Raw genomic sequence first — 60,948 nt, forward strand, 5'->3', positions numbered from 1 at the left:
CTGCGCTGGCATCCCCGTCTCCATGGCTCCATCTAACTTCAGCGTCTAATCTCCCGATTAGACACGCTTGCGCAGAAGGGTCTTCTGCCTTCGGCTCGGCAGCAGCGGTGTTTTGGCTCCGCCCCTTGTACGTGGCATTGCGTAGCTCCGCCCCGTCACATGTGCCAATTCTAGCCAATCAGAGGCTTAAAGCGGCACATGTGACGGGGCGGAGCTACGCGATGACACGTACAGGGGGGCAGAGCCAAAACACAGCTGATGCCGAGCCGAAGGGAGAAGATCCATCTGCGCAAGCGCGTCTAAAAAAGCAAGAAGACACCGAAATTAGACGGAGCCATGGATACGGGGACGCCAGCGCAGGAAAGGTAAGTGAATAACTTCTGTATGGCTCATATTTAATGCACGATGTATATTACAAAGTGCATTAATATGGCCATACAGAAGTACTTAACCCCACTTGCTTTCGTGAGACAACCCCTTTAAGGCAGCCAGCAGCACTTGGAATTCTCAGAACTAATTAATGAGCCTTATCGCGTTGTTGATTCTTATGCAGTTGCCTTGTACAGTGACTAGGGTGACATAAACAAGAGGGGTGGGGAAGGCTTCCACGCAGAGACTGATCTCTCTCCAATGTCAGCCTGCACCTTGTTATAAGCGGTTTGTCCGGTCTATTCCTCCTCTTGTTTTAATCTTTAGGATGTTCTCTTTTATTCGCTGTTTTCTTATTCTCCCCTCTCTCCTAGCTGCTGACTCCTCTGTAAATGCTGTGATTGTGTCTGCTCTCAGGGTCCTGAGTGTGTTAGACCCAGTGCTTCTCGGCAAACTTCTGTGAGAAAGGGGGGTAAGCGGGGAATGTCCGAGCTTATCTTAAGCCTGCTTTGCAGATCTTAAAGGGGTTGTCTCGCGGCAGCAAGTGGGGTTATACACTTCCGTATGGCCATATTAATGCACTTTGTAATATACATCGTGCATTAAATATGAGCCATACAGAAGTTATTCCACTTACCTGCTCCGTTGCTAGCGTCCTCGTCTCCATGGTTCCGTCTAAATTCACTGGCAGCTTGCTTTTTTAGACGCGCTTGCGCAGTCCGGTCTTCTCCTTTCAGCACGAGCCGCTTCAGTGTGCTCCCCGCTACAGCTCTTCTGCGCATGCGCAGACGAGCCGTCACTGCTCAGGAGCGCGCTGGAGCGGCCATTCTGTACCTTCCTCTGTTAGAGGAAGGTGCAGAGCTGCCGAGCTGTCTGGAGAAGCCGCCCAGCTGTCCCGCCGTCCAGCTGTCCTGGTAAGTGATGGGCCAGGGGGGCTGCCGCTGCGCCGGGCTGCGCCGGGGGGGGTGGGGGCTGCCGCTGCGATGGGGGGGCTGTCGCTGCGATGGGGGGGGCTGTCGCTGCGCCGGGGGAACTAGCACTGGGCCGGGGGGGGGGCTGTCGCTGGGCCGGGGGGGCTGTCGCTGCGCCAGGGGAACTAGCGCTGGGCCGGGGGGGCTGTCGCTGCGCCGGGGGAACTAGCGCTGGGCCGGGGGGGGCTGTTGCTGGGCCGGGGGGGGGGGGGGCTGTCGCTAGGCCGGGGGAACTAGCGCTGGGCCGGGGGGGGCTGTCGCTGGGCCGGGGGGGGCTGCCGCTGTGATGGGGGGGGGCTGCGCCGGTTACCTTCTGCCTGGCGGTGGGTGACTGGTCGGCCGTGTTCACTCCAGGGGTCCGGTCGGCGGCTGCGGGGCGTCTGGTTGCCATGGAGACACAGCTGGTAGCGTCTCGGGAGCGCGCACGTCGGGCTACAGCAAGCGATGCGAAAAGAGCTGGCGGCCATCTTGGGAAAAAGTTTTATAAGTTGCTGAAACGCTGGAACGGTAAATAGAAACCAGCTAGGAAAGTCATTTACAGGGGTAATTAGTAATGTATGTTTAATTAGGGGGACTGGGCAAAAAAAAAAATTCACTGCTTCCTCGAGACATCTCCTTTAATGACAGTGCACTTCATGTGTTTCCCTTGCTCTTCCTCCGGTCAGCCTCCCTGCTCTCTGAAGCTCACTTGTCTTGAGTGAGTATGCCGGCGGCAGCACTTCTCTGTAGTGACCGCACTCTGTGCTCCCGAGGCTTCAGTGCAGTGCAGGGGATCACGGACACCACCTGTAGCCTCCTTACCTCTGCGTGATGTCAGTGCCCGGACAGGAGGCTCCGCTTCTCCCTCAGTAAGCTGCCTCTCCTATCCGCAGCCCCAGCGCTTGCTACACAGCTTGTTTTAAGCTTTTTCTTTTGCAGTCTCCTTTGCCTTCTCCAGAATCCAGCCCCCGGCCCCCTGCTACGCTGGCCCCACAGAGCCGTGGGTGTTCCGAGCAGCCGGGGAAGGCTCTCCCTGTAGCTTGGCAAACTCCGGAGATCTTCTACCTTGTCCTCAGTAGTAATCAGAGCCTGGGACACCTCTAAATATCAAGTTCCAGAGAGTCCAGTTGAGGTGCTCATCCCCTGCACACCCGACCTCGTTGCAGGCTTAGCCACGACCGATCCTAGTGCTTTTAATGGGGCCGCCATCAGCGGCATCCCTATTGAAATCAATGGGAGAGCTTCACGATCCTCCGCCACAGCTGTGGCAGTGTTCAGTGACAAGGAGACTCCCTACGGTGAATATTCCTGCGGATGCAGTACCAGTAGCTGCGTCATTTCCCACGCAAGGCTTATACTCAAGTCACTAAGTTTTGCCAGTTTTTTGTGGTAAACTTAGGTGCCTCAGCTTATATAAGGATCGGCTTATACTCGGGTATATACGGTACTAATTTAAAAAAAACAAAAAAAAACAACTATAAATGGTTAAAGAAATCTTTTAGTTTTTTTGCTTTTACTCCCATAAAACTAAAAAAACGGGCGAAAAAAGTGTTAGAATTTTTCCATCAGGAACGTTCTTTATGGTTTGCCATTGGATGAATTACCTCTATATTTAGTGTCCCATTCAGTATGTGATCAGAGGAAAGAGGTCTTCTGTTACACTAAAAGACTAAATATTAGAGATGAGCGAACGTACTCGTTTCGAGTAATTACTCGATCGGGCACCGCCATTTTCGAGTACTTCAGTACTCGGGTGGAAAGATTCGGGGGGCGGGGGGAGGCATGACGGAGCAGGGGGTAGCAGCGGGGAACAGGGGGGAGCCTTCTCTCTCTCCCTCTCCCCCCCCCCCACTCCCCGCTGCAACCCCCCACTCACCCACGGCACCCCCCCGAATCTTTTCGTCCGAGTACAGAAGTACTCGAAAATCGCGGTATTCGGGCGAAAAAGGGGCGTGGCCGAGTAGGTTCGCTCATCTCTACTAAATATCAAGATGATGCAGGTTTATTCATCTTCAGACATGCTTAGATATTGCATCGTTTGTAAGCAGAGAGCCAGTATGCAAATGGCAGGGAGCCTGTTAGCACAAGTGCTTGTTTTTCTCTTGATCAACATGCTGAAAGATCACCAACGGGGTAACGAAAACTGCAGGATGTCAGTGCAGTTAGCCACAACGATTATCGCTCAAAAGATGGCTTTGAGCGATTTTTGAGTGAAAATGGTTGTGTTTAAAAGGGCCTCAACATAGAGTATCCGGTACCAAAGTGGCCAGATTTTGTGACCGTAAGTGACAGCTCTGACTCGGACCTTAGTCACACTGAAGAGGGACAATTTGAGAAGTGATCCTTCATTAGAAGTAATGGCCCTTTTACACAAGCCGACAGTCTTTCAAATGACTGCGCGAGTGCTGACGTCACCGCTGAGGTCGTCAGCGCTCGTGCAAAGCATTTACACACTTCCTATGTGAAGCACTGAGTGGGGAGCGTTTAGACAAGACGAGAAGCCAGCGAGCCAACAAGGTTTTTTAAGATGATTTAAAAAGTCAGCGTAACAAACTACGAAGTAATAGCGAGTTATTTTTTATTTTTTTTCCCGCATTCACACTGAATGATCATCGCTTAAATTTGTTCGTTTGAACGAATTTTGATAATCATTACGTGTAAATGGGCCTTAAGTCGTTCATCACAACCTCACATCGTATCTCAAGAAGATCTTAATGATCTTATCCAGGATTTAAACTTGTCTAAACAACAATCAGAAGTCCTAAGATCCGCAAACACGTACAAATCTGCAGATATCGTAGCCGCGAGAGGTATTTTAACCCTTTGCAATCCAATTTTGGATTCAGGGTTTCCTAGGGGGATTTCTCTTTCTGCTATTATACAATGGCACCATCTGCTGGCTAGAGCCAGTACTGCGGTATGGGACATGCTGGAGAGGCCCCCCGACAACAGAGCGGCCAGTAATATACAGTAAGAATCCCTGCCAGACGCCTTCCAACATTAAAGCTGTACAGCCTTTAATCAGAATGTCTGAAGATGTCAGACAGTGGATTGGAAAGGGTTAAACAGTTTTGTTCTGCAAAAAAGAGCGTGTTTTTTGTAATAATGTTTGTTCTTTAACGGAGGCCCTTGGAAATCAGCACCGTGCAGATGAGTGGCGATTGTCCATAGACTCATCAAAAGTTAGATTGAAAGCTGTGCTTCTGAATAATGGTTACCAATTCCCATCAATACCTGTAGCACACACTGCTGATATTAACCCCCTATTTTTGTTTTTTTCCTCCCCCCTTTTCAAAAAATCGTAACTACTTTATTTCAGCATAGCTGTATGAGGGCTTGTTTTTTGCAGGACGAGTTGTATTTTTCAATGGTGCTATTTAATGTACTGAAAAACTTAAAAAAAAATTTAAGTGGAGTAAAATGAAAAAAAACTGAAATTTCGCCATCTTATTTATACAGCGCACAAACTGCAACAAAAACGACAGTATAGCTTTATTCTATGGGTCAGTACGAATGCTAGGATACCAAATTTATGTAGTTTTTTGCTGTACTACTTTTTTTTTTTCAATGACATTTAATTTTTAAAAATTATTTTCCGTCACCATTTTCTGCGCACAATAGCTTTCTTATTTTTTCATCGACATAGTTGTGCGAGGGCTCATTTTTGCGGGATGTCCTGTACTTTGCGTTGGTACCATTTTGGAATACGTATGACTTTATGATCACTTTTTATTGCATTTTTTTCTTGGAGACATGGTGACCAAAAAAGCGCATTTCTGTTGTTCTTTTTTTTTTTCTGACGATGTTCGTCTGGAGTAAATAATGCGTTACTTTGATAGATCGGACTTTTACGGACATGGCGATACTAAATATGTATTTTTATTTTATGATTTAGATTCTTTTATTATAAAGTTGGCAAAAGTGCTTTTTTAAAACTTTTATTACTTTTTTTTTTCCAATAATTTATAAAATTTTATTTATCTTATTTTTGTTTTTTTAGTCCTCAGAGTACAACAACTTGTGATGCTGTGATCGCTCCTGCAGTAGGATGTCATGCTATAGCATTACATCATACTGTGATCAGGCAGGCAGTTTGTCAAGCCAATGCATGGGCATGGCTTGAAAGGCATTTTGCCAGGACAGTTCTGGGGCCTTTCAGAAAGGCCCCGGCTGCCAAGACACCCGCACAGCTCCCTGCGATCTCATCGCGGGGGAACTGTACCGAACCACCAAACATCATTCTAGGAGACAGCAGGGTAGAGTTTGGGCCTTGTCACGGTGGTTCTACCGCCTCCCACCCAGAAGGTAACCAGGGACATGTCCAAGTAAACAGGGAAACCCAGTGATGGATTAGCTTAGTCCTTTTTGTCACACGTGACGCCACTGTTCCATCCTCTGTGGTAAATGCAGTTGTTCATAATAAATGGTCCACACACAGGGAGTTAACTTTCAGAGCCAAACCCGGAACAGTCACTGAAGCTGATTTTTCTTGTAGTAACTGGGTACAGTTCAGCAATACATGCCAGCAGGAAAAACAGTGCAAAATTCAAAGTTGTGTGACAGGGAGGATTCATGGGTGAACAGGAGAAACCACAGTCCTGTTATCTGTGGGTCCTGGTCCTGGCAACACTCTTTCTTCTCTCCAGCTCTCTACCGGTCAACACTCACATTTGGAAAAAGGGGTGCGCTGCATGGCGGCTCCTCATTCTCTTGTTCTCTCTCTCTCCTTCAGTGTTTCAGGGCAACACTGGCATCTCCTGGGTAAATGTACGTCCTATAGCGGGAGGGGGTTAAAGAGACATACGGAAATATAAAAAATCCAGTTTGAAAAATATAACTGGAATATCCGTGGGATATGAAAGTGATTGCTTTATTGCTTGGAATCCAACTTCGGTCACTAAATTCTACTGTTTCTTATGTGTGTGAGGGAAACTATATCTTGTATGACTTACTTTGCATTTCAGTCTATTTCAGTCTATTTCAGTTTGTGTTACACTTCAAAAAGGAAAAACAAATGAATCCAATATATGATGTAACTGTGTTTGGCTTTGTAACCCCCCTTTTCTGTTTCATCCGGAGACCTATTTGTTCTATAAAAAGCTGTGAAAATTTACAATAAGGCTGCCTGCAGACGGCTGGGTCAGATCCCGCTGTGAGAATTCTGACCCGAGCCCCTGCAGGGACCAGTGCGGCACTCACCTCTCCCGTGCCTCTGACTCTTTGATGTGCCTAGAGCGGGGCCGGCGGCCGGGGAGTGACATTTCTGTGCGGGGCTCTGCCACGATTTGTTTTACGCGCGTGATTTAGCGGCCACCGGCGGAAATTCTGCAGGACGGCAAACTCTCCCAGGAGGAAATCCCCAATGACACCACTGATGACGGCTATCTGGGGCGCGTCGTTGTCTCTTCAGCTCCCTCGGCGGCGTGACGGGTTGGCGGAGTTCCTGGAGGGTTGCTAAATGGAGGCCTCAGCTTCCTTTTCAGTGGCCACAAATGTGGTACTTGCTTGGGTCGCTGCAGATCTGGAGGCGGGATGGTCGGCAACTACGTGACCTCTTTTGCAGGCTTAGGTGGCCTCCGTGGCCTACATGGCTGTAGGATGCCCGGAGGGATCAACCTCTTCTTGGGCGGTAGCAGTCCAGGTGTGATACTCCTCATTAACTCTAGGAGCTCCGGCCCATCACCCCAATAGTAGCGGGGTTCAGGTGGTGGGTAACCCGCCGCCCCTCCACGGACCACACAGCTGCTAGCATCGGTAGCTGACAACATCCTTCCTGCTCCCTGGCCAAAAATTCTCTGGGCCCAGGAGTCTGCAGTCGCAGTTAGCTCCTCCCACTTTGGGCACCAGCAAGTCCATTGAGTAGGGGTAGTCCCCCCTATTTTGCACCAAGCCAGGGCGTTGTCATTTTGGTGCCAAGCAACTTTGGCGGGAGCTATTTGGCGGGAGAGAGTCACAGAGGAGAGCATTATAATGAAATGGGCACCATCTTGCCCATCAGCTGTTTTCCGGACCGAAAGGTCCGTACATCAAATCTGCATGCTTGAATGTGTGTTGTGAACGTTCATGCTCCCTATGGAAGCCTGATTTGTGGATCTTCCGCAAATTCCGCAAATCAGATCCGCCGGTATACATGAGGCCTAAGGCAGAGTCATTAGTCTGCAGCAGTGACCTGCTTGATTTCTTCTGTCGCTACCAGCTATTTAGGAGCGCTCTGTACAGCCCAGTATACAGCACACTGCAGCGGCCCTGAATGATATATGTTATAGAGGGCTCATTTTAATGAGGGTATTCCTGCTTTTTGGGTAATTTTGCTGTTAGTTATTGTTAATACTCTTGGTGCGCACCCTGAGGCACCTGTTGTACAACCTCCAAACCGCACACCCTTGTTGCGCCCATTAACCACCTCCCTGCATGAGCCATAAATCACACAGAGTAGTACGTGATCAGTGAGAACTGCTGGAATTGGGAGGATCGCCAGGTGAAGAGAAGTGGATGGATCTTGGATTGTCTCTAGCTCTTTAGCACAGGCTTAAACGTTTACCATCTCATGCGGTCTGGTCAACAGTAGACACCATGGCCACCACACATGTGCATTACGGAGCTGCACCCGAAGAGGAGGAGAGAAGTCCGCCTCTGAGGTGAGTGAGAGATCCGCCGTACACCTTTATATAGAGGTAAGAGTCGCAGCATATCTTATTCTTGGACGAAAATGGCGCATGTCCATGTGCGGGGGCCCATACATCGGACGAGAGGTCCACATGCTGTCCTATACAAGTTGCGCCTGAGAATCTTGGGCGCAACTTTTTTACAGTTCGAGTGCAAGTATCCTGCGAAAACTTATGTTTTCACTGTAAACTCTTTTTCTTAATGAAGTTTTGTGGTTGAACGATTTTTTTTTCTTTTTGTCCTTTAAGGTATTTGATAAGAAAAACGTACATTAAATGTGTAAAAACCTACAGCTGTACGTCTCCATGCGTTTCCGTTAAATGTAATGTTAAAAAATAACGTCTACGTTTCCATACGCTTCATTTTGTGAGACAGAAAAGTACAATGGGCTACGCTTTTCCATCCTGCAAAAAAAAAAAAACACGAAAGTCTGGGAGGTCAAATGTAGTCAAAAGTCTGCGTTTTTTGAACCGCATTTGACCCATTCTTTATATCTTTTTTTTTTTTGTATAAAAAAAGTTTACGATTGAGGGATACTTAAATCCTCGTGTGAACGACCCCTTAGTCATAGCCAGCTGAATAAGGCAACACTCACACAGTACGCTGTGGGGTTATGTCAGGGGGTTCCGTCACAGGCGCAGAAAACAGCGCTGTGACGGAACCCCTGCAGGAAGCAAGCTGTGCCATTCACTTGTTTTCTCCACTTTGGGGTCCGTTTTACAAGGTTTCCGTTCATTTCTGTTCTATTCTACTCTTCTCTTCTACGCCACATCTGACGAACGGAAACCCTGCAAAACGGACACCAAAGCGGTCTTCGTTTCACAATACAAGTGAATGGCTTTGTTCCGTCACAGCGCTGTTTTCTGCACCTCTGAGGGACCCTTCACGCGGGACAGAATCCTCCGCAGGCTGCAGCGCAGATGCAGATTCAATTGCGTCTTCAAGTGCGGAATACGGAACATCTTGCGGAATTTATTGCATTTTTTTCTGCAGGCTTTAATTGGAGAATTATATTGTCTGTATATTATAAATCCACAACAACAATTCTGCAAGACGTACTTTCATTTAATCTTGCGGATTTGCAGTAAAGACACGCAAATTTTAACAGGGGTGGAATTCAAGCCCCATAGGGCTAACACTCTGCTGCAGAAATGCCCGCGCCGACTAATTCTGTCCCGTGTGATCGGTCCCTGACAGAATCATGCAGTACGGCAATGCTGCCTACAATATGGTGAATATTAAACCCACCATGGGGCCAATGCCAAGTAAGGAGGTATTAACCCTTTCCAATCCACTGTCTGACGTCTGAAGACATTCTGATTGAAAGCTGTTCAGCTCCGATGTCGGAAGACGTCCGGCAGGGTATTCCTACTGTATATTACTGGCCGCTCTGTTGTCGGGGACCTCTCCAGCTTGTCCCATACCGCAGTACTGGCTCTAGCCAGCAGATGGCGCCATTGTATAATGACAGAAAGAGAGAACCCCCTAGGAAACACTGAATCCAAAATTGGATTGCAAAGGGTTAAACCCTCGTTAACCCTTAGTTTGCTAGATAGACATAAATGACTCTCACACAGTATTTCCCAACTCCAGTCCTCAGGGACCTCCAACAGGTCATGTTTTCAGTATTTCCCCAGTATTGCACAGGTGATGTAATTATTGTCAGTGCCTCAGACATTGCCACAGGGGTTCTTACTATAGGATATCCTGAAAACATGACCTGTTGGGGGGTGCTGAGGACTGGAGTTGGGAAGCACGGTCTAGCTGAATGGAGTAAGACAGAATAGTCGGAGTGACATATAGAAGAGACCACAGCCCAGTATATATGGACTAGCTGATATACCCGGCTTCGCCCGAGTTAATTTGGTACTGGTGTTTATCTGGTGTTCACACGGAAAATCTTATGAAGTCGTGGTTACTTTAGAGATACCGGTAAAACATATGTTCACCATTTTGCATAGTTCTCTGCGTTACCCAGGAAACACCACGGGGAGGCAACCATGCGACGTTTCCTTTATATAAAATGACATCAGGAAGTGAGAGAATTAGATTACGTACATAAAATAAGGACACTAATTCTTTTGCGCTTAGAATTGAATAATGGAGTTGGGATCCATTAACTTTTCATATTTATGACATAATCAATGCTCGTGCCAAATTTCACATTTCTATGACACCAGAAAGTGAAAAAATTACATTCCGTACGTAAAATTTGGACGCTAATTCTTTTGTGCATAGAATTGAATAATCGAGTTGGGACCCATTAACTTTTCCTATTTATGACATATTCAATGCTTATGGCAAATTTCATGTTTCTATGACTTTGGGAAGTGAGAGAATTAGATTCCGCACGTAAAATTTGGATGCTAATTCTTTTGCGCATAGAATTGAATAATTGAGTTGGGACCCATTAGCTTTTCCTATTTATGACATAATCAATGCTCGTGCCAAATTTCAGATTTCTATGACATTGGGAAGTGAGAAAATTACATTCCGTACGTAAAATGTGGACGCTCCTGTGGTGCAGGAGTCTCCATAGCACTATTTTGGGGGAGTGTTTTTACAGCGTTCACGGAGCAGTAAATATCGTTATTCTGTGGGTCATTACAATTACAGTGCTACCAAACTTAGCAGGTTTTTATTTGTGTAGTGCTTCTTTTTTAATAAAAGCCTTTTTTTTTATTTGCTTTCTGTCACCACCTTTTCGCCCCCATAAGTTTTTTTTTTTTTTCGATCAATGGGGCTATGTGCGAGCCTCCAACTCCCTGGCTGCTGCTCCTCACCTGGAGGTTTGTGGTGCTTCCATCATCAGAGTTCTGCATAATGAATTGAATTCTGCCTTTTCCTTAACCCTTCATGAATGAAATATTTAAGGGGATGGCTATATGTATGCTCAATAATCAGATCGAGGATCTGTATGGCGTTTGCTTGTGGCTTATGGCTCCGCCTACGGCTTAATAGCCATTAATAGCTTTACCATGATAGCAATAACGGCACTGGGCGGCTCAGCCTAATAGCAATAACGGCCCTGGGCGGCTCAGCCTAATAGCAATAACGGCCCTGAGCGGCTCAGCCTAATAGCAATTACGGCACTGGGCAAGCTCAGCCTAATAGCAATAACGGCCCTGAGCGGCTCAGCCTAATAGCAATAACGGCACTGGGCGGCTCAGCCTAATAGCAATAACGGCCCTGGGCGGCTCAGCCTAATAGCAATAACAGCCCTGGGCGGCTCAGCCTAATAGCAATAACGGCCCTGGGTGGCTCAGCCTAATAGCAATAACGGCCCTGGGCGGCTCAGCCTAATAGCAATAACGGCCCTGGGCGGCTCAGCCTAATAGCTATAACGGCCCTGGGCGGCTCAGCCTAATAGCTATAACGGCCCTGGGCGGCTCAGCCTAATAGCTATAACGGCCCTGGGCGGCTCAGCCTAATAGCTATAACGGCCCTGAGTGGCTCAGCCTAATAGCTATAACGGCCCTGGGCGGCTCAGCCTAATAGCTATAACGGCCCTGGGTGGCTCAGCCTAATAGCTATAACGGCCCTGGGCGGCTCAGCCTAATAGCTATAACGGCCCTGGGCGGCTCAGCCTAATAGCTATAACGGCCCTGGGCGACTCAGCCTAATAGTAATAAAGGCCCTGGGCAACTCAGCCTAATAGCTATAACGGCCCTGAGCGGCTCAGCCTAATAGCTATAACGGCCCTGTGCAACTCAGCCTAATAGCTATAACGGCCCTGGGCAACTCAGCCTAATAGTAATAAAGGCCCTGGGCAACTCAGCCTAATAGCTATAACTGCCCTGGGTGGCTCAGCCTAATGGCCACTTTTGGTTTCTGTTGCCCCCAGATAAATTGGGGTACAATCTTACTCAATTTTTAAAAAAAGCATGTTGGGAGCTCAATGGGGAGCGTATGGAATAAATCTAGTAGTTCTGGTAATAACAGCATTTTAAAGGAGGCTATTCCGCCCAGCCATGAAATTTCAAATATAGTTAATCTTTGGGATTCCTCCTGTGATATCTTTAGCATGGGTTCGAAATTGTGTCGATACAATTTTTTTTGCATGAAGAGGTTATGGTTGTCCCCAGATACTTTATACCCTCGCACTGCAAGTCGAAGGGGCGTTATTACGCAAGTAATACAACATGTCGCTAGGAATATTTATACGTAAAATATTGGATTTCCGTGTGTTTATGTTATAATAGACTTGTCCGAATTCTGTTATAGCATCCAATGCACTTTCCAAGGAAGACAGAGGGTCCGATAATGTTAAGATGATATCATCAGCGTCTAGCGATATTTAATAGGAACGGTCACCAATCTGTATGCCCTTATCCAAGTTATTTTCTCACAGGGCCTGCGCCAGCGGCTCCGAAAACCATATGAATATCAGTGAAGACGGCGGGCATCCTTACCTAGAACGGTTTTGTGATATGAAATTCATCCAATAAAGTTCCATTAGTAAAGACTTGCGCTGAGGGCTTGGAGTATAAAGCAGGATCGCTTTAATAGAATAACCATAGAACCCCATGTAAAAAAAACAAACTGCTGTGATGTTTGCGGTTTCAGCATAATGCACGATTCAGGGCTAGAGATGAGCGAGTATACTCACTAAGGCACATTACTCGAGCGAGCAGTGCCTTAGCCGAGTATCTCCCCGCTCGTCTCTAAAGATTCGGGGGCCGGCAGGGGTGACAGGTGAGTTGCGGCACGGAGCAGGGGGGAGCGGGTGGGAGTGAGAGATCTCCCCTCCGTTCCTTTCCACTCCCCGCCAGCCCCCGAATCTTTAGAGACGAGTGGGGAGATACTCGGCTAAGGCACTACTCGCTCGAGTAATGTGCCTTAGCGAGTATACTCGCTCATCTCTATTCAGGACCCTTTTGGTATTATCTGCAGCTTGTCTGCCTTTAACAAATCCAACTTATTCTTCTTTGATCAAATCTGGTAAAATAGATGCTAATCTGGAAGTTAGTATTTTTGCGTAGGTTTTAATATCTGTGTTTAGTAGTGATGTGGGCCGAAGGTTCTGGTTGTTTCCCAGGCTGTGGTGTGTCGGTCACCCCTGTCTGTCTGTTCCTCCTGAAGATCCAGCTTTTATTTCTGTTTTTCTGGACTGGCAGAAGGAGAGGGAGTTTTGTCCGCCATGTAGCGATGGCGATGACGAAGGAGATGTAGCGATGGCGATGACGAAGGAGATGTAGACGATGACGAAGGAGATGTAGACGATGACGATGACGAAGGAGATGTAGACGATGGCGATGACGAAGGAGATGTAGGCAATGATGACGACGAAGGAGATGTAGATGATGGCGATGACAAAGGAGATGTAGCGATGGCGATGACGAAGGAGATGTAGACAATGACGAAGGAGATGTAGACGATGACTATGACGATGGAGATGTAGATGATGAATAAGGAGATGTAGGCAATGATGACGACGAAGGAGATGTAGATGATGGCGATGATGAAGCAGATGTAGCGATGGCGATGACGAAGGAGATGTAGACAATGACGATGACGAAGGAGATGTAGCGATGGCGATGACGAAGGAGATGTAGCGATGGCGATGACGAAGGAGCTGTAGCGATGGCGATGACGAAGGAGATGTAGCGATGGCGATGACGAAGGAGATGTAGCGATGGCGATGATGAAGGAGATGTAGACGATGACGATGACGAAGGAGATGTAGACGATGACGAAGGAGATGTAGACGATGGCGATAAGGAAGGAGATGTAGACGATGGCGATGACGAAGAAGATGTAGACAATGACGATGACGAAGGAGATGTAGACAATGACGATGATGAAGGAGATGTAGCGATGGTGATGATGAAGGAGATGTAGACGATGACGATAACGAAGGAGATGTAGATGATGACGAAGGAGATGTAGACGATGACAATGATGAAGGAGATGTAGACGATGACAAAGGAGATGTAGACGATGACGATGGAGATGTAGACGATGACAAAGGAGATGTAGACAATGATGATGACGAAGGAGATGTAGCGATGGCGATAATGAAGGAGATGTAGCGATGGTGATGACGAAGGAGATGTAGACGATGACGATGACGAAGGAGATGTAGATGATGACGAAGGAGATGTAGACGATGGCGATGACAAAGGAGATGTAGACGATGACGAAGGAGATGTAGACGATGACGAAGGAGATGTAGACGATGACGATGGAGATGTAGATGATGACGAAGGAGATGTAGATGATGGCGATTACGAAGGAGATGTAGCGATGGCGATGACGAAGGAGATGTAGACAATGACGATGACGAAGGAGATGTAGCGATGGCGATGATGAAGGAGATGTAGCGATGGAGATGACGAAGGAGATGTAGACAATGATGATGACGAAGGAGATGTAGACGATGGCGATAACGAAGGAGATGTAGACGATGGCGATAACGAAGGAGATGTAGACAATGAGGATGACGAAGGAGATGTAGACAATGACGATGACGAAGGAGATGTAGCAATGACGATGACGAAGGAGATGTAGACAATGACGATGACGAAGGAGATGTAGCGATGGCGATGATGAAGGAGATGTAGACGATGACGATGACGAAGGAGATGTAGACGATGACGAAGGAGATGTAGACAATGACGAAGGAGATGTAGCGATGGTGATGACGAAGGAGATGTAGACGATGACGATGACGAAGGAGATGTAGACGATGGCGATAACGAAGGAGATGTAGACGATGGCGATAACGAAGGAGATGTAGACGATGGCGATAACGAAGGAGATGTAGACGATGGCGATAACGAAGGAGATGTAGACGATGGCGATAACGAAGGAGATGTAGACAATGACGATGACGAAGGAGATGTAGACAATGACGATGACGAAGGAGATGTAGCAATGACGATGACGAAGGAGATGTAGACAATGACGATGACGAAGGAGATGTAGCGATGGCGATGATGAAGGAGATGTAGACGATGACGATGACGAAGGAGATGTAGACGATGACGAAGGAGATGTAGACAATGACGAAGGAGATGTAGCGATGATGATGACGAAGGAGATGTAGACGATGACGAAGGAGATGTAGACGATGGCGATGACGAAGGAGATGTAGACGATGACGAAGGAGATGTAGACGATGACGATGACGATGGAGATGCAGATGATGACGAAGGAGATGTAGACAATGATGACGACGAAGGAGATGTAGACGATGGCGATGACGAAGGAGATGTAGCGATGGCGATGACGAAGGAGATGTAGACAATGACGATGATGAAGGAGATGTAGCGATGGCGATGATGAAGGAGATGTAGCGATGGCGATGATGAAGGAGATGTAGCGATGGAGATGACGAAGGAGATGTAGCGATGGAGATGACGAAGGAGATGTAGCGATGGCGATGATGAAGGAGATGTAGACAATGATGATGACGAAGGAGATGTAGACGATGGCGATAAGGAAGGAGATGTAGACGATGGCGATGACGAAGAAGATGTAGACAATGACGATGACGAAGGAGATGTAGACAATGACGATGACGAAGGAGATGTAGACAATGACGATAACGAAGGAGATGTAGACGATGACGATGGAGATGTAGACAATGATGATGACGAAGGAGATGTAGCGATGGCGATGATGAAGGAGATGTAGCGATGGTGATGACGAAGGAGATGTAGACGATGACAATGGAGATGTAGACGATGACGAAGGAGATGTAGACAATGATGATGATGAAGGAGATGTAGCGATGGCGATGATGAAGGAGATGTAGCGATGGTGATGACGAAGGAGATGTAGCGATGGCGACGATGAAGGAGATGTAGACAATGATGATGACGAAGGAGATGTAGACGATGGCGATAAGGAAGGAGATGTAGACGATGGCGATGACGAAGAAGATGTAGACAATGACGATGACGAAGGAGATGTAGACAATGACGATGATGAAGGAGATGTAGCGATGGTGATGATGAAGGAGATGTAGACGATGACGATAACGAAGGAGATGTAGACGATGACGATGGAGATGTAGACGATGACGAAGGAGATGTAGACAATGAAGATGACGAAGGAGATGTAGCGATGGCGATGATGAAGGAGATGTAGCGATGGTGATGACGAAGGAGATGTAGACGATGACGAAGGAGATGTAGCGATGGTGATGACGAAGGAGATGTAGACGATGACGAAGGAGATGTAGCGATGGTGATGACGAAGGAGATGTAGACGATGACGAAGGAGATGTAGACGATGGCGATGACGATGGAGATGTAGACGATGACGAAGGAGATGTAGACTATGACGATGGAGATGTAGACGATGACGATGGAGATGTAGATGATGACGAAGGAGATGTAGGCAATGATGACAACGAAGGAGATGTAGATGATGGCGATGACGAAGGAGATGTAGCGATGGCTATGACGAAGGAGATGTAGACAATGACGATGACGAAGGAGATGTAGCGATGGCGATGATGAAGGAGATGTAGCGATGGCGATGATGAAGGAGATGTAGACAATAATGATGACGAAGGAGATGTAGACGATGGCGATAACGAAGGAGATGTAGACGATGGCGATGACGAAGAAGATGTAGACAATGACGACGAAGGAGATGTAGACAATGACGATGACGAAGGAGATGTAGCGATGGTGATGATGAAGGAGATGTAGACGATGATGATGACGAAGGAGATGTAGACGATGACGAAGGAGATGTAGACAATGACGAAGGAGATGTAGTGATGGTGATGACGAAGGAGATGTAGACGATGACGATGACGAAGGAGATGTAGACGATGACGAAGGAGATGTAGACGATGGCGATGACGAAGGAGATGTAGACGATGACGATGACGATGGAGATGTAGATGATGACGAAGGAGATGTAGACAATGATGACGACGAAGGAGATGTAGACGATGGCGATGACGAAGGAGATGTAGCGATGGCGATGACGAAGGAGATGTAGCGATGGCGATGACGAAGGAGATGTAGACAATGACGATGACGAAGGAGATGTAGCGATGGCGATGATGAAGGAGATGTAGCGATGGCGATAGTGAAGGAGATGTAGCGATGGAGATGACGAAGGAGATGTAGCGATGGAGATGACGAAGGAGATGTAGACGATGACGATGACGAAAGAGATGTAGACGATGACGAAGGAGATGTAGACAATGACGAAGGAGATGTAGTGATGGTGATGACGAAGGAGATGTAGACGATGACGAAGGAGATGTAGACGATGACGAAGGAGATGTAGACAACGACGAAGGAGATGTAGTGATGGTGATGACGAAGGAGATGTAGACGATGACGATGACGAAGGAGATGTAGACGATGACGAAGGAGATGTAGACGATGGCGATGACGAAGGAGATGTAGATGATGACGAAGGAGATGTAGACAATGATGACGACGAAGGAGATGTAGACGATGGCGATGACGAAGGAGATGTAGCGATGGCGATGACGAAGGAGATGTAGCGATGGCGATGACGAAGGAGATGTTAGACAATGACGATGACGAAGGAGATGGCGATGATGAAGGAGATGTAGCGATGGCGATAATGAAGGAGATGTAGCGATGGAGATGACGAAGGAGATGTAGCGATGGCGATGACGAAGGAGATGTAGCGATGGCGATGATGAAGGAGATGTAGACAATGATGATGACGAAGGAGATGTGGACGATGGCGATAAGGAAGGAGATGTAGACGATGGCAATGACGAAGAAGATGTAGACAACGACGATGACGAAGGAGATGTAGACAATGACGATGACGAAGGAGATGTAGACAATGACGATGATGAAGGAGATGTAGCGATGGTGATGATGGAGATGTAGACGATGACGATAACGAAGGAGATGTATACGATGACGATGGAGATGTAGACGATGATGAAGGAGATGTAGACAATGATGATGACGAAGGAGATGTAGCGATGGCGATGATGAAGGAGATGTAGCGATGGTGATGACGAAGGATATGTAGACGATGACGATGACGAAGGAGATGTAGACGATGACGAAGGAGATGTAGACGATGGCGATGACGAAGGAGATGTATACGATGACGAAGGAGATGTAGACGATGACGATGACGATGGAGATGGAGATGGAGATGTAGATGATGACGAAGGAGATGTAGGCAATGATGACTACGAAGGAGATGTAGATGATGGCGATGACGAAGGAGATGTAGCGATGGCGATGACGAAGGAGATGTAGACAATGACGATGACGAAGGAGATGTAGCGATGGCGATGATGAAGGAGATGTAGCGATGGAGATGACGAAGGAGATGTAGACAATGATGATGACGAAGAAGATGTAGACAATGACGATGACGAAGGAGATGTAGACAATGACGATGACGAAGGAGATGTAGCGATGGCGATGATGAAGGAGATGTAGACGATGACGATGACGAAGGAGATGTAGACGATGACGAAGGAGATGTAGACAATGACGAAGGAGATGTAGCGATGGTGATGATGGAGATGTAGACGTTGACGATGACGAAGGAGATGTAGACGATGACGAAGGAGATGTAGACGATGGCGATGACGAAGGAGATGTAGACGATGACGAAGGAGATGTAGACGATGACGATGTTGGTGTAGATGATGACGAAGGAGATGTAGACAATGATGACGACGAAGGAGATGTAGACGATGGCGATGACGAAGGAGATGTAGCGATGGCGATGACGAAGGAGATGTAGACAATGACGATGACGAAGGAGATGTAGCGATGGCGATGATGAAGGAGATGTAGCGATGGCGATGATGAAGGAGATGTAGCGATGGAGATGACGAAGGAGATGTAGCGATGGCGATGATGAAGGAGATGTAGACGATGATGACGAAGGAGATGTAGACGATGGCGATGACGAAGAAGATGTAGACAATGACGATGACGAAGGAGATGTAGACGATGACGAAGGAGATGTAGCGATGGTGATGATGAAGGAGATATAGACGATGACGAAGACGAAGGAGATGTAGACGATGACGAAGGAGATGTAGATGATGACGAAGGAGATGTAGACGATGACAAAGGAGATGTAGACGATGACGATGGAGATGTAGACGATGACGAAGGAGATGTAGACAATGATGATGACGAAGGAGATGTAGCGATGGCGATGATGAAGGAGATGTAGCGATGGTGATGACGAAGGAGATGTAGACGATGGCGATGACGAAGGAGATGTAGACGATGACGATGGAGATGTAGATGATGACGAAGGAGATGTAGGCAATGATCACGACGAAGGAGATGTAGATGATGGCGATGACGAAGGAGATGTAGCGATGGCGATGACGAAGGAGATGTAGACAAAGACGAAGGAGATGTAGCAATGGCGATGATGAAGGAGATGTAGCGATGGCGATGATGAAGGAGATGTAGCGATGGAGATGACGAAGGAGATGTAGACAATGATGATGACGAAGGAGATGTAGACGATGGCGATAACGAAGGAGATGTAGACGATGGCGATGACGAAGAAGATGTAGACAATGACGATGACGAAGGAGATGTAGACAATGACGATGACGAAGGAGATGTAGACGATGACGATGACGAAGGAGATGTAGACGATGACGATTGAGATGTAGACGATGACGATGACGATGGAGATGTAGATGATGACGAAGGAGATGTAGACAATGATGACGACGAAGGAGATGTAGACGATGGCGATGACGAAAGAGATGTAGCGATGGCGATGACGAAGGAGATGTAGACAATGATGACGACGAAGGAGATGTAGACGATGGCGATGACGAAGGAGATGTAGCGATGGCGATGACGAAGGAGATGTAGACAATGACGATGACGAAGGAGATGTAGACGATGGCGATGATGAAGGAGATGTAGCGATGTCGATGACGAAGGAGATGTAACGATGGAGATGACGAAGGAGATGTAGCGATGGCGATGATGAAGGAGATGTAGCGATGGCGATGATGAAGGAGATGTAGACTATGATGATGACGAAGGAGATGTAGACGATGGCGATAAGGAAGGAGATGTAGACGATGGCGATGACGAAGAAGATGTAGACAATGACGATGACGAAGGAGATGTAGACAATGACGATGACGAAGAAGATGTAGACGATGACGATGGAGATGTAGACGATGACGAAGGAGATGTAGACAATGATGATAACGAAGGAGATGTAGCGATGGCGATGATGAAGGAGATGTAGCGATGGCGATGACGAAGGAGATGTAGACGATGACGATGGATATGTAGACGATGACGAAGGAGATGTAGACGATGACGAAGGAGATGTAGACGATGACGATGGAGATGTAGACGATGACGATGGAGATCAAGATGATGACGATGACGAAGGAGATGTAGACGATGACTAAGGAGATGTAGACAATGACGAAGGAGATGTAGCAATGGTGATGACGAGGGAGATGTAAACGATGACGATGACGAAGGAGATGTAGACGATGACGATGATGAAGGAGATGTAGACGATGGCGATGACGAAGACGATGACGAAGGAGATGTAGACGATGACGAAGGAGATGTAGACGATGACGATGATGAAGGAGATGTTGACGATGACGAAGGAGATGTAGCGATGGCGATGATGAAGGAGATGTAGACGATGACGATTACGAAGGAGATGTAGCGATGGCGATGGAGATGTAGACGATGACGAAGGAGATGTAGATGATCATGAAGGAGATGTAGCGATGGCGATGACGAAGGAGATGTAGACGATGACGATGATGATGATCATTATAAAGTTGTTGTGAAAACTCTGGCTGAGCAATCACAGGGTTTCACTTTGCACTTACGAGGGAGCTGCTTTGGTTCCCTTGGGAAGACGTTACTCCTTCGCCATGTTCCTTCGCTGGTCTTCGATCTGGTGAACGTTCTGGAGGTTCTTATCTGCACGTGTATCAGCGTATTTTTCTGTACTCCGATTTAAACGGCTATTTAGCATAATGAGGTCCAGATATATTCTATTGCGTCCTGGACAAAAAAGAATAATGAACCCATTGAAAAAAATGGGTTCTATTCTCTGCATATCGCACGCACAAATACGTTCTTGCGAAGGGGCCAAAAAACATAGGATATTAGGGTGTTAATAAAACCAAAAATTTCCATTTCTGAGTTGACACCACAGGAAATCAAATATTTCCCATTTTGCATCCACTGTTATCGTCACCTCCCCCCCCCCCCTCCATTCCCGCATCGGGGAACCTTTCACATGGGACGGCATTGGCCGCAGGATGCAGCACAGATGTGAATTTTGTTAATCAGTGCGGATTCCGCTGCAGAATGTATTGTGTTTTATTTTTCGCAGGCTTTAATGGCGGAATGACATCTCTTGTATGTTAGAAATCCGCAGCAACAATTTCGCAAGACGCCCTTAATTCTTCACCTGAAAGCTTTTTCGCTGTGGATTTGAATCTTTCGTGTTTGAACTATATATGCAGATTTTAATAGGTGCAGAATTCACGCCCCATAGCGATAACATGTGGTGATGGAATGTCGCTCAGACTAATTCCATCCCGCCTGCAAGGTCCTGCGCAGAACAGATTAGTATTGGAGATGAGCGAGTATACTTGCTAAAGGCAATTGCTCGAGCGAGCATTGCCTTTAGCGAGTACCTGCCCGCTCGAGATTGAAGGTTCGGGTTCCGGCGCGGGGGAGCGGTGAGTAGCAGCAGTAAGCTGGAGGGAGCAGGGGGGGAGAGAGGGAGAGAGAGATCTCCCCTCCTTTCCTCCGCGCTCTCCCCCGCAGCTCCCTGCCCGCCGCCGGCACCCGCACCTTCAGTCTCGAGTGGGCAGGTACTCGCTAAAGGCAATGATCGCTCGAGCAAGTGCCTTTAGCAAGTATACTTGCTCATCTCTAATTAGTATCACTGTTGTGAAATACTTTGACGTAATCATGTTCCTCTGTGTTCTTCTTCTCTGTATATTCCATGAAAGTTCTTGATGTTCTGCCAAGATATTGCATGACTCATGGCCCCCGATCATGAGCCAACCTGTAGCACTCCGCCTGTCACGTCGGGGCACATCTGCGGACATCGCAGGCAGCGTCTTTTCCTTTATACTTGTCCACTTTATCAAACCCTCAGCCTGAGAAGTTTTCTTCTTGGGAAACAAAAATGTTCCCATTCACTGAAAGCAAGCAGAAATGTTGAAAATGCTGAGAAACTGAAAGACAAAGTATATTAGAAAGATGTATAGCTTTTCATTATACTATAGATTGATTAAAATGCACTTTTTTTTCTTATTTTCTTAGCTGCCCAAAGAAATGTTGTACTGTTTTCCCACAACACATCCGGCTGTTCTTTATACTTTTTTAATAAAAATAATTTTTCTTTTCTTTGTTTTACTAGAAATTAAAGAGGTTCTCCAGGAAGCGGCGACCAGGATACACCGGGGTCAGAGTGGAAGCACTGCTCCGACCCCTGTGTAGTGGCCAGCTCTCGTAAATGCAGGCAATGCTCTCATTAAAATCAATAGGAACTGCGCCTGCAATTGCCTCAAAAACCCATTTAAGTGTCCAAAAAAGTAAACTTCATATACACTGCATCTGGAAAGTCTTCAGACTATTTCAATTTTTTTACATCTTATATTTATAGAATCCTAGAATGGTAGAGTAGGAAGCGACCTCCAGAGTCATCGGGTCCAACCCCCTGCTCCGTGCAGGATCCCCAAATCATCCCAGACAGATATTTGTCCAGGCTTTGTTTGAACACTTCCATTGAAGGAGAACTCACCACCTCCTGTGGTAACCCGTTCCACTCATTGATCACCCGCACTGTCTAATATCTAATCTGTGTCCCCTCCCTTTCAGTTTCATCCCATTGCTTCTAGTCTTTCCTGGTGAAGATGAGAATAGGGCTGATCCCTCTGCACTGTGACCGCCCTTCAGATATTTGTACACAGCTATTAAGTCTCCTCTCAGCCTAAGCTAAACATTCCCAGATCCTTTAACCGTTCCTCATAGGACATGATTTGCAGACCGCTCACCATCTTGGTAACTCTTTTCTGAACTTGCTTCAGTTTGTCTATGTTTTTTTTTAAGTGTGGTGCCTAGAACTGGACACAGTATTCCAGATGGGGTCTGACAAAGGAAGAGTAGAGGGGGATAATTACCTCACGTGATCTAGACTCTATGCTTCTCTTAATACGTCCCAGAATGGTGTTTGCCTTTTTGGCTGCTGCATCACATTGTTGACTCATGTTCAATCCATGATCTATTAGTATACCCAAGTCTTTTTCACATGTGCTGCTTAGCCCAATTCCTCCCATTCTGTATGTACTTTTTCCATTTTTCTTGCCCAGATGTAGGACTTTGCATTTCTCCTTGTTAAATACCATTCTGTTAGTCGCTGCCCACTGTTCAAGCTTTTGTAGATCTTTTTGAATACTCTCTTCCCTAGTGTTAGCTAACTCTCCTAGCTGTGTGTCATCGGCAAATTTTATCAGTTTCCCATCAATTCCCTCCTCAAAATCTATATATATAAAAATGAATGTCTGTCTGTGTGTCTGTTTGTCCTTTATGCGCTACTACACCATTCATCCGATCGCCATTAAACTTTGGGAAGTTGTTGAGTACACTCCTGGGAAGATTACTGGCATAGTACATCTATCCTACGATAGGTGGCGCGCGTGCGAGCATCGTCGACAGTTACGCCCCCCCCCCCTACGTAGATCGTTCGATTTCCATCATTGCCACTAATTCTCTCACTTCCCGATGTCATAAAAACTTGAAATTTGGCACGAGAATTGATTATGTCATAAATAGGAAAAGTTAATGGGTCCCAACTCGATTATTCAATTGCAAACGCCAAAGAATTAGCATCCAAATTTTACGTACGGAATCTAATTCTCTCACTTCCCAATGTCATTAAAACTTGAAATTTGACACGAGCATTGATTATGTCATGAATAGGAAAAGTTAATAGGTCCCAACTCGATTATTCAATTCTAAGTGCCAAAAAATTAGCGTCCAAATTTTACGTACGGAATCTAATTCTCTTACTTCCTGATGTCATCTATATATATATATATATATATATATAAAAATGAATGAATGTCTGTCTGTCTGTCCTTTATGTATTACTACACCATTCATCCAATCGCCATGAAACTTTGGGAAGTTGTTGAGTACACTCCTGGGAAGATTATAGGCATAGTACAACTATCCTACGATAGGTGGCGCTCGTACGAGCATCGTCGACAGTTATGCCCCCCAGACAAAGATCGTTTGATTTCCATCTCAAGCACAAAAGCAAAAGGCATTACGAGCAACAGGATGAGTGTTCAACTACAAAATGATGCATCTGCCGAACGTTTCGCAAGACAATTGCTGGATATTGAGAATGCTTAGGTAAAAATGAAAGCTGTGCTGTGATTGGTTGCTATTTCTTATACTGCTGAGGTAACATGAAAGCTGTGCTGTGATTGGTTGCTATATATTATACTGCTGAGGCAACATAAAAGCTGTGCTGTGATTGGTTGCTACTTCTTATTCTACTGAGGTTACATGAAAGCTGCGCTGTGATTGGTTGCTATATATTATACTGCTGAGGTAACATGAAAGCTGTGCAGTGATTGGTTGTTATATATTATACTGCTGAGATAACATGAAATCTGCGCTGTGATTGGTTGCTATATATTATACTGCTGAGGTAACATGAAAGCTGTGCTGTGATTGGTTGTTATATATTATACTGCTGAGATAACATGAAATCTGCGCTCTGATTGGGTGTTATATATTATAAAGCTGAGGTAACATGTAAACTGCGCTGTGATTGGTTGTTATATATTATACCACTGAGGTAACATGAAAGCTGTGCTGTGATTGGTTGTTTATATATATATATATATATATATATATATATATATATATATATATATACACACGACTGTATGTATGTATGTCTGTCTTCGCAGCAACGGGCGATGGGTAAGCTAGTCATTTATAAAAACATGAACAACACTGGGACCAGGACAGAGCCTTGTGGTACCCAACTTAATACATTCTTCCACTTGGATGTGCAGCCATTGTAGCTTTGTGCAAATTTGAAAAAAATCCAGAACAGGCACAATTGCCGTAACCCTAATAGAATGCAGTCAGCTAGACTATGATATGGAGGACCAAGTTGTTCAATGCGGGCTAATGTGCAGCCACCCACTCAACCCATCCCAGAACGGGGAGGAAAGACTGCAAACAAACCTAGCCTCTTTCTTGCGCTGTGAGGCGAGTGTTTTCAAGATTGAAAATATCGCCAGTGGGTGTCCGCCCTCAGTTGGTTATTCCTTTCCTTCCCATTTTTGCCTTTGATTGTGCCATTGCGTGCCATGAAAGGTTTTCTGGCCATCTTGACCTCACATATGGCCTTTCATGGCTTCTGCATCAAGTTGTTTGCAATGCTCATTCCACTCCATTTCCTTGTCTTTTCTTGCCGCTCGTTGAAAATCGGCATTTAGTTGCCGAACTTCGTCTTTGTTGCCGACCGCCTTTGCTGCTCTTCTTTTATCGGCTATCCCGAGGGTTTGCTTGGACAACCAATAGTGTTGTTTTTCCTGCTTCGTATAGGCTGGATGCTTACCGGTTGTTTCCATAACTGTGGACTGTATATTGTGCCAAACTTCCTCTGGAAGCTTTTCTGATGTGTCAAGCAATTAAAATCGGCTTGCTACCTCAATAGTGTATGATTGGGGGATTTTAGAGGTGTTGAATTTTCTCCATGGAGGGCATTTCTTAATGCTACAGAATTTGGTCTTGATCTTAGCTGCAACGAGCTCATGACCAGTGCCGTAGTCGGCGCCAGGAAAGGTTTTTATTGAAACAATTGAACTTCACCAACGATGATTACACAGGATGTAATCAAACTGATTCCGATGGAGGCCATTGGGAGATGTCCACGTGTACAGTCAGCATTTGGGAGATGTCCATGTGTACAGTTGGCGTTTGGGAGATGTCCATGTGTACATTCAGCATTTGGGAGATGTCCATGTGTACATTCAGCATTTGGGGGATGTCCATGTGTACAGTCAGCATTTGGGAGATGTCCATGTGTACAGTTGGCGTTTTGGAGATGTCCATGTGTACAGTCAGCATTTGGAAGATGTCCATGTGTACAGTCAGCATTTGGGAGATGTACATGTGTACAGTCTGTGTTTGGGGGATGTCCATGTGTACAGTCAGCATTTGGGAGATGTCCATGTGTACAGTTGGCGTTTGGGAGATGTCTATGTGTACAGTTGGCGTTTGGGAGATGTCCATGTGTACAGTCGGCGTTTGGGAAATGTCCACGTGTACAGTCGGTGTTTGGGAGATGTCCACGTGTACAGTTAGCATTTGTATTGCATAAACCATGTGTTTGCTATCCTGAGACGATTTTCTTGGCAGAACTGTACCAAGCGATCACCAGCTTCATTTCTTTCACCAAACCCAAATCTTCCTGTGATGGCTGCCTCTGGTTGGCTGCCGATTTTGGAACTGAAGTCGTCTATAATGTAAATGATGTCCTTCTTTCGAACTTTGTTTAGAGTTTTTAAGACGTCGGCATAAAAGTCTTCAATGGTTTCCTCATTGGCATCCGTTGTTGGGGCATAGATATTCACTGGCTTACCATGTATCCTGATGGCAATGATACGGTTGCTGATTTTTCTAAAACTATCTACTGCCTTTGAGGCCTGCTTGTTTGTAATAAAGCCTACTCTATTCCTCCTGATTTCCTCGTATCTGGCATAGTGCAAAGTGAAGTCATCAGACTGATAATATCAATTATCATATGTATTTAAGTAGCTATAAATGTATGTTTATTAAAGTAGGACTTCGGTGATTGGAAAACTTGCAGTTAGAAAAGTAAATGGTCCATGAGTATAATCCGCCCGACAACCACCCTCTTTTCCCATTGGCTGTCGGCCATTGGCCATTCTGTCTGATAGGAACTGCTCTGGGATTGGCTAGTGGGGTGATTGACAGAGAGAGCCTGTGATTGGAGGAGGTAAAATGGAACGTCCCGCATGGGACGTCAGTTAGGAGTGGTTGTTCAGTTGGAATTGGAGAGGAATGAGGAATGCTGTAAACAAGTCAAGTCTAAGGCTAACTTCACATGGGTGAGTATGATATTGGGCCGTTAATCACGTGCCGATATCGTGCTCGCCAGTATGCGAGCATTAAACTGCCATATACATTGAATTATTTAATATGATTGTTCTTAACCATATAGTTTCTATCCTTGTCAGAACAATTTTGGTGGCCATGTAAAAGGTGCCATGGGTACCAAAAAAGTGCCAGGGTGACACCCTCGTATGTCCTGACTTCATGCACCACTAGGAGATCTGTGCTGGCTTATGAATAGTCATTAGAGATGAGCGAGCGTACTCGGAAAAGCACTACTCGCTTGAGTAATTTGCTTTATCCGAGTATCGCTGTGCTCGGGTCTGAAGATTCGGGTGCCGCTGCGGCTGACAGGTGAGTCGCAGCGGGGAGCAGGGGAGAGCGGGCGGGAGAGAGGGAGAGAGAGATCTCTCCTCCGTTCCTCCCCGCTCTCCCCTGCAGCTCCCCGCTCCGTGCCGGCACCCGAATCTTCAGGGACGAGCACAGCGATACTCGGATAAAGCAAATTACTCAAGCGAGTAGTGCTTTTCCGAGTACGCTCGCTCATCTCTAATAGTCATGTCTTCAGGATACTATAACTCCCATTTCAGCGCCGCCATTACACAGCTGACCCCATGCTGCTACTGCCAATTTACAAGAGAGAAAATCCCTAAAAATGCTGATAAACTGGGTCGCGCCCATTTAGTGAAGGATGGATTTATGCCCAATTAACCCACCTCATTGTCTGTCTCTTGTATACAGCTGGGCATTGCTGCCCTGTACTATGTATATTCTGCGCTGGAGGAAGAGCTTGATCGAAACAAGGAAAATCCAGCTATCATTCCGGTGTATTTCCCTCAGGAGTTGTACCGGCTGGAAGCTCTGAAGAAAGATGTTGCTTACTTCTATGGGGAAGACTGGAAGGACGCTATCCAGTGCTCTGATGCCGCACAAGCTTATGTGGACCGGATCCGCCACTTGGGTCATCACAAGCCAGAGCTGCTGGTGGCTCATGCCTACACCAGGTATTTTGGGGATCTCTCAGGGGGACAAGTCCTGAAGAAGGTGGTTCAGAGAGCCTTGGCTCTACCCAGCAACGGGGAAGGAGTGCAATTCTACTTGTTTGATAATGTCACAAATGCATTCCAGTTCAAGCAACTCTACAGGGCCCAAATAAATATCCAAGAAGTGGATTAGGAGACCAAGAAGAGCATCGTGGAGGAGGCAAGAAAAGCATATCAGTTTAATATGCAGGTAAATGTCCTACTCCACCTGGAATTATAAGAACTATATTACACCTATGTTACTTGTAACCTGCTATAATACTGACTTCTATGAACAAGAATATAACTAGTATAATACTGCCCCCTATGTACAAGAATATAACTACTATAATACTGCCCCCTATGTACAAGAATATAACTACTATAATACTGCCCCCCATGTACAGGAATATAACTATTATAATACTGCCTCCTATGTACAAGAATATAACTACTATAATACTGCCCCCCATGTACAAGAATATAACTACTATAATACTGCCCCCCATGTACAGGAATATAACTATTATAATACTGCCTCCTATGTACAAGAATATAACTACTATAATACTGCCCCCCATGTACAAGAATATAACTACTATAATACTGCCCCCCATGTACAGGAATATAACTATTATAATACTGCCTCCTATGTACAAGAATATAACTACTATAATACTGCCCCCCATGTACAAGAATATAACTACTATAATACTGCCCCCCATGTACAGGAATATAACTATTATAATACTGCCTCCTATGTACAAGAATATAACTACTATAATACTGCCCCCCATGTACAAGAATATAACTACTATAATACTGCCCCCCATGTACAGGAATATAACTATTATAATACTGCCTCCTATGTACAATAATATAACTACTGTAATACTGCCCCCTATGTACAAGAATATAACTACTATAATACTGCCTCCTATGTACAAGAATATAACTACTATAATACTGCTCCTATGTACAAGAATATAACTACTATAATACTGCCCCCTATGTACAAGAATATAACTACTATAATACTGCCCCCTATGTACAAGAATATAACTACTATAATACTGCCCCCTATGTACAAGAATATAACTACTATAATACTGCCCCCCATGTACAGGAATATAACTATTATAATACTGCCCCCTATGTACAAGAATATAACTACTATAATACTGCCCCCTATGTACAAGAATATAACTACTATAATACTGCCCCCCATGTACAGGAATATAACTATTATAATACTGCCCCCTATGTACAAGAATATAACTACTATAATACTGCCTCCTATGTACAAGAATATAACTACTATAATACTGCCCCCTATGTACAAGAATATAACTACTATAATACTGCCCCCCATGTACAGGAATATAACTATTATAATACTGCCCCCTATGTACAAGAATATAACTACTATAATACTGCCCCCTATGTACAAGAATATAACTACTATAATACTGCCCCCTATGTACAAGAATATAACTACTATAATACTGCCCCCTATGTACAAGAATATAACTACTATAATACTGCCCCCCATGTACAGGAATATAACTATTATAATACTGCCCCCTATGTACAAGAATATAACTACTATAATACTGCCCCCTATGTACAAGAATATAACTACTATAATACTGCCCCCCATGTACAGGAATATAACTATTATAATACTGCCTCCTATGTACAATAATATAACTACTGTAATACTGCCCCCTATGTACAAGAATATAACTACTATAATACTGCCTCCTATGTACAAGAATATAACTACTATAATACTGCTCCTATGTACAAGAATATAACTACTATAATACTGCCCCCTATGTACAAGAATATAACTACTATAATACTGCCCCCTATGTACAAGAATATAACTACTATAATACTGCCCCCTATGTACAAGAATATAACTACTATAATACTGCCCCCTATGTACAAGAATATAACTACTATAATACTGCCCCCCATGTACAGGAATATAACTATTATAATACTGCCCCCTATGTACAAGAATATAACTACTATAATACTGCCCCCTATGTACAAGAATATAACTACTATAATACTGCCCCCCATGTACAGGAATATAACTATTATAATACTGCCCCCTATGTACAAGAATATAACTACTATAATACTGCCTCCTATGTACAAGAATATAACTACTATAATACTGCTCCTATGTCCAAGAATATAACTACTATAATTATGCCCCCTATGTACAAGAATATAACTACTATAATACTGCCTCCTATGTACAAGAATATAGCTACTATAATACTGCCTCCGATGCACAAGTATATAACTACTATAATACTGCCCTATGTACAAGAATATAACTACTATAATACTGCCCCCTATGTACAAGAATATAACTACTATAATACTACCCCCTATGTACAAGAATATAACTACTATAATACTGCCTCCTATGTACAAGAATATAACTACTATAATACTGCTCCTATGTGCAAGAATATAACTACTATAATACTGCCTCCTATGTACAAGAATATAGCTACTATAATACTGCCTCCGATGCACAAGTATATAACTACTATAATACTGCCCTATGTACAAGAATATAACTACTATAATACTGCCCCCTATGTACAAGAATATAACTACTATAATACTACCCCCTATGTACAAGAATATAACTACTATAATACTGCCCCCTATGTACAAGAATATAACTACTATAATACTGCCCCTTATGTACAAGAATATAACTACTATAATACTGCCTCCTATGTACAAGAATATAACTACTATAATACTGCTCCTATGTGCAAGAATATAACTACTATAATACTGCCTCCTATGTACAAGAGTATAGCTACTATAATATTGCCTCCGATGCACAAGTATATAACTACTATAATACTGCCCCCTATGTACAAGAATATAACTACTATAATACTACCCCCTATGTACAAGAATATAACTACTATAATACTGCCCCCTATGTACAAGAATATAACTACTATAATACTGCCCCCTATGTACAAGAATATAACCACTATAATACTGCCTCCTATGTACAAGAATATAACTATTATAATACTGCCCCACTATGTACCAGAAAATAACTACTATAATACTGCTCCTATGTACAATAATATAACTAATATAATACTGCCCCCTATGTACAAGAATATAACTACTATAATACTGCCCCCCATGTACAGGAATATAACTATTATAATACTGCCTCCTATGTACAAGAATATAACTACTATAATACTGCCCCCTATGTACAAGAATATAACTACTATAATATTGCCCCCCATGTACAGGAATATAACTATTATAATACTGCCTCCTATGTACAAGAATATAACTACTATAATACTGCCCCCTATGTACAAGAATATAACTACTATAATACTGCCCCCTATGTACAAAAATATAACTACTATAATACTGCCCCCTATGTACAAGAATATAACTACTATAATACTGCCCCCTATGTACAAGAATATAACTACTATAATACTGCCCCCTATGTACAAGAATATAACTACTATAATACTGCCCCCTATGTACAAGAATATAGCTACTATAATACTGCCTCCGATGCACAAGTATATAACTACTATAATACTGCCCTATGTACAAGAATATAACTACTATAATACTGCCCCCTATATACAAGAATATAACTACTATAATACTACCCCCTATGTACAAGAATATAACTACTATAATACTGCCCCCTATGTACAAGAATATAACTACTATAATACTGCCTCCTATGTACAAGAATATAACTACTATAATACTGCCCCCTATGTACAAGAATATAACCACTATAATATTGCCTCCTATGTACAAGAATATAACTATTATAATACTGCCCCACTATGTACCAGAAAATAACTACTATAATACTGCTCCTATGTACAATAATATAACTAATATAATACTGCCCCCTATGTACAAGAATATAACTACTATAATACTGCCCCCCATGTACAGGAATATAACTATTATAATACTGCCTCCTATGTACAAGAATATAACTACTATAATACTGCCCCCTATGTACAAGAATATAACTACTATAATATTGCCCCCCATGTACAGGAATATAACTATTATAATACTGCCTCCTATGTACAAGAATATAACTACTATAATACTGCCCCCTATGTACAAGAATATAACTACTATAATACTGCCCCCTATGTACAAGAATATAACTACTATAATACTGCCCCCTATGTACAAGAATATAACTACTATAATACTGCCCCCTATGTACAAGAATATAACTACTATAATACTGCCCCCTATGTACAAGAATATAACTACTATAATACTGCCCCCTATGTACAAGAATATAACTACTATAATACTGCCCTCTATGTACAAGAATACAACTACTATAATACTGCTCCCTATGTACAAGAATATAACTACTATAATACTGCCCTCTATGTACAAGAATATAACTACTATAATACTGCCCCCTATGTACAAGAATATAACTACTATAATACTGCCCCCTATGTACAAGAATATAACTACTATAATACTGCCCCCTATGTACAAGAATATAACTATTATAATACTGCCCCCTATGTACAAGAATATAACTATTATAATACTGCCCCCTTATGGAACAAGAATAGAACAACTATAATGCTTCCGCTTATGTACAAATTGTTAATTATTGAAATTCCTCATTTTCTGTAGATTTTTGAGGAGTTGGATAAAATAGGAGCCACGCTTCCCGATGAAATACAAGATGGCGGCCTCCCAGTGCATCATGGGAAGGGGGATCTTCGCAAATGCCCATATTTTGCTGCTAAAGGTGAGTGTCTATGCCCGCACACGGTCTATATAACAGTGGCGTTGGGTGCATGTAGTTACTCCTCCATCTTCTCTCTCACAGATGCGGCCGCCTCCGGTTGTCCGCTCCACGCTGCACTGGCTCTTACAAGTCGTCCTGCAGTGAAAGTGGTGCTCGCTGCTCTTGCCGCCACCATTGCTGCCTCCATCGCCTGGTACCTGATGTGATCCGGGTCACAGCTGACACCCCATCACTTCTTGGGCTATCAATAAATCCGGGACTCTGTATGATCTCAGCCGGACCTCAGACATTTACATTCCCAGAATCCTCTGTAATTGCCCCTCCCTTATGATGCATTCATGAAGCATTAACCCCTTTATTTCCAGGTGGGGCAGAGGCAGATATATTATAACTGCACTGTGCATAGGAAGGGGTCATTGAGTACAAGCACGCAATAGGTTTTACATAGAGCTCACGGTCATGCCTGTGTAAAGTCAGCGTGGTGACAGGCGGGGGTGCCCATCCCTCTTGCCATACATACCAGTCTATTGCAATACAGTCAAACAATCTGTAGCATATTAGGATTAAAATTAACTATGTATATAGATAGAAGGGAATCTAGAATGGAGCAGAAAATATATATAAAAAATAAGACCAAGGGGAAGGGATGGACTATTCTTCATTATGAGAGGACATGTCTTGGCTCGAGGCCCGGAAGATACTTCCTGTGTCCTAGGACCAGCCAGAATCTTGGCCAACTAGACCCAATTTTACCATCAGGACGATCCTGAAATCATTAAGGTCTCCCTCTTCTAGGGAATTTGTGCAGCCATGGCTCCCACCATAAATGACAGGCAGATGATCTTGTCTAGGGTGAAACAAGCTTTCAAGTAAAGAGTGTTTGGATACCGTGGCTGTCAGGGATTCTGGAGATGGAAAGACGGTGGATCTCCAGTTTCTTGCAATCAGGAGGGCTGCTGACTGGATAACATGGCAAATTAGTCTCCTGAGGTTGGGTGGCTAGTTGTCAATGCCTAAGGCTAGTAAGGTCAAGGCATGGTTCATTGGCTGCCAGTTACCTTTGATACCAATTTGAATATAGAAGACCACCAAATTTTTATTTTAGGGAAATCCCAAAAACTATGTAGCAGGGAGCCTGCTTGCCCACAGTTGTGCCAGCATAAATTTGAAGTGCCTGAGAATCATTGTGCTAATTTAGAGGGGTAATAGTGCCATCTCACGATTAATTTATGGAAAATTTCATAAGGATGTTGTTAAGGACCTTTTTCTGCCCAGATCCGTTTTCCAATTTAGTAATATTATCTCCTTTCAGCCTAGCGTACTATGTCCATCCAGTTCAGCCTGTTTCGACCCCCCCCCCCCTTGTTGATCCAGAGGAAGGCAAAAAACAAACAAATGTGAGGCAGAAGCCAATTCAGCCCATTTGGGAGAAGAATATCTCCCGACTATATAATAGCAGCCAGAATAATCCATGGATCAGCGTTTCGAAAGTTCCTACTTGATTACAAGACGCGGATCAATAACCCCGCTGGTAATTTAATGTATATATCCTGTAATATCATAGCGCTCTAGAAAGGCATCTAGACCCCTCTTAAACTCCTCTACTGATTTTGCCATCACCACGTCCTCAGGCAGAGCGTTCCACAGTCTCACTGCTCTTACAGTAAAGAACCCCCTTCTACGTTGGTGATGAAACCTTTCTTCTTCTAGACATAGAAGATGCCCTCTTGTTACATGTACTTTTTTGTAGAGCACCGCATCTCCATTAAGGTAAGCATAGATGGATTTAGTGGTCCGAAGTTCTAGTTTCAATGACCCAGAGAGGAAATCACATACTTGTTTAGGCACCTTGTTTTGTGGATGTGACAACAGGTAGCTTCTGATACAGACGTAGATGTGAAAAGTCGAAATTGGGATGTCCTATTGTAGTGCAAGTTCTTCGAAAGGCTTAATCTTACCGTGATATACCAGGTTGGCCATCCTAAATATACATGTTTTAATCCAGGTTTGAACGTCGAGGACTGGAATAAGCAGCTCCAGAGTTCCTCGTCAATTATTTTACACATCCTCCTCCTTCCTAAGGCTCATGACAACATGGTCACCAGTTTTTCCTTCATCCTTAGTGTTGACCACATGATACTTCATGTCTATATCCTTCTGCTACAGTGTTTCTAGAAAAGTTGGGAAACCACCAATATGGCCACCATTACAGCTTTTAGGGGGAACTTCAATCGGATTCTGCCTGGTGGTGCCGTCATGTATCTCCCGTGTTCCTTACTGTTACACAACTAGACAGATTTGCCATTTAGGAATGCAGAAAAGCTAGATGGCAACCCCTTTGGAATCTGTTATGGTGGCCATGTTGGTGGTGAACCAGATTTCTCAGAAATGGAATGAGTGACAGAGAAGAGGATGATTCATGGATTTATATTTACATATTTACACTCAAGTATTCAGTTATTGGAATGAGTGAAGTACAACTTCTGCAGGAGATTCAGGTACTGATCCGATTAGAGATCCTGGAATGAACACAGGACCAACGAGGTGATTGCGCCAAATTCCATTCCGCACGTTCACACGGAAATTTACATTGTCTTCTGATTGGATCACTCTCTTTCTAGTTATTTGCATCTGCACTGAATCGACGCTTCACTGTTCACTAACTCGGTCCCGCAATGATAGCGTCAGTCCTGGACCTCACTGTGGAACATCTCCATGCCTGTACCCTAGTAGATGGAGCCCACTTCCAGTACGCTTTCCTTACTTCAGTCATTGCAGCGGTCCCACTGGACTTAAAGAGATGCTGAAAGCGGATTCCTGCTTCTCACATACTACTCTACAATTTTTCACTTGGGGTTTACTTTGGGTGACGCATAGAACTCCTGCCGGGTTGTCACCCAGATTCCTGAGCGGCTGATCCGCTTCATCATGCAGTGATACAGACTGCAATCTCGTGAGGCTGCACAACTAGTCAGTCTGGCAACTCAAGAATCTGGGAAAGATGGGTGTCGGAACTCTCCCAGAGAGAAGATATTAACCCCTTAATGCCACAGGATGTATGTTTATGTCTGGGCTGGGTGATACAAGACGTAACCTTATGTTTTGTGAATGGCGCAGGAGCCCACGCCATTCCGCGCACAGGAGCCGGCTGTGACTGATAACTGACCTCCAATTTCAACATCGGGGATCAATGAGAGCAGCAATCCCCACTGTTAACCCCCTACATCCCACGATCAATGGGTTGCCATGGCGACCGGATGCCAGACACTATTGTCCTGGCCTGCCATGGCCTATGATCACTATTGTAAGCGAAAAGGCATTGCAGTACAGTACTGCAATGCATTATCATAACGATCAGAGCTTTTACGGTTCAAGTCCCCTACAGGGACTTAAAAAATGTTTTTAAAAAAGTGTAAAAAAAGCACATAACCCCCCCTCTACCTCCACCACCACCATCACCACCACCAAAAAAGAAACAAACAAAAAAAAAATCTACTTTTTTGTGCACTTTCCTATTTATATATAAAAAATGTTTTTTTTAAAACCCACATATTTGGTATCATCGTACCTGTAATGACCTGTACAATAAATTAAGCACACTATCCTACATCGCAAAAATCTATATAAACCCCCCCAAAAAACAGAAGCAGAATGCTTATTTTGTTTGTGTTGCCTGCCAAAAAATTCCAACAGAAGTGATTAAAAAAGCCATGTATACCCCAAAATGGTATCAATAAAATCTGCAGCTTGTCACGCAAAGAACAAGCCCTCACTGAGCTCCGTCCATGGAAAGATAGAAAAGTTATGGGACTTTCAATGAAACCATGATAAAAAGGAAGGGGGGGGGGGGAGGGGGGTTATTGTGCAAAAGTGGGAGAACCTAAAAAATAATAATTTTGGTTTTGCCGTTAATCGTACCGACCCGCAGCAAAAAATAACCATGTCATTTATGCTACATGATTAACGCTGTAAAAAAAGGCACAATTGATATTTTTTCTCTCTACTCTCCAAAAAAAATTTGATAAAAGTTATTTATTATACGCACGTAAAAATAGTACCAATAGAAACTACAGTTTGCTACGCAAAAAACAAGCCTTCATACGGAGAAAAAAAACGTATGGCTTTTGAAAAGTGGAGATGAAAATCCCCCAAAAATCGTTGCGTCCTTTGGGCCAAAATAAGCGATATCCTTAAGGGGTTAATAAACGTGACAGAAGGGAAGGATTTGAGAAGCGAAAACGTTCCAAAGAAATGAGAATTCCGTGAAGCTGAGTGCCTGACTGTAACCGCAGTGATCCCCAGCCATATCCAGCAGTGCACCGCCACCTACAGGCAGATGGAGGCTCCTGCAGGTGCCAATAGATCTTGGGTACTACTAAAGGGTAGGGGGGTTACTCTGCTCTTCTCCCTTATGAACCTTCTACTATAAAGTGGCAAGAGTATAACTCCTGGTAATCTCCGACCGTCGGGGCCGGCATTGTAGTTTGGGGAGCCGCAGGCTGCGGACCACTGCAGTAATGTGAATAATCCGGGATCGGGGTCTGGCTACATGTGACCTGTACGGCTGCAGAACAGTGGCAGGGTCCTCATTGAATTGCTGCAGAGGTGTGCCCACAGGGTGATAAGCAGCTGCTGGCGCAGTGGGTGTGGTCTAAGGGCTCGTCCACACTGGCATTGCTATAAAGTTTTGGACTTCAACACTTTCTTTTACATTTTCTTCCCAATCATAAAGGACCGTATCTGTCCCCCGTATGGTAACATACAGTCATGCGTTTCTGGACATTTTTCATTTACTGCAAAGTTAAAAATAAATACATTTCCATATTTTGTTTGTCGGACAGAAAAAAAGTAGCCGGCTACATTTACCAATTCCACAAGAAAACGCCCAGAAACGTCTGCATAGTTTGCCTCCGTTTACACCATTATGGCCTATGAATACGCCGAACGCTGCATTTTCATCCGTTTCTTTGGACAAAAAAATGTGTGTTTCACGGATAAACATGTGCCAGTGTGGATGGCCCCTGATATGCCAGCGTGGACGGCCCCCTGATATGCCAGCGTGGACGGCCCCCTGATATGCCAGCGTGGACGGCCCCCTGATATGCCAGCGAGGACGGCCCCCTGATATGCCAGCGAGGACGGCCCCTAGTATGCCAGAGTGAACGGCTCCTAATATGCAAGTGTGGACGGCCCTCTGATATGCAAGCGTGGACAGCCCCCTCATATGCCAGCATGGACAGACCCTGATATGCCAGAGTGGACGGCCCCTAATATGCAAGCGTGGACAGCCCCATCATATGCCAGCATGGACAGACCCTGATATGCCAGCGTGGACTGCACCTAATATGCCAGAGCGAACAGCCCCTAATATGCCAGCGTGGACGACCACTAATATGCCACAGTGGACGGCCCCTAATATGCCAGCGTGGACGGCCCCTGATACGCCAGCGTGGACTGCCCTTGATATGCCAGTGTGGACTCCCCCTGATATGCCAGCGTAGATGGCCCCCTGATATGCAAGCATAGACGGCCCCTGATATGCCAGCGTGGACCGCCCCTAATATGCCAGCGTGGACCGCCCCTGATATGCCAGCGTGGACAACCCCTGATATGCCAGCGTGGACAGCCCCTGATATGCAAGCGTGGACGGCCCCCTGATATGCCAGCGTGGACAGCCCCTGATATGCCAGCATGGACTGCCCCTAATATGCCAGAGTGGACGGCCCCTAATATGCAAGTGTGGACGGCCCTCTGATATGCCAGCATGGACTGCCCCTAATATGCCAGAGTGGACGGCCCCTAATATGCAAGCGTGGACAGCCCCCTCATATGCCAGCATGGACAGCCCCCTCATATGCCAGCGTGGACTGCACCTAATATGCCAGAGCGAACGGCCCCTGATATGCCAGCATGGACAACCCCTAATATGCAAATGTGGACAGCCCCTGATATGCCAGCGTGGACTGCCCCTGATATGCCAGCGTGGACTCCCCCTGATATGCCACCATAGATGGCCCCTGATATGCCAGCGTGGATGGCCCCGATATGCAAACGTGGATGCCTGTGATATGCCAGCGTGGACCGCCCCTAATATGCCAGCGTGGACAACCCCTGATATGCCAGCGTAGACGGCCCCTGATATGCCAATGCGGACTATCTGCAGTACAGAAAGAAGAAAAATAGGGCCGGTACGCGCGGACGCCGCTGCGGGTTTCCGTATGGGTTATCCGAACACGTGGCTGCAGGATGTCCTGAACATACCACTAAGCTGTCATTGTCCCTTGTACCACTACTAGAGGGGACCGGCTATCATATGTGACAGGACCCCCAGACCATCACACCAGCAGGGGGCAGTGTGCTGCTCCACAGTAAAGGCAAGATTGAGGCACTCACCTCGAGGTCTCCAGACACGAACACGACCATCGTCAGCACTCAAACTAAACCTGGATTTGTCACTGACAACCCGGTTCCCGTCCATAGCGTCCAGATTCATCGTTCACAAGATCACTGCAATCAGAGGCGGCGGTGGGAGAGGCCTTACATGTAGTGGGGGCTATGAGACCAAATGTCCTTCAGCCAAGCGCCTAGAAATGGTTCCGACAGACACGGGTGTAATGATGGTGCCACCCGTCTCTGGATGGCGTACAACGGAACAGTTGGAGCTCTTGGTGCTTGTTGGACGATCAGACGCTCCTCTACTGGTGGTCTGTCAGGGGTCCTGAGCCCGGTCACCTTGTGTGCCCTCACACATCCACTGGTCCCAACACCCCCTAACAGTCTGGTCAGACGCTCCTCTCTACTGCTGGTCTGTCGGGGGTCCTGAGCCCGGTCACCCAGTGTGCCCTCACACATCCACTGGTCCCAACACCCCCTAACAGTCTGGTCAGACGCTCCTCTCTACTGGTGGTCTGTAGGGGGCGTCCTGAGCCCGGTCTCCTTGGTGCCCTCACACATCCACTGGTCCCAACACCTCCTAACAGTCTGGACAGACGCTCCTCTCTACTGGTGATCTGTATGGGGTCCTGAGCCCGGTCACCTTGTGTGCCCTCACACATCCACTGGTCCCAACACCCCCTAACAGTCTGGTCAGACGCTCCTCTCTACTGGTGGTCTGTCGAGGGTCCTGAGCCCGGTCACCTTGTGTGCCCTCACACATCCACTGGTCCCAACACCTCCTAACAGTCTGGTCAGATGCTCCTCTCTACTGGTGGTCTGTAGGGGGCGTCCTGAGCCTGGTCACACTGTGTGCCCTCGCACATCCCCTGGTCCCAACACCCCCTAACAGTCTGGTCAGATGCTCCTCTCTACTGGTGGTCTGTCAGGGGTCCTGAGCCCGGTCACCTTGTGTGCCCTCACACATCCACTGGTCCCAACACCCCCTAACAGTCTGGTCAGACACTCCTCTCTACTGGTGGTCTGTAGGGGGCGTCCTGAGCCCGGTCACCTTGTGTGCCCTCACACATCCACTGGTCCCAACACCCCCTAACAGTCTGGTCAGACGCTCCTCTCTACTGCTGGTCTGTCGGGGGTCCTGAGCCCGGTCACCCAGTGTGCCCTCACACATCCACTGGTCCCAACACCCCCTAACAGTCTGGTCAGACGCTCCTCTCTACTGGTGGTCTGTAGGGGGCGTCCTGAGCCCGGTCTCCTTGGTGCCCTCACACATCCACTGGTCCCAACACCTCCTAACAGTCTGGACAGACGCTCCTCTCTACTGGTGATCTGTATGGGGTCCTGAGCCCGGTCACCTTGTGTGCCCTCACACATCCACTGGTCCCAACACCCCCTAACAGTCTGGTCAGACGCTCCTCTCTACTGGTGGTCTGTCGAGGGTCCTGAGCCCGGTCACCTTGTGTGCCCTCACACATCCACTGGTCCCAACACCTCCTAACAGTCTGGTCAGATGCTCCTCTCTACTGGTGGTCTGTAGGGGGCGTCCTGAGCCTGGTCACACTGTGTGCCCTCGCACATCCCCTGGTCCCAACACCCCCTAACAGTCTGGTCAGATGCTCCTCTACTGGTGGTCTGTCAGGGGTCCTGAGCCCGGTCACCTTGTGTGCCCTCACACATCCACTGGTCCCAACACCCCCTAACAGTCTGGTCAGACACTCCTCTCTACTGGTGGTCTGTAGGGGGCGTCCTGAGCCCGGTCACCTTGTGTGCCCTCACACATCCACTGGTCCCAACACCCCCTAACAGTCTGGTCAGATGCTCCTCTCTACTGGTGGTCTGTCAGGGGTCCTGAGCCCGGTCACCTTGTGTGCCCTCATACATCCACTGGTCCCAACACCTCCTAACAGTCTGGTCAGACGCTCCTCTCTACTGGTGGTCTGTAGGGGGCGCCCTGAGCCCGATCACCTTGTGTGCCGTCACACATCCACTGGTCCCAACACCCCATAACAGTCTGGTCAAACGCTCCTCTCAACTGGTGGTCTGTAGGGGGCGTCCTGAGCCCAGTCGCCTTGTGTGCCCTCACACATGCACTGGTCCCAACACCTCCTAACAGTCTGGTCAGATGCTCCTCTCTACTGCTGGTCTGTCGGGGGTCCTGAGCCCGGTCACCTTGTGTGCCCTCACACATCCACTGGTCCCAACACCCCCTAACAGTCTGGTCAGAATGGCCCTGTGGGGGACAATTCGTCGATACGACCATCCAGCTTCTCACACCCCAATAATGCGCCCCTCTCAGACTCTGGTAGTGGGGTAAGATGGAATTGCATGCCAGGTTTTGCACAACTTTTTCTCGGGACGGATGTTTTGATGCTGGTGACAGGTAGTTGTCGGTGGAGTCACCAGGCCTTAAGCTCTCTGCTGTCACCATGGAAATGTCTTCTCTGACTGCAAACACAAGGCAGCCCGTGAAGGAGGGAGGCCTGCGCTGCCCTCAGCAGCCTGTGACTGGTTGCCCCCGGCAACCTATAGACTCCTATTACTGCTGCTGGGGGAGACTTTAGTGTCCGCGACTCCAGGGCTCTGGAAATGCGACAGGTGACTGCGGGATCCTGGGAATATCGTCCCCACTCCTGAGATCGCTCCGCTGACGTATATAATACTCCTCCTGATGGTAACGGTAATCTAACCTTCAGCGATGTCACATCTGGTGTTTGAGCTAATTAATATAGAAAACTGGAATACGATCCCATTTATTGTCTTGCAGTGTATTACAGGTAGATTGTAAGCTCCTGAGACGAGGGAGCATTGCATTTAATACGTGCGGGTCAGTCTGTGTGTCTGAGAGGCCCGAGATCCTGGAGGAAATGATATTATACAGCATTATATTATATTACAGTCTATCATTAGGTTATATCACGTCTTATTACGTTATCCTCTGCTATGTATTAGAGCCCCCCCATGTGGCCCTCCCCCTCCACCCCATATATAAAGCCACTCTCTACACAAAGAACGGACACTACACTTATAGTTATATATATCTGTATATCTATCGCCCGTTATGCCGCCTGCGGTCTGCGCTGAGCTGTGGTAAATATTGACTTGAGATTAGCGTATATAAGTATGTGTGTGAGGTGCCGCAGGTAGAAGGTGACAGGTCTGATCTCCATGTTTACCTGTGTGTTACTGGAAAGCCCTGTGACATCCGAATAGCATTTATTTTCTAAGTCTGAAATCCATTGGTTTGGCGTGTGCTCAAAATTCAAGGGGCCCTTCATTTGGGGATTATGGAAACCACCAGCTTACATTACATTACTTAAATTGTACTCATCCCGTATTATAGTGTACTCCAGAGCTGCACTCACTATTCTGCTGGTGGAGTCACTGTGTACATACATTACTTATCCTGTACTGATCCTGAGTTACATCATGTATTATACTCCAGAGCTGCACTCACTATTCTGCTGGTGGAGTCCCTGTGTACATACATTACTTATCCTGTACTGATCCTGAGTTACATCCTGTATTATACTCCAGAGCTGCACTCACTATTCTGCTGGTGGAGTCACTGTGTACATACATTACTTATCCTGTACTGATCCTGAGTTACATCCTGTATTATACTGCAGAGCTGCACTCACTATTCTGCTGGGGGAGTCACTGTGTACATATATTACTAATCCTGTACTGATCCTGAGTTACAGCCTGTATTATGCTCCAGAGCTGCACTCACTATTCTGCTGGTGAAGTCACTGTGTACATACATTACTTGTCCTGTACTGCTCTTGAGTTATATCCTGTATTATACTCCAGAGCTGCACTCACTATTCTGCTGGTGGAGTCACTGTGTACATATATTACTTATCCTGTACTGATCCTGAGTTACATCCTGTATTATATTGCAGAGCTGCACTCACTTTTCTGCTAGTAGAATCACTGTGTACATACATTACTTATCCTGTACTGATCCTGAGTTACATCCAGTATTATACTCCAGAGCTGCACTCACTATTCTGCTGGTGGAGTCACTGTGTACATACATTACATTACTTACCCTGTACTGCTCCTAAGTTACATCCTGTATTATACTCCAGAGCTGCACTCACTAATCTGCGGCAGGAGTCACTGTGTACATACATGACTTATCCTGTACTGATCCTCAGTTACATCCAGTATTATACCCCAGAGCTGCACTCACTATTCTGCTGGTGGAGTCACTGTGTACATACATTACTTATCCTGTACTGATCCTGAGTTATATCCTGTATTATACTCCAGAGCTGCACTCACTATATAGTCACTGATGGAGTCACTGTGTACATACATTACTTATCCTGTACTGATCCTGAGTTACATCCTGTATTATACTCCAGAGCTGCACTCACTATTCTGCTGGTGGAGTCACTGTGTACATACATTATTTATCCTGTACTGATCCTCAGTTACATCCAGTATTATACCCCAGAGCTGCACTCACTATTCTGCTAGTTGAGTCACTGTGTACATACATTACTTATCCTGTACTGATCCTGAGTTATATCCTGTATTATACTCCAGAGCTGCACTCACTATATAGTCACTGTATACATACATTACTTATCCTGTACTGATCCTGAGTTACATCCTGCATTATACTCCAGAGCTGCACTCACTGTTCTGTTGGTAAAGTCACTGTGTACATACATTACTTATCCTGTACTGATCCTCAGTTACATCCAGTATTATACCCCAGAGCTGCACTCACTATTCTGCTGGTGGAGTCACTGTGTACATACATTACTTATCCTGTACTGATCCTGAGTTACATCCTGCATTATACTCCAGAGCTGCACTCACTGCTCTGTTGGTAAAGTCACTGTGTACATACATTACTTATCCTGTACTGATCCTGAGTTACATCCTGTATTATACTCCAGAGCTGCACTCACTATTCTGCTGGTGGGGTCACTGTGTACATACATTACTTATCCTGTACTGAGCCTGAGTTACATCCTATATTATACTCCAGAGCTGCACTCACTATTCTGCTGGTGGAGTCACTGTGTGCATACATTACTCATCCTGTACTGATCCTGAGTTACATCCTGTATTATACCCCAGAGCTGCACTCATAATTCTGCTGATTGTTATTGGAAACAGTCAGTAAGCTTGTCAATGGATATTCCCCATAACAGATTAGCTAAGCTCCTGCAGGAGCAGTTCGTTTCCCCTACATTACATGACTGTGCAGAGCCGCAGAGACACTCTCTAGGATGTAGCTCATGAGAACATGCTGTGGGGAGACCTTGAACAAGTAGGGGGCGCTGAGAAACTACTGAATAGAGTTAAAGATGTAATAATTGTGCTCTAAACCTTATAACACATTATAATTTACAACAGACAAACCTCGTGTCCAGAGATGGAGAAGTATGAAAAGCTGGCTAAGATTGGAGAAGGATCATATGGTGTCGTCTTCAAGTGTCGGAATAAGGAGACGGGACAAGTGGTGGCCATCAAGAAATTTGTCGAGTCTGAGGATGATCCTATCATTAAGAAGATTGCGTTACGTGAGATACGGATGTTAAAGGTGAGGCTGCACTGTGACACCATACAAAAAAATATCAAGCCCCTAGAGGGAGCTGTCATTCTGTTGCAAAACTCAGCATGCAGTTACATCTCAGGCAGATAATAGAGTTTGAGAGGGGGCGCATTTTTGGACCAGTGGATGTGTGAGGGCACACAAGGTGACCGGGCTCAGGATGCCCCCTACAGACCACCAGTATAGAGGAGCGTCTGACCAGACTGTTAGGAGGTGTTGGGACCAGTGGATGTGTGAGGGCACGCAAGGTGACCCGTCTCAGGATGCCCCCTACAGACTACCAGTACAGAGGAGCATCTGGCCAGACTGTTAGGAAGTGTTGAGACCTGTGGATGTGTGAGGGCACACAAGGTGACAGAGCTCAGGACGCTCCCTACAGACCACCAGTAGAAAGGAGCATCTGACCAGACTGTTAGGGGGTGTTGGGACAAGTGGATGTGTGAGGGCACACAAGGTGACTGGGCTCAGGACGCCCCCTACAGACCACCAGTAGAGAGGAGTGTCTGACCAGACTGTTAGGATGGGTTGGGACCAGTGGATGTGTGAGGGCACGCAAGGTGACCAGGCTTAGGACGCCCCAACAGACCACCAGTAGAGAGGAGCGTCTGACCAGACTGCTAGGAAGTGTTGGGACCAGTGGATGTGTGAGGGCACACAAGGGGACCGGGCTCAGGATGCCCCCTATAGAGCACCAGTAGAGAGGAGCGTCTGACCAGACTGTTAGGAGGTGTTGGGACCAGTGGATGTGTGAGGGCACACAAGGTGACCGGGCTCAGGACCCTTGACAGACCAGCAGTAGAGAGGAGAGTCTGATTGTCCACTATCCAGAGACAGACGGCACCATCATTACAGGCCCCTGCGTCTGTCTGAACCCTTTCCAGACTGTTCTGTCTTCTCTTTGCATACATATATGTCAATCATACTCACGTGACAACACAAATTGTTACATTTTTCAGACATATCCAAGACATTAACCTCTTACATGCTGCAGCTGTGTAATACACATCCACATTAAAAACATGACAATTACTACAGTTATAGACAATTATGGAGGGGCCAGATATATGTATTTCGGGCCACTACAGCAGGGCTTCCAAGGGGCAGCAGGATAATGCTCGGCCGCACACACAAGGGGGTCACAGGAAGCCCCCACAACATTGTCACACTTCCGTGGCTGCCCGGTCACCAGATTTATCGCCAATAGAACATGTATGGGACCGCCTGAGACGCCAACTTCAACAGCCTAGGAGTCTGCAAGATCTAGAGGCTCAGTTACAGCCACTGTGGACCAATATGCCACCGGATTCCATATGGAACCTGTATGCCACCATGCCCAATTGTATCACATCTTGTATCCAAGCTAGAAGTGGCCCTGTGGGCCTCGTGTCAATTGTTCTGAATACGATTAGAATGCTGATAAGGTAAGGGGAGTCTATACAGACTCCATGCTGATGGTTTCCAAGGCAGAACTAGATCTGCAGCCCCAGTGCTGTGAATATACAGAATGTCAGTCCTGATGTCAGCGCTGTGATGTCTTCTGTTACAGCAACTGAAGCACAACAACCTGGTGAACCTGCTGGAGGTTTTCCGCAGGAAGAGGAAGCTTCATCTGGTATTTGAATATTGTGATCACAACGTTCTCAACGAGCTGGAAAAACACCCCGAAGGGTACGTCCAATGAGAGTGTCACTTATCAGAGGAGCAGCTTATATCTGTCACATGATATAAATGCTTCTTCTGTTACAGAGTCCCCGAGGTGATGACCAAAAACATTGTGCAGCAGATCCTGCAGGCCGTGAACTTCTGCCACAAGAACAGTGTAAGGAGGCGGCTCCCAAAGCATTAAAGGGGAACTCCATGTGACAAGGCATAGAGACAGATAACCTCATTTGGAAACCTCCAACCATGTGGGTCATGTACTGAGCACTACTGCCCTGCCTGCTCGGTGTAGTTGTGTGGTCCAGATGCTCCAATGATGTTATCTGTCTCTATCAGAAGATGGAGTTCCCCTTTAAGGGTTTTTTTTTGGGGGGGGGGGGGAGTATTTTTGTTACAATCGATACAATGTTGTTCGTTGTGTCTTTCTGTTGGGCAGTGCATTCACCGAGATGTAAAACCAGAGAACATCCTGCTCACCAAACAGGGGGTCATAAAACTCTGTGACTTCGGTTTTGCTCGAATATTAAGTAAGTGATTTATGCGGGCGCTGCAGTGACTGACAAGATTGTTGGACTGCAATGTTGAAGCTGTTTCCTTGAGCAGGAGTGCAAATTGGGGGCTTCTCTAGTCCTGGGAAACCCCTTCAGGAAGAAACCATGATGACATATTACTGCCACCACTAGAGGGAGCTCACTGCATAAGAATTCGTCAATCAGCCAAATGAATATGTACAAATCTGTATACACTAAGCTCCCTCTAGCAGTAGTAGTATATATCTGCATCTAGTGGGCTCCTCTAGTGGTGGCTGTATTTATCTGTATATAGTGAGGTCTGCTAGTGGTGGCTGCATATAGTGAGCGCCCGCTTGTAGTAGCTGTATAATCTGTACGTATTGAGCTTCCACTAGTGTGGCTGGATCTGTAGACAGGGAGCTGTATATATCTGTATACACTGAGCTCCGTATAGTGGTGGCTGTATTTATCTGTATGTAGTGAGGTCTGCTACTGGTGGCTGTGTATATCTGTATACACTGAGCTCCCTCTAGTGGTGGCTGCATATAGTGAGCTCCCGCTTGTGGTAGCTGTATAATCTGTACGTAATGAGCTCCCCCTAGTGGAGACTGTATAATCTGTACGTATTGAGCTTCCACTAGTGTGGCTGGATCTGTAGACAGGGAACTGTATATATCTGTATACACTGAGCTCCCTCTAGTGGTGGCTGTATTTATCTGTATGTAGTGAGGTCTGCTAGTGGTGGCTGTGTATATCTGTATACACTGAGCTCCCTCTAGTCGTGGCTGTATTTTTCTGTATGTAGTGAGGTCTGCTAGTGGTGGCTGTGTATATCTGTATACACTGAGCTCCCTCTAGTGGTGGCTGAATTTATCTGTATATAGTGAGGTCTGCTAGTGGTGGCTGTGGATATCTGTTTACACTGAGCTCCCTCTAGTGTTGGCTGCATATAGTGAGCTCCCGCTTTTGGAGACTGTATAATCTGTATGTATTGAGCTTCCACTAGTGTGGCTGGATCTGTAAACAGGGAGCTTTCCATAGTGGTGGCTGTATATATCTGTATACACTGAGCTCCCTCTAGTGGTGGCTGTATTTATCTGTATGTAGTGAGGTCTGCTAGTGGTGGCTGTATTTATCTGAATGTAGTGAGGTCTGCTAGTGGTGGCTGTGTACATCTGTATACACTGAGCTCCCTCTAGTGGTGGCTATATTTATCTGAATGTAGTGAGGTCTGCTAGTGGTGGCTGTGTATATCTGTATACACTGAACTCCCTCTAGTGGTGGCTGTATTTATCTATATATAGTGAGGTCTACTAGTGGTGGCTGTGTATATCTGTATACACTGAGCTCCCTCTTGTGGCAGCTGTGTAATCTGTACGTAATGAGCTCCCCCTAGTGGAGACTGTATAATCTGTACGTATTGAGCTTCCACTAGTGTGGCTGGATCTATAGACAGGGAGCTGTATATATCTGTATACACTGAGCTCCGTATAGTGGTGGCTGTATTTATCTGTATATAGTGAGGTCTGCTAGTGGTGGCTGTGTATATCTGTATACACTGAGCTCCCTCTAGTGGTGGCTGTATTTATCTGTATGTAGTGAGGTCTACTAGTGGTGGCTGTGTATATCTGTATACACTGAGCTTCCTCTAGTTTTGGCTGTATTTATCTATATATAGTGACGTCTGCTAGTGGTGGCTGTGTATATCTGTATACACTGAGCTCCCTCTAGTGGTGGCTGCATATAGTGAGCTCCTGCTTGTGGTAGCTGTATAATCTGTACGTAATGAGCTCCCCCTAGTGGAGACTGTATAAGCTGTACATAGTGAGCTTCACTAATGGTGGCTGGATCTGTAGACAGGGAGCTTTCCATAGTGGTGGTTGTATATATCTGTATGCACTGAGCTCCCCCTATTGGTGGTTGTATATACAGTATGTATCTGTACACAATGATCTCCCCCTAGTGATAGCTGTATACACCTGTATGCAGATAATTGTGTACCTGGTTCTCTGGTCTGTCCTCTCTTCTCTTCACAGCTCGGCCTGGTGATGATTATACGGATTACGTGGCCACTCGTTGGTATCGGGCCCCAGAGCTCCTGGTTGGGGACACACAGTATGGGGCAGCGGTGGATGTGTGGGCCATAGGTTGTGTCTTCGCTGAACTGCTGTCTGGACAGCCCGTGTGGCCAGGGAAATCGGACATGGACCAGCTCTACCTCATCATCAGGACTCTGGGTGAGGAAAGCTCTGCAGAAGTGGCATCACCCATATCTCTCCCTATTATCACACACTATAGGGTCAGACTCTGTAGCTGCTGTGGGGTTCTGGACAGTGAGGGTCCCAACTCAAGTTGGCTCGAGTCCTCTTGGGTGGGCGTGTTCTCTACATTGACCTGAGGGTGATGCTACAGCAGCTGAGCCATAAGTGATGCAATTCCGTCTGTCACCACTAGAGGGGCACTCCGCATGTATATTTGTAGGGAGCAGAAATGTAAAGTGTGGAGGGAGCTCCCCCTAGTGGTGGCTGCAGGATTTTCTTATGTAACTTCATCTGTGCAGAAGATTTGGAGCTCTGACCACTATAGTTATATTATGTAAATACGCTCCGTATTGCGCACGTAATTTTGAGTAGTGAATCTCCATTGATTAGCATTGGGGTATTCGCACTTGCGTTTTTCATGCGCCTATATGTGTGAACGAGCCCGTACTCCATACGCAGGAGGAACCGTCTTCTGTTTAGTGATTTGTGTCTTTCTTCCAGGAAAACTGATCCCAAGGCACCAGTACATTTTCCGCAGCAACCAGTTTTTCCATGGTGCCAGTATTCCCGAGCCGGACCCCGATGACGTGGTGGGTACCCGCTTCCTGTCTTGTGATCAGTGCTACACTTAAGTCGTACATAAAACAACACTAATCTCAAATTTCATATAGGAAACACTGGAGGAGAAATTCCCAAATATTCAGTCGCTGGCGATGGCATTCATGAAGGTAAGAGAGGATTCTGGGAAATACGTAGTAGAGGATTTGGTGACAACGGTGTGAACAAACCCAGCAATGCTCCTTGTAGAGTACTATCACGTACTGGGGCATACAGCAGTCCAGTATCTGCTGCCACCTAGTGACGGCATGTGTGTTATGTCCTCTCATGATAGTCTCCTCCCCTTAGGGATGCCTACGCATGAATCCTGATGATCGTCTCACTTGTGAGCAGCTCCTCGAAAGCACCTACCTAAACCCCACCCGGGAGGAACCCGAGAAGAGGAAAGGCAAAGGGAGACGCAGGCAGGTAAGTAACCCCACAGCCTTCCACACCAGAAACTGCTCCTCTGGTAAGATGAGCTTTCACATTTGGAGCTACTTTGTTATAAAATATTAGGAGGTTGCTTAAATAGCAGTTCCATTTTCTTGCGCTCACCCTTTCAGTAGAGCTTTCAATATGTGGGACCTAGATGCCCATACAGGGGGCACAAGTCTAGAGTTTGTAGAAAGGCTTAACACACACAAAAAAAGACATTGCTTGTACAGCTCCTCAGGGGCGGGGCATGAGAAAGGTCTTCAAAGAACATCAGAGTCCTTGCCCTGATCCACCCCATAAGAGCAGAACTTGGAAACCAGTGTTTTATGTTGGTCTTCCTTTAAAACCCAAGTGGAAACAGGGTGGAGAGGGGGAGTTTATCAACCTTCTTGTGCCCAAATTGTGGCATACAAGAGTTGCAATTTGGGCACAAATGTAGTAATAAATAAGTGGTGGTTGATATCAGGCAGCAGAGCTATCCCTTAGGCCGGAAGCTGGCAAACTACAGCTCAAACCTACACCAGGTCATAGCTGCATAGATTTCAGTCTGGCAGATTGGTGTTACCAGATGCATCAGCTTTATTAATAGAGATGAGCGAACGTACTCGGATAAGCACTACACGTCCGAGTAATGTGCTTTATCTGAGTATCGCTGTACTCGTCCTGAAAGATTCGGGGCGCTCCGCTGCTGCCAGGTGAGTCGCAGCGGGGAGCGGGGCAGAGCGGGCGGGAGAGAAGGAGAGAAAGATCTCCCCTCCGTTCCTCCCCGCTCTCCCCTGCAGCTCCCCGCTCCGCAGCGCGTCCCGAATCTTTCAGGACGAGCAGAGAGGTACTCGGATAAAGCACATTACTCGGACGAGTAGTGCCTATCCGAGTACGTTCGCTCATCTCTATTTATTAACCCTTTAAAGGGGTTCTGACATCAAAAAAAAAAAAAAAAAAAAAATTGTACTCACCTTGCCTGGCCCAATCGCCAGGCATGTCCCCTCCAGCCGGCATCTTCTTCTGTGCCTTTAAAGCAGAGCAGGAGCGATCAAAAAGACCGCTTCCTGCTCTGGTCCGTCCGTCAGGCACTTCCGAGGTCAACGGACGAACCGCCACAGCAAGCACGTCACAAGCAGTGCTTGCTGTGGGCGGCCCGTCCGTCCGGCTGAACTCCGGAGTGCTGCGCATGCGCAGTGGAGACGCAGCCCGTCCTGACTCCTGTCGGAGGGCACATCTCCACTGCGCATGCGCGCGATCCCGGAGCGGCGCGGCTCGTGCAGACAGAAGAGGAGGAGCAGCGCCTGCCGGGAGATGACCCCCCGATGTCAACAACAACAGAAGAAAAGGTAAGTATTATCTTTTTATGCTTTAGCAGCCATTACACCATGGGTTCCCTGGGTCCATTAGGCACACCAGGGAACAATGGCTGCTAAAGCATAAAAACATTATTTGTGTCAAAACCCCTTTAACAGTCACATTAAATCCCGAAAAATCCTCCTGAAAACGTTTTTTTTCTTGCAGATTTTGAGTTGACGTCTCAGATAAATATTTGGCACGGCCCGTAGATGCCTTAAGTGTATCCTAATCCCCATAATGGTGTGACTGATTTTAGCCCCAAGAAGCAGCAAGTTATTTCCCTGTGTGTTTGCACGGTCATAACTTACTATCTAAAAGCAAAAACTTTAAATAGTTTTTAAAGGAAAAAAAAAAGATTCGATGTGTTCAGCATCTGCAGGGTTAAGTGGCATAAAGGAGTGCGTAGAGGAGCAAAACCACATGTGACAATCAGAGAGCAAATGCTCCTACTTGGGAGGCGATGATGAATAAACATTCGCAGCACCCCCACCCGTGACAGGACAATCACTGGGCGGCTCTGCTGTAGGCTTGTCTCCTCTCCCCATCAGCTTTGCTCAAGGCCCGTTTAGGCCCGACGATTTACGAGTTTCCGCAAAGCCGTCTTTTGAGCGAGAATCGTTGGCTCTAACGCGTCGTTTATCGTTGTCTTTCAGCAAGCTAAAAGAGAACGATGAGCTGTCAGTGCCGCGCGCCGAGCTCACAGCGGGATACAGCTGATACTATGGTTTCAGCTCATATCCCACTTGGAGAACAAAGCCGGAGTATGAAGACAACGGTCCAGCTGTTTTCTGCAAACCCTGCTCAGTGTATACCAGCGGTGCGCTCCAGCTTCACCCAGGCGAGTGCGATATCAGGCCATGAATCACGGGCAGAGATTGCGCTCGCTAACACTGCGTTCTCCATGAATGCAAGGCGCTTTTATGTCAAAACTGCCTAGCATCACTTTATGGAGTTTCTCCCATTGTTTTCAATATGAGACCACCCATGGCTCGCGCCCGGCACATGATGCGATGCTTCCGCCGGCCCCCCGACATCACGGTGTGATGTGTATGACCCTATTCAAAAGAACGGGATTCATATTCGTGAGTCTTGCTGCGCCATTTTCTTGTGTGAGCCCCCATAAGTAGAGGAGTATTGGCAACACCCATCCTGCTGGTAGTCAGGGGGCATTGCTGTGATCTCTGACTATTTGTTTCTTCTTTCAGACTCAGCTGCTGCCTCACATTTCAGGAAATGGCGCCTCTCCTGCTCCAGAGGGCAAGAACAAGCCGCGGGCTCAGAAATTTGATCACTTCCCCAATATCTAAACACTTTGAGGGGACCTCGGTACAGGAGCTTCTCAGGGAGGAACCGGCGGTGTTCTTGACTACATGGCCGGTGGTCCAGGATAAGGGACATTACAGAACCAGTGAATCGAATAGGAAGCCATCTTCACTGACACTTTGTTGTATACTGGCGGCAGAGAAATCCCCTCCTCCCACCAGACAAGGGAGGACAGTGGGGTAAACAGGAAACCAGTTGAATTCTGAATTGGATGCAGCTTTGGCTGTAACTAGAGAACGCAGATTGCGCTGTAACAATGTATCTGGCATTAGCGATTATTACTTTCATGTACGGAGTCAGTCCAAAAGTATTTATTAAAAAAAGGAAGCAAACAGAACGTCCGGGAATACACAAATCACATATAACCTGCGCACAGGGGTGATGTAATCTGACCATAAAGGTCACATGATACTCCACATTGTATGCCAGCGGGAGACGTGGGGGCCCGACTGACAGACCCAAATCAAACTACCCGGACACATAAATAACTCTGCGGCATCTTCACGGTGCCAGGGCGGACTTTATTGAGAGCGCAGAGTATTTTACAGAGGGAGGAGGTTTTAGCGCCGCTCTCTTGGTTCATCGTCATAGTAGTAATCTCCTGCCCCCCGTGTGACACTAGTCCATACTGAGGGTCTTCAAGACAGCCATTTTTCCTCATCCTGCTTTGACATATCCAAGATTTCCGTCACAATCCCAGTGCCGATGGTCTTGTTCCCATCTCGCAAAGTAAACAGTTGCCCCTTCTCCAGTATCATGGGCTGCCGCAGTGTCAATATTAGGCTGGAGTCTTCTCCAGGCATTACCATCTCCTACAAAGGAAAGGGTTAACATTAGCATGGCGAGTCCAGCCAATATGGGCAATTTCTGTTACTCTGGTCCAGAAATCCTGATAAATCGAGGAGGTGACAATCATAGTCCCATGTGAGAGAATTGGGACATCAGGTATGGATGATAAGTATCACACATGGGAAGAGCACATACCTTGTTCGGTGGCAGCGTGACACGGCAGGACATGTCCCAGGTCAGGGAGAACATCACAGGCAAAAAGTTGCTGACAAAGGGCTTGTGGCGCCCTCCTTCTTCCTTACTGAGGATGTAGACCTGGAAGGAGGACACGTTACCACTACACCCAGGAGCAGATTACTGCATTGCCACCATATTGCTCCAGCCCCTTACCTGAGCCTGGATCTTCTGGTGAGGTTTGATGGTGCCCGGTTTGCACATCACCATCCCTCGCCGGATGTCTTCTCTCTTTAACCCTCTGACCAGAGCACCAAGGTTATCTCCGGCTTCTGCCCGCTCCAGGCTCTTGTGGAACATCTCAATGCCTGTGCCAGAGAGGACATGAGATGAGGCAGACGCTAACGACGTGAAGTATGCCGACAGGTATGATCGGTGGCGGGTCCAGCTGCTGGAACCTCACTGGTCGGACTCCATGTACAACTGGCCTTTTCCATAGCTCCAGTTCCACGGAGTGCGACCAGAACCATCGCTTGTACGGCACATTTAAAGGCTATGGGATACACAGCTTGTAAGCAATACACCCTCTGGGATTTCACCCCTGGCATGTCCAAAAGCTACAGCCACACTGCAATGGCACTGCCAGAGATGGAACGCTTCAGCTCTGCAATCAGACGGTTCGCGTGAGGTGAATGGAGCAGAGGTGCACCAGCTAGAACATATGGGTGCGTGTGGGGGTGGATTGAAGGATTGGTGGAGGTGCCAGCAGTCAGATCCCCACCAATCAGCAAGTTAGCCCTTACCCGTGCATAGGGGATAACTCGCCAAGAGGGAATACCTCTAACACCTTAATAAAGCGGCCGCCCCCCACCCACCACTTTTCAGTTTTTCTCGTCCCCCATTTAACCCCTTAAGGACCAAGCTGTTTTGTACCTGAAGAATCAGACACTTTATAGGGATTTTGCCCATGTGGCGGTTTTACTGCCCTATTTTTTTTTTGTCAGCTACTAAAATTATTTTTGCTTCATTCCCCCCCCCCCCCCCCTCCCGTGACATATAGGGTTATATATTTTTTTTACCGACTTCCATTTTTTAGTTTTATTGGGGTAAAAAAAAAAAAAAAAACTTAAAATAAAGTATGGGAGCGGGTTCGGACGCGTTACTATATATGGTTTGGGATTATAGGGCGCACACAGCGACGGTTTTGGGTTATTTTCTTATGTATAATTTTATTCTGTAGTTTTGTTATTTATGTAACTTTTTTTTACTATGCCCCCATGACGTCACATAAGACCTCTGGGGGACAGGTTTTTTTATTTTTATTTGACACTTTCCCACTGTAGCTGAGACATCCATAGGAGCCCCAGTTACAGGGAAAAACATCCCCTGTAGTGACAACAGTCACTGGCAGAGGTGATCAGTCTTCTGGGACTCTGTAGCTCTGCTGTGCCAGGGAATCCCAGTGGTCACATGACCCCCGGCTCACGTAGTGAAAGTTAGACTTTGCATTTTTATTACATAGCTCTCATTGAACACTAAGAGAAAGGAAAAAGGCAGAAAGGGGTTAAAACCCCCTCCTGCCTTCTCACCTAGGTTATCAGCTGACTCGCTTAAACGACATTCCGCCATCTTTCACTGCGGTTTGTTTCTACGGCACAAACTGCAACAAAAGCGCCATGATAACTTTACTCTATGGGTCGGTACGATTACTACCATACCGAACTTCCAGGTTTTTTTTGCTGTACTACTTTTCCAAAGACATTTAATTTTTTTAATTATTTTCTGCCGCCATCATTTTTTATTTTTCCGGCGATGTAGTTGTATGAGGGCTCATTTTTTGCGGGACGCCCTGCAGTTTGTGTTGGTACCATTTTGGAATACATATGACTTTCTTGGAGACAGGGTGACCAAAAAAAAAAAGACATTTCTGGCGTTATTTTTTTTCAGACGACATTCACCATGTGGGCTAAATAATGCGCTACTTTGATAGATCGGACTTTTACGGTCACGGCAATACCAAATATGTATTTTTGTTTTTGGAATTTAGATTCTTTTATTATAAATAAGGCAAAAACGGGGGAGGGGGGGTGAACTCTGATCAAAGTTTTGTTTTTTTTAATTGATCTTGTTTTTACCTTTTTTTTAATCTTGTGAGAGGACAAGTTGCGATGCTTTGATCGCTCCTGCAGTATGAATGCCATAACTTTACATCCAGTCCATCAAGCCACCCCACGCGGATAGCTTGATTAGGCCCCTGGCTGCCATGACACTTGCATGGCTCCCTGCACTCATGTCAGAATTGAGAACAGTGTTTAAAGGGTTAAGAGCTTTGATAAGCCGCATGGCTGATCAGAGCTGTTGCCTGTACTAAACAGCCGGCGCCCGTGGTATGAAGGGAGACGTCAAATGGTGGGAAGTGACTTGTAGCGGATTGTGGAGGGCGAAGTGCTCCTACCTGTCACAACCGACTTCAGGTGCCTACAGCGTCCGACAAACTCGCACTCATCTCCCTTCTTTATGGTGCCTCGCTCCAACGTCCCGGTGACCACTGTGCCTCGGCCTGGTGGAGAAGCACAAGGTAGATAGGTCAGACAGCACACAAGCTGATGATCCCCTACGGCGCGGCGGGCGCCTCACGCACCTGGAATAGAGTACACGGATTCCACCGGCAGCAGGAAGGGCTTCTCCAGGTCCCGCTCAGGGACGGGAATGTAAGTGTCAGCAACATCCAGAAGCTTCAAGACAGAATTCAAACCAAGTTCTGGATTGCGGTCCTGAAATGAGACGGGCCGGTCATGTGCCTGCTCAGTCCACAAAGGCAGCTTATTTTCCCGCTGACATATTTACATGAGGGCCGGTTTTTGCGAGATAAGTTGTATTTTTCAATGGGAGAATTTGTTATGAAAACTATTTCTAAGTTGGGCACGAGATTGGAATTTGTTTTATAATTAAAAAAAGGAAAAAAAAACACCTTTATTTTACATTTTTCTTAGTCCCATTATGGGACTTGAACTTGCGCTTTTTGATCATACAGTATAATGCAATACTTTAGTATTTCAGTATACTGTATTCTGACTGCCAATCATTCATGGCAGCTCTGGGGGTCTTTACAAGGCCCAGACTGCCACGACACTCGGATGACTCCCCATCATCTCATCACAGGCAGCGGTTTGGGGCATTTAAAGGGTCAGCTATTGAAGATGGCCCACGTCTGCCGTATGTGGAACAGGCTCAGATTCTAAGCCCACTCCGTACGTAGGTGTACATGTTGGGAAGGGGTTAAAGCCATCAGTGCTCAGGTAAAGCTTTCTCTGGCTCTTACCTCGAGGGCGCACAGAGCCGATCCTACCACCACGGGGGCGTTCTCACCATCGTACCCAAATTCCGTCAGCAGCTCTCGTATCTCCAGCTCCACCAGGTCCAGCATCTCCTTGTCATCGACGGCATCAGCCTTGTTAATGTAGACGATGATGTACTTCACCCCAATCTGCAACAGCGCCATGGGCATTAACAATGGGTTGTGCCATCTACTAAGAGCCCACCAGAGCTCGGCACTGCCCTACCTGTTTAGACAGAAGCAAGTGTTCCCGTGTCTGCGGCATCTGCCCGTCTGTGGCAGCTACAACCAGGATAGAGGCGTCCAGCTGGGAGGTCCCTGTGATCATGTTCTGCAAGGAGAAGAGTCTTATAACCTGAAGTCGGCCCCCGAACCCCGACACGTCGCCCGTCACACACCGCACCCACCTTCACGTAGTCCGCATGCCCCGGGCAGTCTGTGTGCGCATAATGGCGATTGGCGGTGGTGTACTCTACGTGGGATGCGTTAATGGTGATCCCTCGGGCCTTCTCCTCCGGGGCGTTGTCAATTTCTTCATATTTCTTAAACTTCGCTCCTCCCGTCTCCGCAAGGACTGCAGTAAGCAACAAAAAGTGTTATCCAGCTGTGGCCATGTGGGGGCGCTCAGCTGCCACATGGCCAATTTTCAGTTCTTCTCGGCTCAGCTATGGTCAGAAGCAGCAGATTTAGCTGCATCAGTTGAGTCTGAAGTGAAACCTATCTCAGAGGCTCAGGATGTGGTTATCTCCCTCCCACATGCTTTACACTGCAGTTCTGCTCCATTGCGATACGGATACAGATATAAGTGGCTCCAATATAGGTCTATAGGAGTCTGCAGTAGTCCAACGTTCACCTCCGGTTTAAGAGGCTGCAGTTGCTGTTCTATCCCTCCTTATACTTTACACTGCAGCTCTGCTTGTTCAGGAGAAAGTCCATATACAGAGAGGCTATTATAGGAAGGACCGAGGCGTTCTCTCCAGTGGGAAAAAAAAACATGGACACCAGTTAACGGCAGCCTATAGACCAAAGAGGGGAGGGGACCCTGGCCAAAGAGGAGACCCCACAGGTTCCAAGAGTCCCACTTCAAAGTGTTGTGACAAATAAAGTTACCCCATATCCACAGTTTAGAGGATGTATGAACAGTTGGGGGTCTGAGCACTAGAACCTCCATGATCCTCAAAAAGGGGGCCCCAAAGGGCCCTGCATGCGGACCCCCGCTCTACTCATTTCACTGGGAGTGCTAGAGATTGCTGAGCCCCTGTACTCAATGCCCGATGCTCCCATTGGAATGAATAGCGCAGCGCTAATGGCGGACCTCTGCTCCGCCCACGTGGAGACCTCCCCACTCTGGGATTGGTGGAGGTCCCAGAGGTAGGACCCCCACCGAAAATAAAAAGTTATCACTTTAGGGAAGTTTTCCAGGACTTCTGATATTGCTGTGCCATCATCAGGACCGGTCCCCAGTATCAGACTGGCGGGGGTCCGCCGCAGAGAACTCCGCCGATCAGCTGGGGAGGCCAGGGTGGTTCACCGCTTACCAGCACCGCGCCATATATGACACAGCAGATCAATCCCATGACTCTCCCCAGCCTCTTCATACAGGGGATGCCAGGCTGCAGATCCCCACGATCAGATACTGATCAGCTATCCTGAGAAGGTCCAGGGGCGCCCCCCTCCGAATACCTGGTGTCTACTGTATTAGCATGCAATATTAGTCACTACCCCCGCTGGTCACATGGGCAGTGCTGGCCAATCAGACGAGCATGGTGCATCAGGTAGGCAGTGGCGGGGTGCGGCCCGGAGGTACAACACCACCCATTCCCCCAATATGGTGTCACTTACTTTTAGTAATGGCGGCCGTCAGCGTGGTCTTGCCGTGGTCTACGTGTCCTATCGTTCCGATGTTGATGTGGGGCTTCTCCCTTGTGTAGGTCTTCTTGGCTTCCACTGCGTAGTTTCTGTACAGCAGGGGGCAGAAGCTGGCGGCGGGGCTCGGCCATGTCTGCAGGGAAGCAGGACGCTCTGTAACTTCCTAACAGACCGTTTCAATTTGTGATTTCCAAAATCTCCGCTTGCTGTCAGCGAATGGGAGCACCAGAGGCTGAGAGCTCATGTGGACGTCTCACCACAGCGGATGCGTCACCACCGGATCCAGTCTGGACAACGCTCCCGTTCCTCAGCGGCAAGCGGAGATCGCGAAAATGGCGAGGAACCGAGAGGCATTCGTACAGGCAGCCGATAAACATGGCATTTACTTACCGCGATGCGAAGAGCGTGCGCCGGGAGCCGGCCGAAGACTGGGGAGAGAAGGAGACGGCGTAAGCAAGCGGGCAACACAACGCAGAGCGCCAATCTAGGCGGATCGCCATGATTCGTCAGTGAACACAAGTGTAGGCGGTGCCTAGTAACCGTGCCAACCCCCAAGTCATGAAGTTACCCCCCATATGATCACTAGGACCCCCTGAGAACAGGTGGGGGAGGTGGGTCTCCGAGTGACAAGGGCGGAGCTCAGCAGGTTTGTCGCGGCTCTATTCACGTCAGTAGCAGCGCCGGAGAGGACCAAGCGCTTGCATGAGCCCCCCAAATCATAAAGTGGCCCCCTATCCTGTGCCATAACTTGGCACAGCCCCTTTATATCATGTGATCAGGGGGGAGGAGCTGGCAACATTTCACCCCCACGTTCCACCGGGCGCGATGCCCGCGGCCGGCCACACATGGGTGCTCAGGCTCGGACCCCGCAGCGAATGCGCCATTCTTGGGTGCGGATTACCACGGAGCTTCCATCCTCACACCCGCGCCGCTCAGCTGTGATCACACGGCGCCTCCTGCAGACACCAGGTTGGTTATTCCGTACAGCGCGCCAAAACATTCGCAACCTCCCTCCAACCCGGGAACTAACCTCCTGACTATGCAAACTAAATGCCATGGCGGTCAGTCAGGAATGGCGCAGTCAAAAAAAAAGTATCCTATGGGCCTGAGTGCAGACTGTGGGGGAGGGGCAGACGAGAGGGGTCATGTGGGGTCAAGGGGGGCATAGCTACCTCTCCCCGCAGCGCACATGTGACCTCTACTATCTCATGACCTTCACTGGCCACCAGGGGGAGCCCGCCCTCCCCGCTGCAGCTCCTCTGCCGCCTTCCCCTCCAGCTCCGCACCGCCCGCCCCGGCACCCTCCTCCGGCATCCCCGCCGCACGTCCCGCTCCTCACCGGCAGACCTGCATGCGGACAACACCACACACCCCGCCATCTTGGTAAACTGCGGAAATGACGGCATAGAACCGGAAATAAATCCTAGGTCAGTCAGCAAGCCACAAGCAATATGGCCGCCGGCATGGACGACAATAGGAGCCATTTTGGTTGTGGCATCCTTCTTTATTTCAAATGGTAGAGGTCCGCAGAGGCGGCCGCCCCCCTCCGTCAGTGAGGGGTCATTAGATTTGGGGGGAGATAAGCTCAGAGCGGATGTATAATAAGACAAGCCGAGCAACCAATCAGATGGCAGCTTATATCTTCTAAGGGCTTACTGGGAAGTGAAAGAGGCGTTCTGATTGGTTGCTATGGGTAACTGCGTTGTCATGGCGCACAT

The 60,948-nt window shown here is 46.7% G+C and overlaps 3 protein-coding genes across 6 annotated transcripts; 2 read left to right on the forward strand and 1 right to left on the reverse strand.

The window, feature by feature from the left end:
* The first annotated feature begins 7,755 nt into the window (after positions 1 to 7,755).
* Positions 7,756 to 37,948, forward strand: LOC136577065 (heme oxygenase 2-like). 3 transcript variants are annotated; one of them, XR_010786437.1, is made up of 4 exons: positions 7,756 to 7,957; positions 27,848 to 28,339; positions 32,845 to 32,962; positions 33,044 to 37,945. XR_010786437.1 is itself a non-coding variant. In XM_066576771.1 (4 exons), the coding sequence occupies exons 2-4, from the start codon at positions 28,334 to 28,336 to the stop codon at positions 33,166 to 33,168; spliced, it is 249 nt and encodes an 82-aa protein (XP_066432868.1). In that variant the 5' UTR covers positions 27,637 to 28,110; positions 28,235 to 28,333; the 3' UTR covers positions 33,169 to 37,948. The 3 variants fall into 3 exon arrangements, 2 of the variants coding, with proteins under 2 accessions (XP_066432868.1, XP_066432867.1); XM_066576771.1 differs by lacking the exon at positions 7,756 to 7,957 and having other exon boundaries at positions 27,637 to 28,110; positions 28,235 to 28,339; positions 33,044 to 37,948; XM_066576770.1 differs by lacking the exon at positions 7,756 to 7,957 and having other exon boundaries at positions 27,638 to 28,339; positions 33,044 to 37,948.
* Positions 37,949 to 41,803: 3,855 nt separating this feature from the next.
* On the forward strand, positions 41,804 to 53,356 carry CDKL4 (cyclin dependent kinase like 4). 2 transcript variants are annotated; one of them, XM_066576773.1, is made up of 10 exons: positions 41,804 to 42,032; positions 44,732 to 44,918; positions 46,477 to 46,598; positions 46,677 to 46,749; positions 47,026 to 47,116; positions 49,138 to 49,338; positions 49,864 to 49,952; positions 50,034 to 50,090; positions 50,269 to 50,388; positions 52,944 to 53,356. In XM_066576773.1, exons 2-10 carry the CDS (start codon positions 44,751 to 44,753, stop codon positions 53,043 to 53,045), a joined length of 1,023 nt encoding a protein of 340 aa, XP_066432870.1. In that variant the 5' UTR covers positions 41,804 to 42,032; positions 44,732 to 44,750; the 3' UTR covers positions 53,046 to 53,356. The 2 variants fall into 2 exon arrangements, with proteins under 2 accessions (XP_066432870.1, XP_066432871.1); XM_066576774.1 differs by having other exon boundaries at positions 41,804 to 42,026.
* Positions 53,357 to 60,628, reverse strand: TUFM (Tu translation elongation factor, mitochondrial). The gene is made up of 11 exons (XM_066576772.1): positions 60,570 to 60,628; positions 59,621 to 59,658; positions 59,204 to 59,363; positions 57,769 to 57,935; positions 57,588 to 57,692; positions 57,347 to 57,511; positions 56,666 to 56,798; positions 56,480 to 56,584; positions 54,241 to 54,392; positions 54,046 to 54,165; positions 53,357 to 53,873 (listed from the first exon to the last, which is right to left on the reverse strand). Exons 1-11 carry the CDS (start codon positions 60,607 to 60,609, stop codon positions 53,700 to 53,702), a joined length of 1,359 nt encoding a protein of 452 aa, XP_066432869.1. The 5' UTR covers positions 60,610 to 60,628; the 3' UTR covers positions 53,357 to 53,699.
* Positions 60,629 to 60,948: the final 320 nt, after the last annotated feature.

This window comes from Eleutherodactylus coqui, chromosome 8 (assembly GCF_035609145.1).
Source record: "Eleutherodactylus coqui strain aEleCoq1 chromosome 8, aEleCoq1.hap1, whole genome shotgun sequence".
Lineage (NCBI taxonomy): Eukaryota > Metazoa > Chordata > Amphibia > Anura > Eleutherodactylidae > Eleutherodactylus > Eleutherodactylus coqui.

Excerpts from the sequence above, each read along its gene's own strand:
- TUFM (XM_066576772.1), bottom strand. The coding sequence starts at position 60,609 with ATGGCGGGGTGTGTGGTGTTGTCCGCATGCAGGTCTGCCG. Across the intron at positions 59,659-60,569 it reads GTCCGCATGCAGGTCTGCCG|TCTTCGGCCGGCTCCCGGCG; the intron begins GTGAGGAGCGGG and ends TTCTCTCCCCAG. Across the intron at positions 54,166-54,240 it reads ACCAGAAGATCCAGGCTCAG|GTCTACATCCTCAGTAAGGA; the intron begins GTAAGGGGCTGG and ends TCCTCCTTCCAG.
- CDKL4 (XM_066576773.1), top strand. The coding sequence starts at position 44,751 with ATGGAGAAGTATGAAAAGCTGGCTAAGATTGGAGAAGGATCATATGGT. Across the intron at positions 46,599-46,676 it reads CTGGAAAAACACCCCGAAGG|AGTCCCCGAGGTGATGACCA; the intron begins GTACGTCCAATG and ends CTTCTGTTACAG. Across the intron at positions 46,750-47,025 it reads ACTTCTGCCACAAGAACAGT|TGCATTCACCGAGATGTAAA; the intron begins GTAAGGAGGCGG and ends TCTGTTGGGCAG.
- LOC136577065 (XM_066576771.1), top strand. Across the intron at positions 32,963-33,043 it reads CCCATATTTTGCTGCTAAAG|ATGCGGCCGCCTCCGGTTGT; the intron begins GTGAGTGTCTAT and ends TCTCTCTCACAG.